This window comes from Phalangium opilio, unplaced genomic scaffold, assembly GCF_054372755.1.
Source record: "Phalangium opilio isolate 3A_F unplaced genomic scaffold, DU_Popi_V2 ptg000059l_1, whole genome shotgun sequence".
NCBI classification, from domain to species: Eukaryota; Metazoa; Arthropoda; class Arachnida; order Opiliones; family Phalangiidae; genus Phalangium; species Phalangium opilio.
The window spans coordinates 3,270,461-3,342,549 of record NW_028324176.1 but is presented as its reverse complement, the minus strand read 5'-3'; the positions used below and the strand labels follow the sequence as shown (position 1 = coordinate 3,342,549).

General features: G+C 38.1%; 4 protein-coding genes and 1 long non-coding RNA gene across 5 annotated transcripts; 1 reads left to right on the top strand and 4 right to left on the bottom strand.

Moving 5' to 3' along the window:
* Positions 1-22,554: 22,554 nt before the first annotated feature.
* LOC149667349 (uncharacterized) lies at positions 22,555-27,090 on the top strand. The gene is made up of 3 exons (XM_089841451.1): positions 22,555-23,006; positions 23,048-25,869; positions 27,011-27,090. The coding sequence occupies exons 1-3, from the start codon at positions 22,555-22,557 to the stop codon at positions 27,088-27,090; spliced, it is 3,354 nt and encodes a 1,117-aa protein (XP_089697577.1).
* Positions 27,091-28,963: 1,873 nt separating this feature from the next.
* On the bottom strand, positions 28,964-37,393 carry LOC149667348 (uncharacterized). The gene is made up of 4 exons (XR_016368199.1): positions 37,258-37,393; positions 29,755-30,001; positions 29,382-29,522; positions 28,964-29,196 (listed from the first exon to the last, which is right to left on the bottom strand). It is a non-coding gene; the product is annotated as an uncharacterized LOC149667348 (long non-coding RNA).
* Positions 37,394-50,116: 12,723 nt separating this feature from the next.
* LOC149667347 (uncharacterized) lies at positions 50,117-50,878 on the bottom strand. The gene has a single exon (XM_089841450.1). The coding sequence runs from the start codon at positions 50,876-50,878 to the stop codon at positions 50,117-50,119; it is 762 nt and encodes a 253-aa protein (XP_089697576.1).
* Positions 50,879-50,975: 97 nt separating this feature from the next.
* Positions 50,976-53,420, bottom strand: LOC149667346 (uncharacterized). Its single transcript, XM_089841449.1, has one exon. It carries the CDS (start codon positions 53,418-53,420, stop codon positions 50,976-50,978), a length of 2,445 nt encoding a protein of 814 aa, XP_089697575.1.
* Positions 53,421-59,847: 6,427 nt separating this feature from the next.
* On the bottom strand, positions 59,848-61,150 carry LOC149667345 (serine/threonine-protein kinase haspin-like). The gene is made up of 4 exons (XM_089841448.1): positions 61,040-61,150; positions 60,784-60,937; positions 60,434-60,729; positions 59,848-60,363 (listed from the first exon to the last, which is right to left on the bottom strand). Exons 1-4 carry the CDS (start codon positions 61,148-61,150, stop codon positions 59,848-59,850), a joined length of 1,077 nt encoding a protein of 358 aa, XP_089697574.1.
* Positions 61,151-72,089: the final 10,939 nt, after the last annotated feature.

The window sequence follows — 72,089 nt, the reverse complement described above, 5'->3', positions numbered from 1 at the left end:
GTATGATTCGATCTAATTTTCCATATAAGTGTTTTATACACTTATTTATTCCTTAATATAAGCAGAAATATTTGCACTAGCAAATAAGCACCTTCAAAATTCGGATTGCGATTTGTTAAGCGGCTTAAACTTAATCGAAATAACGATGAACAACTTCGAACTGAAGCCAAGTTTGATAAAATGCTTGAAGACGCTACAGCTCTCAGCCCTGATAGTCACAACCCATCAATTATAACATCCACAATTTGTGCCACTGAAGAGACATCGATGGCCTCGTATGTTCCAAAAAAGCGTGCGAGAAAGATGAATTCCAAATTTTCTAACAGTATCGTTTTGTGTTCGGTTGGCCAATCACAAGACATCGAATTATCACCGGAACGTTCTATGAAGAGACTTTTTTAAAGTACAATCGATTCAGAAATAACTGGCAGGTTTTCCGAAAGAAATAAAGCTTTATCTCTTGCTTTTACCACTTTGGTACCTAAATCACCCTCTTTTTTGGACATCGATAAACTTTACCGTTAGTTTATTATCTAAATATTAATATTAACGACTTAAGAAAAGAAATAACACTCGGCCATGCTTATATTTTATGAAACGTAGCGCACGATGATAGCAAATTACTGCACTCTTAAAATCAAAGGTGGGATTTAGCACCTTTTGTCTCAATTTTGACGGGTCCAAAAACAACACCTTTAATGTAGTTAAATAACGCCTCTGAAAGTTTTAAATCGCCCATTTTCAACACTTTGCGTCTTAAAAATATTTTCCCCCGACACATTTATTACACCTTATAAAGCTTTATCTTACACGTTTAAGAACCATATATTTAAAATGTGTTCTTTAAGTGTCTGTATGTTTTTCTAATATTCTTCAAAAGGCGTCAATTTTGGCTTGTTGTGTGAAATAGTGCAGAAAAGGAATATTACACTCTTGAAACAAAAGGTGTGATTTAGCACCTTTCGTCTTCATTTAAAGTTGTTAAACAACACTTCTGAATGTGTTAAATGGACCATTTTCAACACTGCATCTTAAAAATATTTCCCACTGACACATTTTTTACACCTAATTAAGCTATTTCTTACACCTTTTAAAAACAATATTTTTAAAAGACGTTCTTTTAGTGTTTGTATGTTATTCCAATATTCTTTAAATCTCGTGAAGTGGGAGATAATGCAGAAAAGGCGTGAAATATTGCAGGAAGGCTGTATTACACAGCGTGATTTTAATACCGTTTGATACCTTTACCACATCGTGCTACTCTCAATAAAGGTGCTATATATACTTTTCACTGTACACTCAAAAATATTCTATGAGAGAGGTAGCTCTCTTAGATAAGACTTCATACTGCTCTTAATGTATAAAAAGGGTTTTTTGTTTGGATATAGTTTTTTTGTATTGTTTTCACTGTTTTGAAAACATTCCACAGAAGTACAATTCGGGCCCTCAATATGTGGTTAAAATTTCAAAAAGATCCATTAATTAGTTTATTTTATAAAAAAATAAAGTTGCTAAGGGTCCATCTGATTTGACCGCAACAGTTTCGAGTCAAACTGACCAAAGCACAGACCAGACCACGACAACTTTGAGTCAAACAGACCAAAATACAGACCAAACCACGACAACTTCGAATCAAACAGACCTAAGACCATTAACAACCCCCGGGACTCGAAACGCAACAAGATCCTCGTATTGAAATTTCCGCCTCTAGGAGTTACGGCTGTTTTCGCGACAAGAGTGCCCCCAAGCGGCAACAGATGGGAAATTATAGGGTGTACAGACCTTCCGGTTCCGGATATCGTTTGAAAAAGAAATAAGATCGTCTTCTTCTAAATTCGGAGGCCGAGGCCGCAACGGCTTTATGTATAAATATGATAAAATAGCAAAGTAATATATCACTAAATTAGCGTGATATCTGCAATATGGTAGTTAAAAAAATTTTTACACGTTAACATTTTCGTTCTCGTCTTCTTCGTCGTGATCCGCCATTTTTAAATATCAAAGAGAGGAACCTGTAAACCGGAAATTCGATACCCCCTAAAAGTTTCCTCAATATACGGCAAGGGTCGCTAGGATCACGGGTAACAGAAAACCACGAAAAGTAGAAAGCTTGCGTTGCGAGTCTCGGGGGTTGTTAATGGTCTAAGAACAGACCAATTTTATACTAATTCAACCACAACCTCCACTCAAACAGACCATACCACTGCCTATACCACAACATCTAGCCAAACAGACCATACCACTGCCTATACCACAACATCTAGCCAAACAGACCAAACCACTGCTAATACCAGAATTTCCAGTCAAACAGACCAAAGTATCATAGATATGACAAAAACTAGTGGCATATCTCCTAACGCTTGTGCTGCAGCTCTAGAGAATTTATCTTGTCAAAGTGACTTAGATCTTGAATCTAGTCATCCTACTTTTATTTTGCCTCAACACCTTTCGTTGAAGAGTAGAAAACTAAAAGCTTCTATATCCAAAGCTTGGCGGCTTGGTAAAAAATTGTAAAATCTACAAGAGCGACTAAAAAATGCAGAATCTGAGCTACAAGAATATAAGGAGGGTGCTTTCAAAAAGCTTAAACAAATAATTGAAGAAGCTGAGGAAGGATGTGGGGAAGCTACTTTCTTTGTAGACATAATTTTCAATTTTCAGAAAAAGAAGGCCTTCTTAAAACCCTGATGTCGTTCGTCAATGCGCTGTTTGGAATTTTACCTCACCAAAAGGATATTACTATCCCCGTAAAGCTGGTTTTTTGAAACTTCCCTCTAAATCTACCTTTAAAAGGTACACCGGAGAAGTTGGCGGAGAAACTGGCTGCACCAAGTTGGTGAAAGAAGTTCTCAAAGCTAAAGTGAATCATCTGGAACCTCAAGAGAGAATTGATTCACTCATTATTGACGAAATGTCAATTAACCCTAAAGTGATATATGAAAAACGGATTGACAGAGTGTTTGGTTTGAAAGATCTAAACAAATGAACAGAAAATTCGTCTAATTTCGCAGAGAATTTCGGGGACGAGTACCGAATGCCAAAGAAACCTATATTTGCAAACCAGCTTCTGTGCTTTGTAATTAATGGACTTTCCACTTCCTACACAATACCTGCGGCGTATTTCTTTACAAGACAGACCACTGGAGAAGAACTGCACCAACTCGTTCTATCTGTTCTTCGAGATGTTGAAGAATGTGGATTTTTTATTGTCATAGTGGTCACTGATAATGCCAAGACCTATGTTGCCATGATGCGTCGTCTGTACAACGGCCCTCGTCTTCCACTTGAAGCTGTAATTGATCATCCTTTCAGCGAAGCCAGGCACATTTTCTTGAGTTTTGATCCGAACGACATAATCAAAAATCTCAGAAACAAATTCCTGGAATTTGAAAGCGAAGACGGCTCTGACGATACCTCTGGTAAATACGTCATTTATCTTTACGAGATTCAAAAAAATGAGACGGTCAAGCTTGTTAGACGTTTGACACGAAAGTATAGCTATCCATCCAACTTTGATAATTTGAATGTCCAGCGAGCAATTGATATTAGAGAGCTGCAAAATGAAAATATTAACCTCCAACTCCTTCCAACTCCAAGGCAATACACAACAATGACTCCAATTCCTCCCAATGCCATAATCAAAAGTTTCAACTCCGCAGGACTCCGCCAAGCGAAATGTAAAACTCCTCCCAACTCCTTCCATGAAAATTAAAATTTCTTAAACTCCTCCCAACTCCTTCCATGAAAATTAAAATTTCTTAAACTCCTCCCAACTCCTTCCATGAAAATTAAAATTTCTTAAACTCCTCCCAACTCCTTCCATGAAAATTAAAATTTCTTAAACTCCTCCCAACTCCTTTCATGAAAATTAAAATTTCTTAAACTCCTCCCAACTCCTTCCATGAAAATTAAAATTTCTTAAACTCCTCCCAACTCCTTCCATGAAAATTAAAACTTATTAAACTCCTCCCAACTCCTTCCATGAAAATTAAAATTTCTTAAACTCCTCCCAACTCCTTCCATGAAAATTAAAATTTATTAAACTCCTCCCAACTCCTTCCATGAAAATTAAAATTTATTAAACTCCTCCCAACTCTTCCATGAAAATTAAAATTTCTTTAACTCCTCCCAACTCCTTCCATGAAAATTAAAATTTCTTAAACTCCTAACTTCGTCCATTAAAACCTTTCTAGTTTCTAGTCTTTGGCAGATTTCTTTACTCTTTAGAATTGGAAAAACAGAAAGTTCAAGTAAAACGTGTAGGTCATTAGTTTTCTTTCAAATTTGGCCTGAGATTGATACCACGAGTGCTTACAAATTATCATTTTCAAATAGCTATTTAATTAAAATCGGACTGATTCGCTTCTCAAATGCTATTTTGAAGGACAAGGGCACGAACTTCACGAATCAAGAAATACTAACACTAGAGTCCATTCTGTTATTAGTTTTGCCTGCCAATATGCCTACTGCCTTACTTTAATATGCCTCAAAGCTAGAAAGAAGACTCTTGTCAATGGGTTTAAGAGAAAAGGAAAGCGCTCGCGGCCCCATTGTGTGAGAGACTCACTGAGGGGACGTGTCACGTGGGGTTACAGGTGAAAAAAGAATTTCGTACGAAGCTTCTGAAGACAAACAACGCTAAAGTCCGCTTTTAAATTGGAGTCCTACCACTTACCAGACTTAAATTTTCCAACTCCGTAGATTTCCATGTTTTAAGATAATTTTCCATTGCCTCCCAACTCCGCAATTATAATTATCATTATTGCCATTGCCTCCCAACTCCGCACACGAAAACTTCCACTGCCACCCAACTCCAATTTTATCTCAGAAAAACATTTCCAACTCCTGGAGTTCCCATCGCTTAAACGCGGAACCCAGCGGGTTTCGGAGTTCTTCCACGGAGTTGCAGCTCTCTAATTGATATATTTTCTACACCATCGCCGCTGTTGAGTATCTACAAACACAGAGCCACAGTCACCACAAACTTACAAATTCAGCTGGGCCTACCATTGAATACATTAAAATTATTCTAAAATGGTTTGATTTGCACAACATCTGCAATGGGAAGCACTCCTACCAGTCAGCAATGTTCAGATTGATCGTCAAAAATTCTTTTTCATCAGTGAAACCTTTGAGGCCATTACGATCAGTACAAAGTCGACTATTGGATATCTTCTGGAGCAAGGATTTCATTGTGTATTTACCAGGAAATTATCAAATATTGAGCCTGTTTTTCAAAACCTGGGAAATCGCCAGGGGAAAACGACATGCTTGATGGAAGGGCAACACTTTTAAGTCTTGAAAACATCTTGAAAAAGGGGAAAATTAATGCTTCTTCCAGTGACGCCAATGTTGAAGAACATAATTTCCCAGAATTTCCCCCTTTCCAGCAATGAGCTTCAAGATCAGGAAGTGCAGATACTTCTACTGGAACAGTATCACTTTCAAAACTACCATCTAATGTTATCTCTATTCTACATGAGCTGTGAGTACATCCGACTCCACAGACAGAAACCCTAAACTTGGCTAGCACAGCTTGGCTAGCAGGATATGTCTTGAGATTGATTGTGTTTTCTGTCAAATACATATTTGCCAACCACGAAAAAATTCACCACTTCTCGATCTGATCCGGAACACAGATCATGCGGAAGAACTACTGTACCCAAGCAAACCATTTGTAATATTGATCTCTACTGTAGTACAATTTGTAGAGAGAGCATTACCAAACTTGCAAAATTTCCCTCACGCCTATGCCAACATAACAACATTTTTGGAGGAAAAAATTTAGAGCTCCCCTGTTCTCCTTTGTGAGTTTGATGATGAAGGTGAACATTCTCTACTAACCGCTAAACTTATATGCCAAAAATTGGTCCCAACATTAATAGATAATGTTTCTCGAAAAACATCAGAGAAATATGAAAAAATTAAAGTGCTGGTATCAAAGCCGCTCTAAAGAAAGGTTCATAAATTGTAAACAACAATAAAACGTTTTTAACTTCTTGTTCTCCTTATTTTTTAAAATGGCTTCCTGACAACACTGTGTAAAATACCAGTTATATTTTTAAACTTTTTAACAAGTCCATTTTATCTCTACTTGTAGAGTCTGTGAATTTGCTGCTTTGAAACATGAAATAAAACATTATATTACAAATAAACACATTTTTGTCACTTTCTGAAGTTCTGTATTTTTTTAGTGATGTTAAAAAATTTCAAAAGTACATAAAATTTGTAATTTTCTAGTGAAAATTAAAACATTCATAAGCACGTACAATTTGTTATAATTCGTGAAATGATGCTAATTAGTATCCACAGTTTTATGTACCCTAGATTTATATTTGTATGGCTAAACATTTAAGTTTTAAATAGGTTAATTTTCCCTTCAAATAGTTGAGAAATTTCAGTTAAAATAACTTTGAATCAGCTGTGAATTTTCCTCTAGAAATTAAACTGAACCACATCAGTTAATTGACAAACACCTGAATTCCGTATGTTAATTCCTATCTTTTCAATGGCATCAAGGAAGAAATTATTATCATATATGTTTTTTGATCAAACAAGCTCTGAAAAAAGCCGACAGCTGTCAAAGTTCAACGGGAGCAATCTAGATCTTCTGGTTGTGCTCATGTTAAAAAAAAAGCATTATTGAATTTCAGGGGAAAAACTATTGGTTTAACGTTTTAAAACTTTGCCCGATCATTAAAAATCCTTCAGTACACATCTCATTAAAATTTCAAGAGATTTGAGCTAGTATTTGCCAAATTAGGGCCAAAAAACGTGGTTCCCCCATAGACGGCCATGTTAAAAGCTGCCGGCATTGATTTTAGGCAAATTTTAAATTTTTTACAAAATTAAAACGACAAAATATAATCTTTTGAAACTATGCACAAAAATCCCAAACCTTATTTTACCTATCTCATTAAAAGTTCAAGAGATTGAGCCAGTATTTGCCAAATTAGGGTCAAAAAACGGTGTTCCTTCCATAGACGACCATGTTAAAAGCTGACGGCTTGGATTTTCAGCTTTAAATTCTTGATTTTTCGAGCGAAAATCCCCGATACGCGCTTTAACATAGGAAAATAATTCTTTGGGAGGGCTTGTATAGCGCAAGCAGCCTGCATCCGCGAGTCGCGTGATCCATGAGGCTATGATAAAATTGAAAGGTGAAGAGGGAAATCTATTGATTTTTATTTGGTTTTTCTATTATACGACCTTTTAGCAGAATTTACCATTCAGGGAAAATCTTCCACTGATTTTAGGAAATAAAATTTATTTGGATTTCATCTTGAATTAAGCTAGATTTCCACTCGACCGAAAAAAACCGGCGGAAATCACGAAGCCGACGGTAGAAATTTGAACTTACGCCGGCGTCCAGCAGTAGACCGTTCACACTACGACTGAATTTTTAGTTTGGCGGTAGATATTTTTGGGTCACGTGACAGATTTGAGTGGTTTCCACAACATCTTTTTCGCACTCGGAATTGGTATCTTTGTACCCTTGTCGCTTCGATCGTACAAGAAGGGATATTTTCTAGCCTCCTCACTAAATTCTTTCCTATTAACATCTAATCTCTTTTTACTTTCATTAGTTTCATTTTTCTTTCTTGGTGGCATGTTTAAGGTAAGCCTTGGTCAACCACAAAAAAAATAGCGGCTATAAAATCTATCTCGCGTATGCGTGCGCACTTGCAATTTATGACGTAGTCAGTGGGATAATTTCATTGGCTGAGACACCGGCGTAACGCCAAACCCGACCGAAAAAATAGAACACAACTTACGCCCGGCCGAACGGTAATTCAGTCGGGCTCAACATAAAGATTTTTCGGTCGAACCCCTTTTTGTCGGGTTTCCGTCGTGTTTTCCGTCGAGTGGGAATCTAGCTTTATGCATTAACTACAACAGAAAGGACTGTTAGGTTGTATTTTGTTACTGTAAAAAGAATGGAGTATTAAATGTTTTTCTATATATAATAATTTTTCTACTATACATAAATTCGATTTCATTTTAATAAATCCTATCGTCGTTGAGAAAAAGTGCTATTTGACTGTTATTTTTACACGGAATACGATTTTTTTCAACGGTGTACTTTTGTTTTTTAACGTTTGTAACCGTCAGATAAAAATAATGCGATTTCCAATTCATTTTAACTGTGACAATTTTTTTCCACGTTCTCCAGTTTTATGTAATGGTTTGTTACCGTCAAGCAAAATAACAGCATTTTGTCCGTTGTTTTATCCATCAAGAATGTCTACTGTGGTTTGGCCGTTAAATATAATGGAGGATAACATAATCGTGGAAAACACTAAATTGACTGTTGTTTTTACGGCGAAACTTGTTACTGTCGTATGACTGTAAATTTTACTGTTTTCTAACGGTTTGGTTACGGTAATTTCTTAGAGTGTTGGCGAACAAAACCCCTACTGTAGAACAAAGAAAGGAAGTAAAATTGCACATACAAAGCCTGATAGACCCCAATGAAAACGTAGAAATAACAGCTGTAGTTTTACTCTATTTATGCGAGGCCATAACCACCTCTGAGTTTAAAGAAATTGAAAATTTGATTGAGAATAAAAGATTGCCTTTGTGTGATCTTCCCAGTCAGGCAAAATATAAAAACAAATATAGAAATCTTAGTGGGCGGAGATCTCTACTGGGAAATTGTCACGGGGAAGGAAGAGCGATTCACAATCAGATTTAGTAGTCAAGGCCCTACGAACGCACCCAACATAAAAGTAAACAATGTAGTCAGGGTTAGATTTTCAAATGTTGGAAAAACACCTGACATGATGAAATCTTTACGGGAAAGGGAACCCTTGGGAATTTATGAGAATCCAAAATTAGAACCTTTAGAATCAGATATTATGAAACCATTTAGAGAAAACACTGAAATAATTGAAAATAGATAGGTAAAATTCCCAAAGGCGATAGTGACGAAGGGTAGAGAAGAGAGAGAGAGAGAGAGAGAGAGAGAGAGAGAGAGAGAGAGAGAGAGAGAGAGAGAGAGAGAGAGAGAGAGAGAGAGAGAGAGCGCGCTCTACGGTCTCTTAAAATTACCACAAATTTGATTAGGTTTTGTTTCTTTGTATAACGTTTTTGTTTTATAATTAATACTATTTTGTTATTTTGCTCGATACGATGTCGCGTACTCGAATATTTTTCTTATGTGATTGTGTTTTGTTTATCCTTGTTTCTGGTTTTCTTTTAATTTTTTTTTGCAACGAATATTTTGCTGGGGCCTTATGCCCATCTTAGTCGAGGGAAAATGTAGCGTGGCTCCGTGGCTCACGGACTATTTCCTTTCTTATTGGAAAGGACTCTCTCCTTTCTTTTGTGTCGCCAAGAGGTCTGGAGATAGTTTAAGAAGGACCACCTAGATTTAACGAGGGATGGGCTCAACCCAATCCCTGGGCCTTCAGGGTGCGAGAGACAAGAAAAGGGAAACGGTCAGTTTTTGCTTGAGCGTGGAGAATAAAGGTTCTGTATCTACGAGCGTCGCGAATTTATCTGATTTCAAACACTTATGTTGTTAGTAAGTTGAAGGTCTTTCAAACCACCTAAAACACCGCTACAAGGGTGACTTGTACTCTTTAGCACCATGGTCAGTTCCACACTACAGAATGAAACAGTCGTCTGCATTAAAATTGCAATCAATCAAATTGCAGGCTGTTGTTTTCAAAACTTTTTCCTGCCTTGTGAATGGTGAAGAGAGTCGACAGTCTACGCGGCGGATTTAATCATTAGATCAAAAATTAGTTAACTTAGTTTTGCGATAATGGACCAGCCAGTGTGAACTGCTTGTATACTTTCGCGTTAAAATGTTTCCAAAAGCCAAAGTTAAACGGTTTAATGAGAGTATCCGTAATATAACTCTTTGAACCATATCTCTTTGTTTATATTTATTTATAATGTTATAATTTAAGTTTAAGTTTTATTTGTCCCGGTAGCCACACTTTACAGGCCTAGGCCTTCTGTGGTTGCCTGTAATGTCTGTTACTAAATGAAGTATTATAATTAGTTTGTTGTAGCCCATAGACTTGAAAATATCTTAACCTTTGTGTGTGATTGATAATTTTAATTAGTTTCTAGAAAAGTTAACTATTTCAAATTTTGCCTTCAATCTAGATTGAGGGCACTGAATTTAAATTAAATGAAATTGGTCTATTCCTAATATTTTTAACCCTGCATAATGGGCCCATCATTGCCCAAAGCCCTCCAGTTTTTGCAATTATCTTTACTTGACTAAGGGGGCTATAAGACTGAAATGTGACCCCCTTTATGTGTGGCAACATTTACGGTTAATTTGTTTAAAAAGAAGGTAAGTCCATGTTCTGGTCTTACCCCTACAGGGAAGCTCTAGCTTTGACATCTTCCGAAGCTTTTATTCTCACTGCAATGCCTTAAAAATATAAATGTGTTCATTTATAATCTTAGTAATAGATTTAGGCATTTTTTAATATTTCAAACATGAAGAAGCTCTGCTATAAAACATTCCACTAGGTTATTTGCCTTGTGCCAAGAAGCACCACTAGAGGCAGTGTAAGTTGGCTAGCCTCCTTCCTGCCTGTAATGAACTCTGGCTTCATTGCCGTTGCCTTGTGGCACGAGGAAAAATAGCCTAATATGGCAGCCTCCCTCTTCGTACTACCATCTCGGGGTACTACTTACAATGGGTGTTGTCTTAGCTGACATTTTAAAAGGGAGTATAAGCCTAGGATATTTTATTGAGACAATGATTTAATTTCTATTTTGTATTTGCTTCATGTATTTTCTCTCTGAGAGTGGAACTTTTTAAATTTAGGGCTAATTAACCCATTGGCTTGGAAATTTATATAAACATCTAATCAAATTGTTATTTAAGTTATAAAGTGGACAGTTTAAAATGACATCAGCAATAGAGAACTATTGATAAATGTAATTGGCTTGGCCCAAAACTTTGAAACAATCATCATATACCACTTTGAGTTGAAAATTGTTGATAGTGGTTTGTTTTTTCTCAACCTTAAATTAGAGTGTCTATAGACAGAGTAGCGTAAATAGGCCAAAAAAACTTTAAAGTCCTTTGTTTTTTTGGGGGGGAGGGGGGGGACGGAAACGAATCATGTTTCCGTTTATTGGCGATAGATGGCGCTGTTTTAAACGCTTTATGTCCGCATAGAACCAGTTTCTGAACTTATTTGAAAACGCTAATACAGGGTTGCCACGGGTCAGGGAAAACCTGGATAAGTCAGGGAAAAATCAGGGAATTTGATTTTAGTGGGTAAAATTTCTAAACGCTAAAACAGGGTTGCCACGGGTCAGGGAAAACCTGGAATTTAAAATATTTCAGCAAAGTCAGGGAATTGATTTTTGTGGGTTACATTTCTGTGGATAAGTCTTTATTAAAACAGTAATGAAAGTTTCTCCACATCCTCTCTTAACACAGAAAACTTTAGAGAAATCCTTAAAAATCTATTAGACTGTTTTTATAGTTAAAACGTTGCTTATTCATTTGGTGCTGTGTATACGAAATACTTAAAATAAAACACAGAAATCATTTGTCAATTACGGTCGGGATACTTCATTCATTTGTCAATTACGGTCGGGATGCTTCATTCATTTGTCAATTACTGTCGGGATAATTCATGCATTTGTCAATTTTAAAACCGGGTGTGCGCTGCGTCAGCTGTTGGATCGTACGACCCTAAAATATTTCTCAAAGTTCCAAGCGTTGTTTTTGAGAAAAGTGAACGGATTAAAAGCGTTCAAAATGGTAGTGAAATTCAATCATTTGCAATTTGTAACTAAGCCATTTTTAATGTAATTTAATATAATATTAATTTCTGAAGAACCTGAAGTTTCAAGTACAACTCCTTCGCGATCTGCTCCACGAAGGTTTGTTTCGTTGTATTCAAGAACCCATATAAGACCTGAAATAGGCCTAGCTTATACTTTTGCACTGTATTGTTTATATTATTGCAATAATGTAGTTGAAATTCTAAATGAGAAACCCAAAGATAATAAATGGCAATGCAGCCCTATTATATCTTTGAACATTCCCAGGTCTTATATGGATTCTTGTTTTATTGCATAATGATTTTATATATAACCCTTATCACCTAAATTAGTTCTTGTGATTTATTTTAAAACCGTGAAATATTGCTTGTCATAAGCCTTTTATCACCTGCAATATTTTACCTTATAGAAAAGATCATTCGTTATTTAATATGAAATTTAGAAAATTAAAAATAGACCAAAATTGTAGAAAAAATCTTCTCTTTAAAGGGAAATTAAAACGCAGTTTTCTAATTAATTAGGTTAAATTATTTTTTACACTGGAAAAAATTAAGTTTAGTAATATAATAAACTAAATGAAATACGCCATTATATTACTTTAATACGTCATTAACGGGAATGTTGCACGATTGCTGATAAATGTTTGTTTTTTCGGAATGAATTTTTGGAATGTAGAAACACAGTTTTGCGAATGGCTCAATAACTTCAGTTAGTGAAGAAAATATCTATAAGAGGCTAAAACTAGCATATCTGTTCGATAATTGGTAGTTGTTAATCACCCGCATAAACCGATTCATTCATTTATTATCCATTTGCTTTTAATTGGTCGTTAAGCTTATTTCTTAATTGTAAATACTAATCTAATTTTTAACCCCTTGTAGAAAACGAGTTTCAACAAATAAAACGAAGAAGTTGAGAATTACGTCAGTGCCCCCGTTGAGGAGGTCAAGCCGTCGGTGGACAGAGCTCAAGCTACACGCAAATTTTCACAGGTTTGACCGCGTTTATGTCTAGGGTTTTATTTAACGTTTTTTTTTTTATTTAATCCATGTTGAGTTAATATTTTTGGCAAATACACTATACTTACTATAATTCTCTGTAGTTTTTAGTTTTTTGGCTGTTGGTGGCTTTTTATGGTGGAAGCTTTAGTTTTATTTTGAAAGAACACTTTATTACCCAACATTTTTAAGTTCAAAGGTCGATATCAACGAATAAGTTTTTATTAAAAGTTAAATCATAATAATGAAAATTTTAGAACTTGATATCGATTTTATGATTGCTAGAAAACTGTACGACTGCCGAGCGCTACAGACTTAATGTTGGTAGTTTTACAATCTAAGATCGTTGAAGTATACTTTGTAACTTTGTAGAAGCTCTAATATTTTCGGTTTGAATGATACTTCGAACTTTCTTAGATTGTAAAGTCATATTGCAATTAATTGGGACCATTGTTTTGGATGAGGGGACAGCGAATTATTGGGACCATTGTTTGGAAAAAGGTGGCAACGAATTATTGGGACCATTGTTTTGGAAATGGTGGCAACGAATTATTGGGACCATTGTTTTGGAAAAGGTGGCAACGCATAATTGGGACCAATGTTTTGGATGAGGTGGCACCGAATTATTGGAACCATTGTTTTGGAAAAGGTGGCAACAAATTTTTGAACCTTTGTTTTGGAATAGGTGGCAACGAATTATAGGGACCATTGTTTTGGAAAAGGTGTCAACGAATTATTAGGACCATTGTTTTGGAAAAGGTGGCAACGCATTATTGGGACCATTGTTTTGGATCAGGGGGCAGCGAATTATTGGGACCATTGTTTTGGATGAGGGGGCAGCGAATTATTGGAACCATTGTTTGGGAAAAGGTGACAACGAATTACTAAGACGATTGTTTTGGAAATGGTGGTAGCGCATTATTGGGACCATTGTTTTGGAAAAGGTGGCAGCGAATTATTGGGACCATTATTTGGAAAAGGTGGCAACAAATTATTGGGACCATTGTTTTGGAAAAGTTGGCGACGCATTATTGGTACCATTGTTTTGGAAAAGGTGGCAATGAAATATTGGGACCATTGTTTTGGAAAAGGTGGCAACTAATTAGGTAACCAAATGATCACGATACCGAATAGTCCCGAAACCAAAAATCACGAGACCTAATTGTCCCGAGACCGTAAAATCACGAGATCTAATTGTCCCGAGACCGTAAAATCACGAGACCTAATAGTCCGGAGACCGTAAAATCACGAGACCAAATAGTACCGACACCAAAAAGTCCCAAGACCAAAAAATTACGAAACCAAATGGTCCCAAGACGAAATCGCTGAGAACAATTAGTCCTGCGACCAAATCAGCGAGACCATATCTTCCAGTTCCGTTAATCGATGACAAGATTAATTAATACTACTCACTTTTGAATCCACAGGCAAATTTGTTTTCCTCTTTCCCGACAAAGTCCCAGCTAACTCATCGCATAATTCAAAAACTATGCATTTTTCCAACCGAACTAATCTTCTAAAGCTAAAGTCACTTAACTCGAACGTTTTTGACGTATTGCGTATTACTCTTTCACGTCGAAAATTGTGTATTACTCTTTCACGTCGAAAATTGTGTATTACTCTTTCACCTCGAAAATTGTGTATTACTCTTTCACGTCGAAAATTGTGTATTACTCTTTCACGTCGAAAATTGTGTATTACTCTTTCACGTCGAAAATTGTGTATTACTCTTTCACGTCGAAAATTGTGTATTACTCTTTCACGTCGAAAATTGTGTATTACTCTTTCACGTCGAAAATTGTGTATTACTCTTTCACGTCGAAAATTGTGTATTACTCTTTCACGTCGAAAATTGTGTATTACTCTTTCACGTCGAAAATTGTCTATTATTTTGATTTCCTACATCGTAAGCTAAATATAGCAACTCGAGACGAGCTGCACTCAGGGCCATTTTTTATTGACACTGTGAATGGGGGAGTATACGGGGAATTAACGGAACGATCTCGTTTCATTGGATAAAATCCCATTCGAGATCGTTCTCACCACCTAAAAAGCCGATGAGATCGACATCGAGAACTCTGTCGACATCGAATAAGATGTCGCTCGACAAATGCTTATAGAATCGCGATTTTCGAAATCTCGGCGGATACTATCGAGATCGAGAGAGATATCGATCGACAACTACTCCAGAGGTGTTTAAACAGTCTTCCAATAGAAAAGAAGACATGGAAGTTTCAATTGACCCTATATTAGCAGACGAAGCTCAATTTATGGATATTAGCAATGACAAAAATGTAAAAAATAAAATTTAACTCATATTTACCAGATAATTTATAAATCTAAAAATTAGGATCAGCATCAAGAGGTTAATGAACTGATCACTAATGCAATAAAGAGACAGAATTTAGAAGAACAATCAAAATCTGAACCATCGTGAAGTGGTACAGTTAAAAGCCGAAAATATATTAGCCTAATAGAACTTGACCATTTAAATTAAAATAACAAATCGTTAGTTTTAGACTTTTAGTGACAGGGTTAGAGTAGAATTTTTATGCTTTATTCAGAGTTAACCTACACCCGTCGGTAAAGGTCTTGAAACATTTCAAGTTTTGATTAAAAAAAGGTTAGGGTTTTGATGGACATCTTTTAGCAAATATCCCTTGCGTGTTATTTAGGCCACAATATTTTATACAGGACAGAAAAATTTTCAAACTGAAAAGGCTGCTTCAAAACCAAGCGGATAGAAGAAAAGCCATCCAAAAGACGTTTAGAATTACCAACGAAAGGGTCTTGTATCGCGATAAGAAATTACAAAGTTTTAAAGACGTTATAACAAAACTGCGAAAAGACAAGCTCATGATAGAGGAAAGCCTAGTGGAATTTGAAGATATGTTTACACCAATGGCGCAAGAAATTTTCCAGCAAATGAAGGCAGGAGGGTTAAAAAACAAAACAAGAAAAGCGTATAGCAGTGCTCTAAGAGAATTTGCCGTGACTCTACATTCCTACAGTCCCAAGGCTTACAGATATCTGCGTCGCATCCCAAACACCATTAGATATTGGGCTGCTAAAATCTATGGAGAACCAGGCTTTACAGCGCAAAGCTTTGAATTTCTGAAAAAGAAATAGAAAAGTCAACTTTTCCAATCCTGTGCTCGTTAATGTTTGATGAAATGTCCATAAGAAAAGAAATTCGATGGAATGGCAAACATTTTCACGGATATGTTGATCATGGACTTACCATGGAGAACAGAGGATGGACCCTAAAAGGCATACCTTTCACAACAGCACACTTTCACAACACTTTAAGAATAGCTATTTTGACTCATCTGAGGGAGTATATCACAATGCAGACTATTATATAGTAATTTTTGTTAGAGAGCTGCAACTCCGTGGAAGAACTCCGAAACCCGCTGGGTTCCGCGTTTAAGCGATGGGAACTCCAGGAGTTGGAAATGTTTTTCTGAGATAAAATTGGAGTTGGGTGGCAGTGGAAGTTTTCGTGTGCGGAGTTGGGAGGCAATGGCAATAATGATAATTATAATTGCGGAGTTGGGAGGCAATGGAAAATTATCTTAAAACATGGAAATCTACGGAGTTGGAAAATTTAAGTCTGGTAAGTGGTAGGACTCCAATTTAAAAGCGGACTTTAGCGTTGTTTGTCTTCAGAAGCTTCGTACGAAATTCTTTTTTCACCTGTAACCCCACGTGACACGTCCCCTCAGTGAGTCTCTCACACAATGGGGCCGCGAGCGCTTTCCTTTTCTCTTAAACCCATTGACAAGAGTCTTCTTTCTAGCTTTGAGGCATATTAAAGTAAGGCAGTAGGCATATTGGCAGGCAAAACTAATAACAGAATGGACTCTAGTGTTAGTATTTCTTGATTCGTGAAGTTCGTGCCCTTGTCCTTCAAAATAGCATTTGAGAAGCGAATCAGTCCGATTTTAATTAAATAGCTATTTGAAAATGATAATTTGTAAGCACTCGTGGTATCAATCTCAGGCCAAATTTGAAAGAAAACTAATGACCTACACGTTTTACTTGAACTTTCTGTTTTTCCAATTCTAAAGAGTAAAGAAATCTGCCAAAGACTAGAAACTAGAAAGGTTTTAATGGACGAAGTTAGGAGTTTAAGAAATTTTAATTTTCATGGAAGGAGTTGGGAGGAGTTAAAGAAATTTTAATTTTCATGGAAGAGTTGGGAGGAGTTTAATAAATTTTAATTTTCATGGAAGGAGTTGGGAGGAGTTTAATAAATTTTAATTTTCATGGAAGGAGTTGGGAGGAGTTTAAGAAATTTTAATTTTCATGGAAGGAGTTGGGAGGAGTTTAATAAATTTTAATTTTCATGGAAGGAGTTGGGAGGAGTTTAAGAAATTTTAATTTTCATGGAAGGAGTTGGGAGGAGTTTAAGAAATTTTAATTTTCATGAAAGGAGTTGGGAGGAGTTTAAGAAATTTTAATTTTCATGGAAGGAGTTGGGAGGAGTTTAAGAAATTTTAATTTTCATGGAAGGAGTTGGGAGGAGTTTTACATTTCGCTTGGCGGAGTCCTGCGGAGTTGAAACTTTTGATTATGGCATTGGGAGGAATTGGAGTCATTGTTGTGTATTGCCTTGGAGTTGGAAGGAGTTGGAGGTTAATATTTTCATTTTGCAGCTCTCTAATTTTTGTCACACTGCGAGCTCCCAAAAATACCAAGGCTTCGACAATACCAAGGCTTAGGGTAAGCGTTAAGTAAGAGAAAGAAAAACGCCAGCACAATTTTATTTCAGTAAATTCGTACAAAAATTATCACACCGAGAAGTGTAAAATCTAACTATCCTTCCATACCAAATATTGAATTCAAAAACAAGCCTTATAGTAATACTCCTCCTTGCCAGTCTTTAATCCTTCGCGCTATGCATCCACCTCCTTGACTCTCTTATTTTTTCACAAGCCGGCACACGTCCTCCACGCACCGGCGAAAACAATTCTCGTTTCCCGGAGACGGACTCCCCGAAACAACGAGGCTTGGCGCCGGCTTTACGGTAGCAGCGAATCCGCGCCGACACACCTACTTTTCACAACCGGTACAGTCTCGTCTAGTATCCCGACGCACCTATCTATCCTTTCACACCCTCTATCCAAATTATAGCGCACCTGTTAATCATACACACCTTTTCACAAACTATAAACTAGCACACCTTTTCTTCACAAACTATAGACTAGCACACCTTTTTTTCACAAACTATAAGCTAGCACACCTTTTATTCACAAACTATAAGCTAGCACACCTTTTATTCACAAACTATAAGCTAGCACCCCTTTTATTCACAAGCTATAAGCTAGCACACCTATTATTCACAAACTATAAGCTAGCACACCTTTTATTCACAAACTATAAGCTAGCACACCTTTTATTCACAAACTATAAGCTAGCACACCTTTTATTCACAAACTATAAGCTAGCACACCTTTTATTCACAAACTATAAGCTAGCACACCTTTTATTCACAAACTATAATCTAGCACACCTATTCTTATCATCCCATCACACCTTCCTCTTATTTTTTCACAAGCCGGCACACGTCCTCCACGCACCGGCGAAAACAATTCTCGTTTCCCGGAGACGGACTCCCCGAAACACCGAGGCTTAGCGTCGGCTTTACGGTAGCAGCTAATCCGCGCCGGCACACCTACTTTTCACAACGGGTACAGAACTAGGGACGTTTCCCCGTAAGCGTCCGAGCGCCGAGGCTTAGATAAGTAATAAAGCGCGCACCTTTTAAGCTTCGATTATATATCGGTAGGTCGGGCGTTCATTTCATGTATTTGACTTTGAAATTAACCTTACTTAATATCACAGAACACCTATCTTTCATTTATCAATCCTAGCCTACCTCGATATTATAATTTGATAGGACACCTACCTTTTTTCTTTTTCACACCTTTTTCAATCAAAGCACACCTAGATCTTGTAGTATGACAGCACACCTAATTTTTAGGTTTTCATCCATTTTTGAATCCTAGCACACCTCAATATTATAATTTGATAGGCACCTATCTTTATGTTTGTACACCTTTTAACTTTTGCGCTCTTTAGAGCTGAAAAGTATTGTTCCGACCTCTGTTGGCTGGACGGCTGGCTGGATTTGGTGTAACCGCATAATAAGATTCTTCATAAATAAACTTTTTGAATTTCAAATTTCCCGCGAATTTTCGACTCCAAATTCACCCGTAGTTCACGTTACACCTCTTAATTCAAATTAAATTATTTTTCTGTCGGTGTCGGGAGGCGAACCTGCGACGTCCAAATCCATACGAGACGTCAGTGAAGACGCTCGCCGGCGCGCGCTACCACGTAGCTACGCTCGCTTATAACAGAGAGCGAGTTAAGTTAGAGTCAAGAGAAGAGAGAGGTAGAAGGATATGGACCCCCCCACCTCCCCGACGCGCTACACTGGGTGGCTGGATGCAGTCGTATATATATATATATATATTGTATCGTTTGGCGGTAGAGGAGAGACAGACAGACTTCGCACGCGCGCCAGACTGCCTTTAGCGCTGTGTTGCTTGCAATTTTTTTTTCAATTTATAATTATTATATATCTTTTTAATCCTAGGCAAGATTAGATTTCTACTTGGGAACTTAAACATTACAATTAATATTATCATATTAATCAAAAAAGAAATTAAAGTTCTCCCCGACGGAAGGCGCGCTAAGCAGAGAGAGTTTTCTAATTTCACCAATGATATCGTTTTTGAAGACTCGTCTGCTTAAAAGTTAGGGTCAAGGTTTTATACTCTAAGATATCGCGCTCTCGTTAGGTTGGTTTACTAATAAAAATCAACAACTGAATGAAAAAAATTAAATGTATTAACAAAATGAAACTCGAGTCAGCGATTTAAAACTATAACTAGTTTGGGATGGAGGTATCATTGCTCACTATTTGTTTGGCAAGTTCAAAATTAACATAAAATAATAGGTAGATTTTTGCAGAATTAAATTGCACATTCTTTGCAAAATTAACTAATCATTTTGGCAGTTTCCGCTCTCGCTGGGTTCATCAACTAATAACAGTTACGTAAGTGATAATTTAAAAATAAAATCAACAACTCAAAGATATAAAATGAAATTTATGATCAAAATGAAAGTAATTTTAATCAACGACAAACGGAATCAACATATTCATCTCTTAATCCACGGAAATATGAAATTTCTACATGCAACATGAAAGTGCTATCTACCTAACAATTTTTAGAAATGTAGTTTTAATCAATGAAACATACTCATTTAGAGTTAACTAATTATAAGTCGCTAATTTGATTATTATATTTAAAAAAAATATATTTTTAAGTAATAAATTTAAAGATGGTGTAGATAGTACCAATAGAGTATTCAAGGATTGATTACGTTAATATCAACGTATTAAACAAAAAGTATTTATTTATAATTTGGAATTTCAATTTAAATTTATACAGTTTTTCAAATGCCCATTGAGAATGAGAGTCTGTTACTGTATGTTGAAGACCTCCAGTCTCTGCCAAGTGATTTAAATTTCAGACCCTCCCTGTGGGAAAGGGGGAATTGAATTAACAAGACTAACAAACTGACATCATCCTTAAATTAAATAAGGACTATAAATGAAAAGTTAAATCAAGGTATTGAAGGTTTAATTAACGTTACTAAGAAAGTATCAAATAAAAAATTTACAACTTAAGCTCATCAATAAAAATAACATTAAGATAATTATTAATAGGCCTTTCCTATAATGAGGGTAGTAAAACTGTACCAGTCCAGAAAGAACATATAATTTTGTTTAAGAATGGACTAGCAATATTTTACTATTTTGTCTTCCTTAAACTTTGTATTCTGGCAGCTCTGTTGCCAAGAGTTTTTGTTAGTTTGCTTTGGTGACGATGGCCTAGGTTGCCAATAATTTTTTCCTAACTGACGTAAATCGTAAATTGAACTGATATGAACTGATATACGTAGCTTTTAAGTTCCAATATTCATGGATAGGGAGAATTTATTCCTAATGCGCTAAAGTTTAGACCACCGGCATGGACCGCTCCTATTTTTGGAGGTTCGCCCCCTCTGCTGGCAATTCCTCGACTTGGGGGCTTATAAGATACCAAGCGAGGTTGGAGTAAAAAAGGGGGGTTTTATTTGAGTTTTTTGGGTACTTTTTCAATAAGAAAACACTTTCCATATATTTTTCGGGATGTAAAGACGTGTTGGTCGGAGTGACCGTTTTTTGTATTAAAGTTCATGATAATTTTGTGTTTTTCGCTAACCCTTGGACTGAACCATTATTTCACCTACGAGATCTAAAGGTTTTAAAACTATTCTGTGACATTTTATGGTGCCGAAACCCGGGACGGGAGTTTAGATTAAATTGTTATAGTTAGTTTATGAAAAGTTAGTGAAAATAATCATCATGAGTGAGGAACAAAATGCATTAGATCGGCTAACGCGTAAGAGGGAGAGGACCCGAAAACAAGTTTCGAATACCTTGTTGGACATTGAGAACATTCTTCGCGAGACGCACATCAACGTGACCGATTTAGAGGTAAATTTAGATATCCTCCGGAAGTTGGAAGAGTCGTTAGGAAAACAATTCGAATGCGTGTATAGAGGATTATCCACCAATTACGGAACTGGATAATGAAGAAGGAGATAATCTAGCGATTAGTGCCGAAATAATTTCCGCGAAGACGCGCGCAATAAGAACTATCAGAACAATGGATACAATATCGAATGCGGCAGTCGGGTCGACAGCAAGTTTGAGTCTTCGCCAAAGTACAGGTACTGTGAAGCTACCAAAATTATCAATGGGTACATTCAAGGGAGACATTGAAAACTGGAGGGGATTTTGGAGTCGATTCGAAGCCGCGGTTCACGGAAACGAACAGATAAACGCTGTGGAAAAATTCAACTATCTAAAAGGGTGTTTAGAAGGTTTAGCGTTAAAATCTATCAAGGGACTATCCTTAACGGAAGAAAACTACCCGAAAGCGGTCACAATTTTGGAAAACCGGTTCGGTCAGGTAGAGGAAATAAAACAAGAAGGAATGTCCACGTTGTGACAGGTTGCACCACGTATCGGTGTGCGATCAAGAAGGCGGGACCGAAGAAGAATCGGGGCGAACCGAAAAGGCAACCCCAGGAGAAGCGATTCAATGCTCTTCCGTATTGAAACAAGATGGGCGACCGAATACTATCGTTTTACAGACAGCGAGCGCGATAATAACACCAACCGAAATTGCACCGAATCAACCCACTTATCAAGTGAAATGTTTCTTCGATGGAGGAAGTTCAAAAACCTACATCCGGGAAGACATTGTTCAGAAACTAAAACTGAAACCGACTGGTCAAGAAACCCTAACGGAGTACAAGTTCCAAGACACCGAAGGAATCGAGAAAAGGTTCGACAGAGTCAAATTCCTTCTGAAAAACGTCAAGGATTTAGACCAACGGATAGAGATCGAAGCGTTAGTTGTGCCTGACATTTGCAACGCCTCAATTAGCGTACCAAAGGAGGAAACGTTGAAAGAATTGAATACAAAAGGAATCAAATTGGCGGACCTAGGAACGAACTTACCCAAAAGGGCAGGAAGCCAAGGTCGGAGTCTTAATCGGAAGCGATTGGTTTTGGGCTCTAGCGACAACCAAGGTTGAGCGATTATCTGGAAGGTTGGCGGCCATAGAAACAATACTGGGATGGACCATTCAGGGTCTCGCTACTACAGTTAACTCGAATGTAGTAGTCTCAAATCAAGCGGTATCCATGAATGTAATCACAATGGACGAAAAGATATCGAACCAAATAAAGGCGTTTTGGGAATTGGATTCAATCGGCATCAGCGAGCAAGGTATGAATGCAACCGAGAAAACGATTGAAGAGGAAATTGTCAAGAAATTCGAAGAGACGATTTACTTTGAGAATGGTTGCTACGGAGTGAGTCTACCATGGAAGAATAACAAGGAGGCTCTGAAAGATAACAAGAGTGTGGCGATCCGAAGAACCCAAAATCTGTTTAAGAAGTTTCGATCCGACCCCGTTCTACATCATGATTACAGTCAAGTAATTAAAGAGCAGCTAGAATCTGGAATCATAGAACCAGTGGTGGAAGATCCGAGCGCGGGAAATCCAGTCTATTACCTGCCTCACAGAGAAGTGATTAGAAGAACTAGCGAGACGACGCGTATCAGAGTCGTATTTGACGCGTCATCAAAAGTCAAGGGAGCCTTCTCGTTGAATGACTGTCTCCACGCTGGGAAAAACATGAATCCAGAGCTTTTGGACCTTCTTGTCAGGTTCAGAAAGCCTCGAATAGCGTTTACTGCAGACATAGCGAAGCGTTTCTGCAAATATCCTTGAATACTAATGATCGAGACGCTCTGCGTTTTCTGTGGAGAGACGGATCACCGGAAGATATTTCACAGCCCTTCGACGAATATCGGATAACTCGAGTTGCTTTTGGAGTCACTTCGAGTCCATTCCTTTTAACCGCGACGATCAGGCATCACCTAGATCAGAATCAAGATGAAAACCATGCCATCTGCGAAGCTATTCGAGAAGGACTGTACATAGATGATCTAGTGTCTGGAGCCGATGACGTAAAAGAAGCTTTTGATTTATCAATAGGATGCAAGGAAGTCATGAGCAAAGCGGGAATGAAATTGCGAAAATGGAAAACAAATTCAAGAGAACTAAGAGAAAAATGGAATGAAAATATGGGAAAGTCAGAGGATTTCCTACTAACAGACCCCAGAAATCCGGATTCAACCATTTTAGGCATAAAATGGAAACCAGAAAAGGATTGTTTGGCATTTGACATGACAGGTCTGTTGGAATTTCTGGTCGAGAAAAAATGCACCAAAAGATTCATTTTACAAGCAGTAGCCAGGATATTCGATCCTCTGGGCCTACTAGCACCCTTCACGGTTCGAGGAAAATTTATATTCCAAGAACTTTGGCAGAGAGGTGTTGATTGGGACGATCAATTAGACGATGAATTGGTAAAAATCTTTGAAAACTGGTGTCAAGAAGTACCGCACCTTGGAAAGATTAAAATCCCAAAGCACTATTTCCAAGAAAGGAGCGAAGGTTCTACCATACCGTACAAGGAACTCGTTTGTTTTTGTGACGCAAGCGAAAAGGGATACGCTGCTGTGGTGTATTTACGGTACAAGACATCGGAAGGGAAGATCGGAACTACTCTAGTGGCAGCTAAAAGCCGAGTAGCGCCTCTGAAGAAAACCAGTTCGAAAGATAAGAAAATCACGACCACGAAGATCACACTGCCGAAACTAGAATTAACGGCAGCCCTACTAGGAGCACGGCTAGTAAAATACTTGCTAGAGAAAGATTTTGCAAGGGAAAATCCCAAATTGTCAATGTGGACGGACAGCACCATAGCTCTGGGATGGATCAAACATTCACCAAACAAGTATTTACCCTACGTCAGCAACAGAGTAAGCGAAATCCAGAGTCTAACGGACCCGACTACTTGGCACTACTGTCGAGGGGTTAACAACCCCGCTGATTTACCTACGAGGGGAAGAAAAGCAGAAGAGCTTCTCACTCTCAAGTTATGGTGGGAAGGGCCACCATTTTTAAGAATGGAGGAAAAAGATTGGATTAAAGAGAATCCAAGCCCGGGAATTTACCCAAAGGCTTGCGATGAAGAACTTAGACCGGCGGTTAAGGATACATACCAAGGAGCCTGTATAAGCGGAAAGGAAACTGAACCCCTCCTCGACCTAGAAAAGTTCAGCACTCTTAAGAAAGTACTACGGTTAATGGCCTGGGTACACAGATTCGTTGGAAACGTCAGAGCGAGAGTGTCAAAGAAGAAAGAGGAGTGGAAAGGGGGACCCTTGGATGCTGAGGAAATAAACAAAGCCGAGAGGATAGTCATCCAGCAAGAACAGAAAAGAGATTATGGAAACGAAATCTCAAAAATTAAGAATAGACAAGAAATTTCGAAGGAATCGAAACTATATCTACTAGACCCGTTCCTAGATGAAAATGGACTACTGAGCGTTGGAGGTAGATTAGAAAAGTCGGAATTCACGTATAGAGAAAAGCACCCCTGGATATTGGACCCGACAAATCGACTATCTCGTTTAGTCGCAGATTCCTGCCACCTAAAAACAATGCACGGAGGTCAAGGAATGACAATGACGCATCTGAGGGAAAGATTTTGGATCCCCAGAGCACGCCAATTGATAAAATCAAGAATCAATTCTTGTTTAATCTGTCGAAGATTATCGGCCAAGCCAGGGAAACAGATTGAAGCACCGCTTCCGACGGACCGGATTAGAAAAGCCAAACCGTTTGAAATAACCGGGGTGGATTTTGCTGGACCACTACATACGAAAACCGGCAAAACCGGTTTATCTTATGTAGCTCTCTTCACCTGCGCCGTCACGAGAGCGACGCATTTAGAATTGGTACCAAGCTTGACCACGGAAAGGTTTCTCCAGGCTTTTCGGCAGTTTGCCGCCCGACGGGGAATACCATCAACGATCTATAGCGACAACGCGCTCACGTTTAAGAAAGCCTCCGAAGACTTAAAGATAATTTGGAAAACCATCCGAGATCGGGATGTTATGAACTACTTTTCGGAAGCCAGGATAACGTGGAAGTTTATCGTTGAACGAGGAGCGTGGTGGGGAGGATGGTACGAGAGGATGGTGGGGCTAACAAAGATAGCTCTAAGGAAGGTTTTAGGTAAAGCCAAACTGGACAAGGAGGAGATGAGGACTCTACTGGCAGATGTGGAGGCGATTCTGAATTCGAGGCCTCTCACGTTCACCTACAACGAGAAGGACGAGCCCTCTCCTTTAACCCCAGGACATTTTCTAATCGGAGATCGACTGACGTCACTACCGTCGAGAACATTCCCGACCAGCGTAGTCGTCCCGTCAACTAAGAAAGAGTTGACTAATCGCCTAAAGTATCAACAGGCGCTTCTGGAAAGAATCTGGCAAAGATGGAACAAGGAGTACCTTCTGGAGCTTCGCACTAGTAACGAGAGGAAGTTAGCTTCAAAGGGGACAGAATACCAGATCGACGACCTGGTGATGATTCAGGAGGACCTTACCCCGCGTATGTTGTGGAAAACTGGACTGATAGCCGAATTATTTAAGGGACGCGACGGAATTACAAGATCGTGTAGGGTTAGATTACCTAACGGAACATTTTTAAAACGCCCTATACAGTTGCTCTACAAATTAGAAGTTTTAAATTAGAATCGATGTGTATTGCATGTTGTGTTTTATTCTGTATAATTTTATTGTTTTTTTTGGATTTATTTGTATTGGGAATAAGGGATTATTAATTTGAATTTAAAGATGAACTTCTAAAAGTTCATGGGGGGAGCGTGACGTAAATCGTAAATTGAACTGATATGAACTGATATACGTAGCTTTTAAGTTCCAATATTCATGGATAGGGAGAATTTATTCCTAATGCGCTAAAGTTTAGACCACCGGCATGGACCGCTCCTATTTTTGGAGGTTCGCCCCCTCTGCTGGCGATTCCTCGACTTGGGGCTTATAAGATACCAAGCGAGGTTGGAGTAAAAAAGGGGGGTTTTATTTGAGTTTTTTGGGTACTTTTTCAATAAGAAAACACTCTCCATATATTTTTCGGGATGTAAAGACGTGTTGGTCGGAGTGAGCTTTTTTTGTATTAAAGTTCATGATAATTTTGTGTTTTTCGCTAACCCTTGGACTGAACCATTATTTCACCTACGAGATCTAAAGGTTTTAAAACTATTCTGTGACACTAACCTTAGGCTCATACGGGAAAATGCCAAAGTGTGTACCTTATTCTAATGTTAGGAAAGGATTTTAAAATATCCATGCGGTGGCATAACTAGTTAAATATCAGCAACAGTGGAAAAACCTTGGCCTAACTTTTAGGGTGGTCTGCTACAGTATAAGGTACAATTCGTTCAGTAATATAAATCGGTTACATAATAATAAAAATATAAATTTAAATAAGATTTGCAAACGCTTCAGAAACTCCCGTTACTCGACCCCGAATCCCCGATACACTAAAGACCGAGGCTTAAACCTCCTGAGCGTCCGTAGCTCGCGGCCATCTTTATTGTTTACATGGGCTCGTTACTGTGACTAAGTCTCCAATCCAACGTCAGCAAGATCATGGACAAAACAATACTGAAGCCTGAAGGACCGATGGCAAAGGGAGAAAGTTGAAAAATGCTTTTTAATTCGTCTTCTAGCGACAGATAGCAGTGAGCACAAAATGGATTTGTGCTCCCTGATACATCCAATAGATGGCAAGATGAGATGTCATAAATAGGGAGTCACAATTCACTAACTCACTATCAACCAGTCTGGGAAATAAGGATATTTTTTAAACTAGTCCTTGGGAACAGTGACCCCCCCTAGTCCCCGAAATAATTAACTGGTCTCCGGACTGGTCCCAGCCTTTGTTCTCCTATAGATTTCCAATGAATAAACTGGTCCTGAGAACAAGCAACCCCCACTTCTTGAATTAAAAAACTAGTCCAAGCAATTAATAAAATGGTTTTGGACCAGAGGAAGTGTGCTATTTCCCAGACTGATATCAACCCAAGTTCATTTCAGTTCGGTTTAACAAACTGCTTTAACACTGAACCAACTCTGATTCCCCAGGCTCATGTACCGAAGCCATTTTGGTAGAAATAGGCTCGTCGGTTTAACGTGTAGTGTGTACCCAGTTTTTATGAATAAAATGGTTAGAATTTGTAGTTTGAAGAGTTGTAGAAGCTCAAGTAAAACAGAAAACTTGTGCTTCTTTCGAATACCGGGCAGTTTAAAAAACCAATGAGAAGCAACGTTCAAATTATCCCCTAAGCGACGTAACCTTTGGTAACAAAAGTTGGGCCTTGGAGCTGAGTCCTTAAGAGAACATACTAGAATATGTTCAAAGCATTTCGTCTCGGGGATATATTATCCTACAAATATTAGGTTCCATTTAACTCATAGAACAGATTTTGTTAATTACTTATTTAATTAAACTGTAAACCAAATTCTTACTAGATTGGTTTTATTCATAATCGGAATGCTATTTTATAAACAATGGAAAAAACCCGAAAATTTTAAATTTGCCGGGGTCAATGAATATAGTAATACTAATTCTAGTCACTATATGGCGCGCAAAAGTGTAATCTGGCCGGGGTCATCTTGTTTAAATCCCAGCACACCTCGTTCTTACACTAACCAAAAATGGTACCTATAACTAACTCCTTGAGGGCACACATCTTTCTCCTTCAGCCGAAACCCGTCTCGTAAGCGACGCTATTACTATAAATCCATGCCTTGGCACACCCCCTTTCAGAGTTCACACAGGCGATAACCAGGCAATTCTCCCTTGAAATACCATCCTCTTAGAAAAACACTAAAAGCACACCTTTTCAGCTTTATGAATCTACCCTCGACCAATTGGGTAGTTAAGCTACTCAAGCGGAAAAATTAAATTGTTCAAAATCATTTTTCTATGTATTTGAGTTTGAAATTAACCTTCATCGTTTATTCTCAAAGTTGTGGATTACCCGTGTTTGTACTTTATTTAACCGAACTTGAAGTTATAACAAATTGTTTTACATTTTTTGACTTTTTCATTGTTTAGTATAAGTCTTCACAAATTTTTTTTTTGGTTTTCTCATTGTTTATTACCCGTTTTTGTATTTTATATAGAGGAACTTGAAGTTATCACAAAATGTTTAGCCTTTTTTGACTTTTTCATTGTTCAGTCTAAGTTATAACTATATATTTAACATTTTTTGACATTTTCATTGTTCAGTCTAAGTTATAACTATATATTTAACATTTTTTGACTTTTTCATTGCTTAGTATAAGTCATCACAAATTATTTAACTTTTTTTGGATTTTTTCATTGTTTACTCCTCACGGCACAATTGTGGCCTACCCGTGTTTTTTTTAATTTTTCTATACGAAACTTTACTTGAAGTTAGTTATCACAAAATATTTAAGAATTATTATTTTTTTTTCATTGTTTAGTGTCACGGCAAAATTGTGGCCTACCCGTGTTTTTTTTTATTTTACTATACGAAACTTTATTGAAGTTACTTATCACAAAATATTTAAGAATTATTATTTTTTTTCTTTGTTTAGTGTCACGGCACAATTGTAGCCTACCCGTGTTTTTTTTATTTTACCATACCAAACTTTAAAAGTTGTTATGACATATTATTTTACATTATTTTTTCTAAATTTAATCTTTCATTAAAGCTTCCTCCTCCTGGGATGTCATTTGACTTTCGGAAGAAGTTTCGTGATCACTACATATTTCCTCTTCACCGCTTACTGTTTCTTTGGTTGGTAGGTTTTCTTTGGTTGGAAGGTTTTCTTTGCTTTGAACTTTCTTTTTTACCACAGGAGTCTTCTGACTAATTGCGCATTTCTAGAGCAAAATTATAGCTTAAGAAAATCAGTATCTAATAATAATTAAAATTGAAATTTTGACTCGTCTTGAAGAGTCCTTTCACAATTATCGCATTAGTTTGAATAGCTTTTTTTAAAAAAAGCGTCAATAACCACGTATCATCATAAACAAAAAAATAAAATCCTATTATTATTAATGATTACCAATATCATCTCGCTGAGTTCTTTTAATTTATCACAAGGCTTTCTGGTTTTATTTTCTTGTGGCTCGTTTTCTACTTCGTCATCCACCTTTTGTAGAGGAAGTTTTGAAAACCTTTCCGTTAACTTTATTGCAGTTTGGTCCTGAAAGAAATATTTTAAAACATCAACAACATTACACGAGGTTCTTGGCATTGCAGGCCAAAAATATGTCAATGAAATGAACATAAGGAAAATCAAGCAAAAGCAGAGAGATAAGACAAGAAAAAAGATATTTACTTTCCCTAATAACCAATTAGACTGTCCAGGACATGTGCAAAGACCTTTAAAGTAAACCTATACCCAAAGTTCTAATAATTAGAAAATTTTCACTCACTACAAAAGGATATTTAAACTCCTTCTCAAACGCAGGCAGTTCTTGAAAGATTTTTTTATAGCATTGGAAAGTTCTTCCCAACCTTCTTTAGCCAAACAATAACCCGCGGAAAACGGAAGAGGGAGGCTCCTACAGAAGATAAATTTCATTGAGGATTTAGAAGTTCTAGATCTTCGTTAAGTTGCACACTTAACCTCTTAAGACAATTTAAGTACAATTTCATTGACTTTAATAACTGTTACTGAACCTAAGTCAAGCATTGAAGTTGTGGCAGCGCGTACTGAATATCTAAAGGTTTTGTAGGTCTGATTCGATAACTAGTATCCGCGTTTAAAATTAAAGTAAAACGACTGAAGTTTGGTAACGAGAAAAAAACAAAGTTAATGTTTATTGGCAAAAAAACTGGTTAATACGGAAAAAAGTTAAAGTTTCAAAAGGGTTAAAAATTACTCTCTAAAAAATGGCTATGTCCTTGCGATTTAGCGGTGAGTCGATTTTAAGGGTCAGAGTTAGGCCAGAAATTTGTTAAAGTATTTCGTGGCGCAAAAACTGCCCAAAAAACGGGTTACGACCAAGTGCGAGTCGCTGAGAGAGAAGGCTAAGAGCTCGTTTCAATCTGATTATATTTTGGGGCGCGAGGTCCCTTTTATACTTTTTGGTCTAACAAAGGGGGAATGAAATTTACAAGATAAATATTTTGCGCGCCAAAATAGTTGCTACCTAGGTTAAAGGTTCTCGAACTCAGAGCGCGGGATGTCTTCCTTTTTTTAAAAAACCCCAACGCAGAGAGTTCGCGAGTGCCCATTGTTAAAAAAGGGTTAAGAATTCACGGTATTATTCGCTATGTAAAGAGATATTTGGCGCTTGTAAAACTTATGCTAACAGAAGTACATAATTTGAAGTATACTGGATTTTTAAGTGTTTTGATATTTAAAGTGAAGTTAAGATCTATTTATCTTTTAAACTAAGTAAATAATAAGTAAATAATTTGGGGATTTAACAGCCTCCCCCCGATTGAACTATAAGGTTCAATATTATGCGCGATTTGATTAAAAGATTAAGTTTGTTTAGAGTTCGATTAAAATTAACACGATTTAAAGTTCGTTTAAATGAATTACCGCGATTTAAAGTTCGAGGTTGTAAAGTAGTTGGATTGGTCTGCGAAGCTTGGTCACATCAGCCAATCTCACCATACACGATCTGATATGGCCGTCGCGGCCTGTGAAGGTCTCGTCAATAACTCCCAGCTTCCAACTTAGGCGCGGCATTTTCTCTTCTCCGATGAGGACGACGTTTCCGGTTTGAAGAGGAGTTGTCGGTTGGTTTCTGGTACGGTTGTGGGCTGACCGTAATTGAAGCAGATATTCGGAACGCCATCGTTTCCAGAATCCATCGATGACTGTCTGTCGGTACTTCAGACGGCGGGTCAGCTCCTTCCTGTTGGCGGGAACATCGGAGGCTTTCGGGTACGTCGTGGAGAGCAAACTGGTCATCCGATCCCCAACGAGAAAATGATTTGGGGTTAATGGTGAGGGCTCGTTTGCGTCTTCGGAGACGAAGGTGACTGGGCGTGAGTTGATCGCTGCTTCGGCTTCCGTGAGAGTGGTGGCGATTTCCTCGAAAGAGAGTTTGGCTCGGCCTATGGTTTTTCGTAGGGCGTTTTTAACGGACCCTACGAGTCTTTCCCAGTAGCCACCCCACCAGGCGGCTCGGTCACAAATGTAGGTCCATTTTATTTGATGCTCCCCGAAATATTGAGCGACTTTTGGGCTTGCGACGTTTTTCCAAATTTCGCTAAGTTCGGTCTTAGCGCGCTTGAACGTTTTAGCATTGTCAGAGTGGATATTCTTCACCATGCCGCGTCTTGATACGAACCGCCGGAAATCGAGAAGGAACGTGTCCGTTGTCTGGTCGGAAACCAGCTCCAAGTGTACGGCGCGTGTTACCGCGCACGTAAATAGCGCGACGTAACATTTACTTCCGTCCCGTGTGTAAAGGGGACCAGCGAAGTCCAGACCGGTGTTTTCGAAGACTGGCGTCGGGGTTGTTCGGAACTCCGGTAACGGTGCCATGACGGCTTCGGACGGGCGCGCTCGAAAATATTTGCATACGTTGCAGTTCCGTAGGACCGAGCTCACGAAGTTACGCGATTTTATAATCCAGAATTTTTCTCGTAGTGATACCGTGGTTATGATTACGCCGGCATGCATTACTTTCTCGTGTGCGTTTTTTACGAGTAATTCCGTAAAGGGGTGATTCGGAGCGAGAAGATAGGGTTTTAGTTCCGCGGGAGAGATTCCGCTACCTTGTAGTCGTCCGCTTATACGTAGGAGTCCGTCGTCATCCAGGCGAGGGTGCAGCGTTAGGACCTTCGAAGTTTTAGGAATCTCCAATTGTTTTGCTAGGTTGCCAGTTTCTTCCGGAAACTGTTCTTCTTGGGTCGTGCGAATCCAATATTTCTCCGCGAGTTGAATTTCTTCGGCTTTAAGTTCTCCCATCCGCCTTTGGTTCTTGAAGCGACTGTTGTTAATGAATCGGAAAACCCAGGCTGTATGGCGATAGAGGTTTTTCAGTGAGCTGAAGGTGCGAATATTTAGCGGAGATTCTTTTTGGGGGGTCCCAATGGTCAGGGTGAGGGTAAAATTCCTTAATTCGTCCTGTACGGAGTCCAGGCTTATTTCCGCGGATTGGTCTTGAGAGACCTTGAATTCTTCTTGGAGCCAGCTGGGTCCGTGCCACCAGAAATTATCGTGCTCGAGTTCGGCCATCTTACATCCGCGAGTTGGGAGGTCGGCCGGATTTTCGGTTCCCTTGCAATGGCGCCAAGACATGGGATTGGATATCGTCTGAATTTCTCTTACTCGGTTGGCGACGAAGGGTTTCCATCGGTCAGCGCTACCCTTGATCCATCCTAAGGTTATTTTTGAATCGCTCCACATGAATATTTTGTTCGGCTTGAGTTTCAGCTGGTGTTTGAGATGGTCGACGAGTTTAGTGGCTAATAGGGCTCCCATTAGTTCGAGTCGCGGAAGTGTGAGCTTCTTTAGCGGGGCTACCCGTGATTTTGCCGTGATGAATGTAGACGAGATATTTCCTCCTTCGCTCCGGTAACGAAAGTAGGCTACGGCGGCGTAGGCTTTAGGTTTTGCGTCGGAGAAACAGTGTAATTCGATTTCTTCGCCGTCGACCTTAACGGCTCCCCGGTAGTAGTAGCGGGGCACGGAGATTTTGGTTAAATCTCGTAATTGGCAGCACCAGGCTTCGAAGATTTCTGCTAGTTCCTCAGGTAGTGACTCGTCCCAGGATTGACCGTTTTCCCAAAGTTTTTGAAAGAGGAGCTTGGCCCGTATCGTAAAAGGCGCGAGGAACCCGAGTGGATCGAATATCTTGGCGACGGACTTCAGCACCCAGCGTTTGGTGCTCTTCCGGTTTTGAATGAACTCCATTAATTCTTTGATTTCGAACAAAAGGACGTCTTTTGTACTGTCCCACGTGAGTCCGAGGACTTTAGGCGGCGCGGAAAATGGCTGGGTCTCTTTGGACTTTGTGTCTTGATTTTTATCGGTTAGATGTTCCCTGACCTTCGGAGAATTGCTTTGCCATTTCGTTAGTTTCATGCTAGCGTCTTGCATGATTTGATCTACTTCTGATATCCTTTTAATAGCTTCTTCGTTGGTGGTGGAGGTTGCGACTAGGTCATCGACATAGAGAGAGTCGTCGAATAATTTGCTAGCTTCTGGGTAGATCTCCTGGTATTTCTTTGCGTGAAGCCGGACGGTAGCGGCCAGTAGGAAGGGGCTTGATGCTGCGCCGAAAGGGACGCGTGTTATCCGGTAGGTTCTAAGCGTGTGGCTCTTGTAGGGATCGTCGACGTCTACCCATAGAAATCGTAAGACGTCTCGGTCTTCCTCGCGGATTTGAATTTGAAGGAACGCCTTCGTTATGTCAGCCGTGTACGCGACTTTTCCTTCTCGGAACCGGAGTAAGATGTCGAAAAGTTCGGGGTTTAGCTTCGGTCCGGATTCTAGGCACGCGTTAAGGCTGGAGACGTCGGTCGCGTGAGATGATGCATCGTAGACGACGCGAGTTCTTGTTGAAGTGCTAGCTTCTCTGATTACGGCTCGGTGCGGCAGGTAGTAAAGCGCGTCGCCGACGTTTTTACTCGGGTCGACTCTTTCGACGATTCCGGCGGAGATTTGATCCTTGATTATCGTGTTGTACTCGTTAAAGCTGACGGGATCTTTTCTTAGTTTGAAAAGTAGATTCGAGGTTCTCTTTGCGGCTACGGCGTAATTGTCTCCCAGGTTTAAGTTGCCTGGTTTAAAAGGTAGAGCGACCGTGTAGCGACCGTCTTGGAACTCGGTGGTTTTAGCGAATGTTTCTAGGATTTTGTTGCCCGATTCTTTTTCTTCGTTCAAGTCGTGGACGCCGAACGATTGTAGCTCCCAGAATCCGCGAAGGTTTTTCGAGATGCTTTCTTCCTCTAAATTCGAGTTTACGTTGATTAGCATGATGGAGACGGTGTTTATTCCGATATCGCGTGATCCGACGGTCTGAGAACCTTGGAGCGTCCACCCAAAAATCGTTTCCATTGCGGTTAGTGTCGGTCCGAAACGTTCGCTTTTTCCGCTCGCGATAGCCCAAAGGTAGTCGGCTCCGATTAGTACGTCGACCGCGTGGGGATCGCGATTGCCTTCTTCTACCGTTGTTGCGTCGGCCATCGGGAGGTTTCGTCTTTGAAATTCGCGGGAGAGTTCCGCGCCCGGTACGGCGAATACCGAGCCGCATATTTCGGGTGTTTCGTAGGCTTCGATGGTGATCCTTTTCTCGGGGTTATAGCGACTCCTGAGCTCCACCTGCACCTTCCGTCTTATTTTGCGTTCGGGTTTCGTGCTTCCGAAGCTGGTGGTTTCGAGGTTTTCTTCTAGTAGGACTGGCAACGCGAGCTTTCGGGATATTTTCTCTTTAATAAACGTGACGTGGCTCCCGGTGTCGAGGAGGCATCGGACCGTCTCGGTATTTTGTCCGGCGGGACTATTGGCTACGGCCAAGGCGGTTTGGAGAAATACGGCTCCCGTTGATTTCGTCGAAACTCCGGCGGTCATTTGAGCGGTGCCCGTTGAAGTGGCGGTCTCTATGTTTTCAGGCGTGTTTTCCTTGGGACGGTCGCAGATACTAGAGTGGTGCCGTTTCTGGCAAAACTTGCAAATTCGGTATCTGGAATTACAATTCCGGGCTTGATGTTCCCGAAGGCAAATGAAACAGCGTTTCTTTTGCATGAGTATAGCCTTCTTTTCGGCTACAGTTAGCTGGTTGCACTGGGTAGTCGAATGTTCGTGTTTATCGCAGTAGAGACAGGCTCGGATATCGGAGTTTACGGCGAGTGCGGCGGCTCCACTGGGTGGTCTCGATCTGCTGTTGTCGTAGCGAAAATCTCGAGGCTGCGGTGGCCGTTCGGGATACCGGCGGTCGGATTCGGTGCGGCGGGGGTCTGAACCGGTAGACCGAGCGAGGACCGAGGCGCGTTCGCGGCTTGTGATTTCTTTTTGAAGAAAGTTCATTAGGTCGGTAATGTTTAGTTGAGCGTGTTCGCGACTGAACGCGAGCGTGATGTCTTCGGGGAGACGTTGCGTGATTATTGGGCAGAGTAACAGTCCAAAGTTACGGTCGATAACTTGGAGGTCTTCTAGGCTTCGAATTTGGGTCATACAAGCGTCGTGTAACCGTCTTAAGCCTACCACGTCATTTGATTTTCGGACGGCAGGAAGGCTTAATAGGTTATGCATGTGCTCGTTGATTATGTCCTCTCTGCATCCAAATCGATTGTGTAGTTCTACGATAGCGGCATCGTAATTGGCGTCGGATAGTGATAGTCCATCAATAGCTGTTAGGGCTGGCCCTTCCAAGTAGGATACCAGATAGCTTTGTTTCTCCGTTTTGTTCAGGTTTGGGTTGTTGTGGATGCTGGTTGCGAAGCGCGCCCAGAAGTTTTGCCACGTGCTAATGTCTCCCGAAAACCGACGGATCTCTAATTTTGGTAAGCGGACGGCCGAAATGTTTCCGTTTGGCGGAGGTAACGAGCTGGAATTCGGCGCGGGCGGTACGTTGGGAAGCGGGTTCGAGCTTCCGATCGACGGTTGAGTCCCGGGCGGTATGTTGGTAAGCGGGGTTGAGCTTCCGATCGACGGTTGAGTCCCGGGCGGGTTCGCGTTAAGGTTACCTTGCGTGGTATGGGTAACGGTCGGAGTGCCGCTCCTGGACGAGCTGGTGGATGAGCTGGTCGTTGCTAGGCCGACAGCGGCCGCTAGAGTCGCGGCTTCTTTGTGAAGATCGACGGCTTGGTTGCCGCGGCATTGGGCTATGACGAGATCATCGATGTAGTCGAGCGATGTCTGTTGGTCCTTTTCTAGTTCCGCTGCGGTGGTGAAAAGGGGCTCCATGTTTTCGTTAATTTCGATTAACGTTTGTTCTTTAGTTTTTAAGATGTTAAGGCAACCCTGGATAGCGGCGAAATCGGGACTTGCTTTACCCAATTCGACTTCCATGAGGTTTTTAGCGCGGGACGCGGACTGTTTGGTCCCGGTTCTTTTTGCCTTTAATCGCGTGAGCTCATCCATAACGTCTTGAGGCATTTCTCGTACTGTTCGTTAAGTGTTTTTAAACGCGTTACTAATTAAATTCCGGGTTTCGGCACCAAAAAATGTGGCAGCGCGTACTGAATATCTAAAGGTTTTGTAGGTCTGATTCGATAACTAGTATCCGCGTTTAAAATTAAAGTAAAACGACTGAAGTTTGGTAACGAGAAAAAAACAAAGTTAATGTTTATTGGCAAAAAAACTGGTTAATACGGAAAAAAGTTAAAGTTTCAAAAGGGTTAAAAATTACTATCTAAAAAATGGCTAAGTCCTTGCGATTTAGCGGTGAGTCGATTTTAAGGGTCAGAGTTAGGCCAGAAATTTGTTAAAGTATTTCGTGGCGCAAAAACTGCCCAAAAAACGGGTTACGACCAAGTGCTAGTCGCTGAGAGAGAAGGCTAAGAGCTCGTTTCAATCTGATTATATTTTGGGGCGCGAGGTCCCTTTTATACTTTTTGGTCTAACAAAGGGGGAATGAAATTTACAAGATAAATATTTTGCGCGCCAAAATAGTTGCTACCTAGGTTAAAGGTTCTCGAACTCAGAGCGCGGGATGTCTTCCTTTTTTTAAAAAACCCCAACGCAGAGAGTTCGCGAGTGCCCATTGTTAAAAAAGGGTTAAGAATTCACGGTATTATTCGCTATGTAAAGAGATATTTGGCGCTTGTAAAACTTATGCTAACAGAAGTACATAATTTGAAGTATACTGGATTTTTAAGTGTTTTGATATTTAAAGTAAAGTTAAGATCTATTTATCATTTAAACTAAGTAAATAATAAGTAAATAATTTGGGGATTTAACAGAAGTATTCATTTAAAAAGAAATTTATAATGCAAGGGCGAGATTACGCATCCCACATATAACATACTGTTTCTACTGAAAAGGTCTTTGACATCTTGGTCTAGGTTCATGAACTCCTTTCTTTGTTTTGTACTAAGGTAGTTTGGTAATAGTGGAGTAAGAAGTAAAACGTTCTTTCCTTCCTTCCTAATGGTAAATTCGACTTCCATAAATAATCTCGTTATATTGTTCCTACAATCTTCGTAGTTTGACTTATTTGAAATCTGAAATATTTATGGTACATTTGCTTCATATGTAACAAATTGAAAATTTTAAGCAAGCCTGACAAAAAGTAGCTCATATTCAATATTTTAAAAGTAATTACCATTTTAAAAATATCATTTGTGCCAACCCACATAATGAGATATTCATTTTTAATCTTAGGAATGAAAGTGACAATGGACTTTAGTGTGGTGTCTGACTTTGTAGTAGTTGTTGCATCTATTTTCTATGGTTAAGTAGTAAAGAAATGTCAGTAAGTACCCCCCCCCCAAAAATGTTTGCAAATAATTACCAATTAAAAGAGGTTCATCCCAAAATTCAACAAGCGGTGCAAGTAGTTGAAGGTCTCCGACCATGGTAAATCCGTAAAACTCGGCTTCTAATAACAACAAACAAAAACAGAGTTTTGTAAATTTTTCCATGAGGCCAAGATGTCACATAAAATAAACTAGGTTAAACATAAAAGGCAAAACTATCGAAACATTGAAAAATTTGCGAATAAATTTAAAATATTTACTCAGGCCTTTTGTTTCTATTATTGTAGTCTCACGTGTGTCATCTAAATTAAAAAATAAATTATTTTTATTGAATAGCGTCACAAATTGATATATTAGTAGTAAAATTTCTACCCAGCAAGGTTGGCATCCCTAAAGGATTGCTTTGCTACTCCTAAGGGCAGTAAGTTTCCTACTGTGTAGAATTTGATAGTCTTTAAAAAACATTATATTTGGGACGCCAATTTTGACCCCTCCATCTTTCTCCTCTTTCAGCTTCACACGGTTCTGATCTTCTAAAATCTTTGAAGGTGCGTGATGGACCACCTTGACTATATCCTACGGTTAAGAAAAATACTTGTTTGTAATTCATAAATTATGTAATTTCTACTGAAAAGGGAGTATGCAAAGGGATTAATATGAGAGTTTCATTTTTAATGGTGGCGTAAACTTTCTATTATTCCCGCTTAATAAAGAAATAAAAAATTACTGGCAGTTTCCAAGGAGTGGTCCCACCTCTCCAAAAATTATAAAATTTATACCAAATAAAATCTTGTAAAGTGAGGAAAATTATGGTGTAAAAATATTTCACAATTGAGTAGAAAACCCAGAATTTTTTTTGGAAAAAGCATGCAATTTAAAGGAAGAAGGAATAAAAAAAGGAGTAAAAACCAAACCAAACCTAACCATTAAAAATAATTAACACCTACTTTTAATAATAATGAAATTTTTATAATTTTTGGAGCGATCCACTCCTTAGAAATATAGGCCTGGGGACAGATAGGCCAAAAACGGGCTTGACCTAGAACATTAGAACATAAAGATGAAAATTGGTACATGTGTTATTTTTGACCCAACAAAAAATATACTAAAAGTCCCCTGCTGTAGAGCGCGAGATTTCGAGGCCATCTTTGAAAATGGCCGACGCGAATTACAGCTACAATTTATTCCACGTTCTTCCTCAAAAACTATGAAAATTAGTACATATTATGATTGGAACCAGATGAACAGCATGGCAAAATTTTACAGCTCTGTGTTCAATAGCTTGGTCGCCATATTGGAAAATAGCCGCCGTGAATGATAGGTACAGTATATTTCACCATGTTGTGGGAAAATTATGAAAATTGATAGGTATTATAATCAGAGCTGTGTGAACCTCTTAATAAACTATTTAAGCCATTAATCAGAGACTTTGGCCGCCATGTTGGCAAAATGGCTGTTATCAATGCCATTTAGATACAGTATATGGTTGAAAAATTATGAAAATTGGTAATTATTATGTTGAAGACCGTCTAAACAGCATACTTGAATATTGAAGACGTACTACTGATAGTTTGGGCGTCATCTTGGAAAATGACTGCATGAAATGCCAAATATATTACCGATATATAACTGCTTTCGATATTTCTTTAATGAGTAGATGATTTTCATGAACTTATTAAACGCCATAAAAATAACTATTTTCGAGTCAAAATTATCGACCCATCATCAAAAATGGTCGCTGAAATATTACTATCCTAAAATCTGAAAAAAGGAAAGCCATATTACTCGGATTTTGGTTAGGGAAAATTGTTTTATATGGGGTATATACATTCTAGTGTCGTTAAGGATTAGATTTAAGACACATTTTTAACATTTCGTTCATATTTCTCGTTGTCCTGAAGATTTTTTATTACGGCTAATACCTTGACAATGACCACACATTGCCCAGCAAGTTAATCCAGATCGTCTACATTCACAGTTCTTTATACAAGATGTTCTGCAGACTGCAGGTACAAATAATGAGTGTTACAAAATCATCTGGTGCCGGAAGGAGAATGGTTTGAACGGGATTAAATCGTTTCCAAGCTATTTTGGACTTGAAGATACGCTCGGAAAAAATGTAGTTTTGCGGTGTCGGTTGTTGGATTATGCTTAGCGAGATCAAATGAGGACTTGACAGTATATGTGATAACGGTTCCATTATACGTGTAATATCTACATAGTTGAAGTGTGACGTGTCAATTATCACCCTAAAAAAAGCGGAAAAAAATCTCTCTTCGGCAGCAGCTGTGGGTTCCCTAGATGCAATATGGTCTTTAAAAAAGCCTAACAAATTTGTAAGATGCTATGTGTAGCGCCTAATCAAGGGTTCTGACATGCAATTATTATGAAAAACCTTCAGGATGACGATGAATATGTATTAAATACTAGAAATCTGTCTAAATTCTAATCTTAAACAACAGTAGAATGTATAAACCCCATATTAAATCATATTTTCTAATTAACATGTTGAGAATAACAGCTTAGAATAACTTTCCTTTTTTTCAGAATTTAGGGCAATGATTTTCATGTGGTCATTTTTAAAGATGGCGTCGATAATTTCGACTTCGAGATATCCATTTTTTGTTGTTTATTACGTTAATGAAAATAATCTATTAAAAAAAGGAATTTCAAAAAGATTTATATATTTGAAATATATTTAGCATTTCCAGCAGTCATTTTCGAAGATGGCGCCCAAATTATCAGTAGCACTTCTTTAATATTCTACAGGGCCGGTAGGCCCTTGTAGATATGACATGACACCCTTCCGTAATGTTAAAGAAAAAGTCACACCTTTTAGGGTTAGCGTCCCATAGAAAAAGTATTAAAATTTTTTTAAGGCAATTGTGACAGGCCATACGGAAAAAGTATAGCGAAGTTAGTTTTCGGAATACTTCTTAATTAACAAGCATTTATTAAATGGGAAACTTACCTGTTCCGATTTTTAATTAATTAATTCTAATTTTTGTAATTTAACTAATAAAGATAGTACGTCAAAAAATTACTTTTGGGTCAGAAGTCAGCCTAACCTTATAGGACGCTTAAACCTATTTTCTTCATTTCGTTCTCGTTGACAACTAGAAGGGCCTAGGTTTGTGGGTGCTAACAAGTTTCGTTGACTAATTGTAAATGTTGGCTTTCTTGCTGATTTTCCTAATTTCTTAGCAGTAGACTCTAACAAATTACTTTGGTATTTCGTCCGAGCTTGAGCACCTTTATATGTATTTTCTAATTAACTGTAGCACCCTTAATAAGAAATAGGTCGTTATCAGGTCGAATTTTCGTCTAGAAAAGTAATTCAGGTAAATAATTACAGTTAATAGGGGTTTTTATATCTTTTGAAGTAAGTTTTTCGACGTTCTTTACGGCCAAGGCTTAAGTTGTAAAGGCTAATAGCACCGCATGTTATTTCCCCATAGAGCTTAATACAGTCGAAGGCAGAGGGCTGCCATTACCCTATTTTAGTTACTCTGTGTAATTATAGTCTCATATAGTGTCTTTCCTCTTTAAAGATTATTAAAAAGGCTGATTTCAGCTCTCATTTGTTTTGGAATCCTGTGTATAGTCTGCTCAATTTTATGCTAGAAACAGAGCCTAACCGGATTAACCCTAGGTTTTTTATGCTGTATTTACCGTGTTCGCTTCCAATTTGATGTAAAAATGGCATACCTATTCAAATTATTAACGTGTTGAAATAAAGATAGTGATTTTCACCCTGTGAAAAGATCGAAAACTTCAAAATACTACTGGTAAGATGACAAAAAGTTTAAAATGTTTTCCTTACGGCAGTTAAAAGAGTCGTGGTGTTTACCTTAGCGCAGTTTAACTATTTGTTACCAACAGTGGATTTTGTTAATTCATAAATATAAGTAACAGTGGTGCTGATTAATCCAGGAGGACAGTGTCGTTATGTAATTTAACTAGTCAAATAATTTCCATGTTTACATCAGCGCAGATTTTTCCAAGGTAACCACATCAGCAACGGAGGGTTACGTTGCTCATCATTTCCACAGTTCACATTGCCGTTTGTTTATTCGTCTAAATTGCTATGAATTGTTTAGGTCTTTAATTTAATTATTGTTATTGAAGCCAAAGCTGTTAAACTATAGAATCACATCATTCATTGACATATGTTATAGATGATCTTTATGTTACCGCAAATTTAGCACGTGGTATGATAAAAATTAAACACATTGTGTTGGCAAGAATGAAAAACTCTTCTACACTTTACAATTAAGGTGATTTGAAACTCATTTTATAAGCTAAATCAACACTGCCAAACCTCAATAATTCATTAATTTCAAATTAATTATTAACGTGAATTTAAACATGAAATATACATATTTGGATGAGAACTCGAGTAACTTTGAAATAAAATAGTTAATTAAGATTAAAACTGCACAAGCTGTTAGTATAGCCCCATGTTTTCTATCTCATAATTAGTTAATTTAAATATTTAAAGTACATTAATAGGCGCGAAATTCGAAAGTTTAAGGTAAAATAAGATTCAAAACCCACTAAAAATTGCAATTAAGGTTAAGTATATATTGAATGTCATGTATAACCCAAATGTACACTGCCGAAACACAATCCTACGTTAATTTTAAATCAATTAAATATAATTAACGTGAAATTAAACCAAAAATATTATTTTTTTTGGATTAAAAGCTCAAATAACTTTTAAATAAACTGTTTATTTAAGATTAAAACTACCCAAGCCGTTGGTAAATCCCAATGTTTTCTATTTCACACTTCAGTTAATTTCAACTATGTTTAAAGTACATTAATTGGCGCGAAATTCAAAAGTTTAGGGTAAAATAATGACTGTGGCAAAAATGTTAAACTGCACAAAACGTTCCAATTAGGGTAATAAAATTCCAATAAATTATTTCGCAAAGCCACAGATGTTTCCTATTTCACTTTCGAATTAATTTAATTCATCATTAAAGTACATCAAAAGCGCATACATATTTAAGAGTAATTGCAATTAAAGTTAATATTTCATTGAAACTTGTATTATAAACTAAATCCACACTAGATAAACCGTTAAACTAAACTTAATCAAGTATAATTAATGTGAAATTAACCCAAAACACGAATGTTTTTGGTAAATTCATGGATACCTTATAATTAAACTAACAAATTATAATTAAAACTACACTTATCTTTCACTCAGCCTCCATTTTCCTGTTTACTTCTTACACTTAAAAAATTGTCATTTAAAATAATTTTTCCCACATTGAAAAGAGAGCTATTGAAAAGGCGCGAAGTTTAAAAGTTTTTTGGGGGGAGGGGGTACAGTATGTGTGTCTTTTTAACAGCAGTATTGTTACAATTGTAACACTACAGACCTTGTATTTCTAATGGAACCGGCAATACCGCAACGCTGAGCCGAAAAACCAGGATGTTAATTGTTTGGACCAAAAACATACCGCGGTGTCACTTGTTGAACGTTAAAGCGACCTTCATCACTTTAAATCCCATGACCTACTCAATCTGGCAATCATTGAAAACTCAACTTTGAGGTACTTCCGGTCCCTTTTGATATACAGGGTCTTCAGTGTAGGAGCTAAGTAGTAGAATTACAGTAGTTAGTCTCGTTTCCTAGCGAAATGCCAACCTATTCCAACCAGGACAAATTGGACAGGATGTTTATTTTGGGTGAAGGTCGCATTAACGTTAAACTAAAGGCAGTGCTTTATGCCGCACGGTTTCCACACCGACAACATCCGGTGCGAAGCACCTTTGCCGACATTGGCGAGCACCTTCGTGAATTCGGTAGTGCAAGATCGTGAACGTAGAAGAGATTGTATAGTCTGTAATGAGGATAGATATTTTGACATAGTAGCACGTTTTGAAGCCAATTCATGCTAATAGTAGAGCGGTGGAACATGAAGTTGCACTAAGCCATTCTACTGTTTGTGCCAGTTTACAAGGGCATCACTTTCCAGCATTATCATAACCCCCTACATCAAGCCTTAACGGACGAGGACTTCGTAGGACGGCAATACCATTAGTCTTACCATGCGTCATGAGTTTACTGCTTGCAAATGTATTGCAAGACATGGACAGTCGTCTGGAAGAGTGCCTAAACCACAATGGTAGAAACGTCGAGTATTTACGTTGAGGTGTTTACCAAACAGTTAAGAGGTTGCAATTTGAGGCCCAGGTTCTAAGACTAATCGTAGGATATTGCTTTAAAATATTTTGTTGCATTCTCCAGTATTCTTTTTGTACCTTGTCACTCGTTGTCACTTGCATACAATAAAACATGAATTCTAAACATTTATTTACACCCTGTATAATTTAGTAAGACATCACCCGTTGAGAGTATTGGGGGTTGTACATAAAGGAAGCTGTTGGTCTGATCTCGACACCACTGTATATGTATACAGTGTACAAAACAAATATTTTTCTTCCATATTTTAAGCTTCTGTCATAAATAAAGTGCAACATTATATGCTTATCGAAAGCAATGTTATTGGATATAAGTTAAATGTAATTAACGATACTTAAGTACTTCTTTAAGCAATTAGAAATAGATCAACCCCAAATGTATGACGGTAAAGCAAACATAATTATTCAAAATTTAATTACATTAAGACTGAAGTAACAGATATTATAAAAAACGTTTTGGTTTGGACCAAGGCCGAAAAAACAAATGATATGTGTGAGGTTTATCAATTGGTTAAAGTTACAGATATTGCAATTTTTCTTGTCATTTTTATCCATTTAATCCTTAATCAATATTAAATTCAATCAACTAATTTTACTGTTAATCGATCTATTCCCTCTAAATTAATTGAAAAAATTACATATCTACGCTTTTTCAAGAACAATTACATTTTCCGAAAATATTTTATCATGAAATTAATTATTTTGAAGGGATTTCGTGTAAGTACCTTGACGGACATAGTTTAATTGTTGCTGGCTTGACAAATTTTCAAGTTTGCATCAAAAAAAACTTAAATCGGTAAGTTGCTTAGAAGACTGATGTTAAAAAAAATATGATAATTGAAATTTATTTTGTTCAGACTAGTTAATAAACGAATGCCGTATACTTAAGACAAAGCAACATCGTTTATCCTGTGTGGTTTTTGTTAGTAGGTAGCTATCTGTAGCACTGGAAAAATATGATATCGGTATAAATATAACCAAAGATAAATAGGTAAAGATTACATAAAAAGAAATACGTTTCAGTACCAATGGCTTGTTATATTCATTTCCATTCATTACCAGTTAAACGAAGAAGGTCACACTTAACTTAACCCTCACCCACGAAAGTCTAAAGTACGAAGAGGGAAATTGCAGTGCAACCTTTCTTTCATAGAGGCGACAATAGAAATGTAGCATTTCGATATACGAAATTAAATGTATGAATTCGTGCAACACCCTGGTTTGGCATTCACTATTATATATTTACATTTTCCTTTCGAATTATGTCAAAGTTCGCTTGGTCTTTTTAGACAGACTGTTTCAAATAGTTCATCTCGAAAACGAATGACATAGCTTAGAGAATTGACACTTACGAAAACGATCAATCGTTTTCGAGTTCAAGGTTTCGTAATTTTCAATGTTCGAAATCTCAATAAACTTTACGAATGCGTTTGAGAATTGCCTCCTAAGTATGTGTCGCGCTGAAGCGATGTGTCGATCGGTAAATATTGACTACAAGAAAGGTACTTGTCAATACAACGCTGATAACCTTAAAAGCGGACCCGACGCTGTATTTCGAGATATGGAATCTTTCAATTACTCCTAAAAGATATGTCTACCAGGTTAGTAACTATTAATGTAACTGTACAATGTGTTGCTCGTTTTCGGCCTTTAATCTTTTTGTTTATTTTCAGATGGTTCAACTTGTGAAAGGGATTGGGCTTTTGAACGAATCAGAGGGAAGGAATTAGTAGGCCACGAATACGACCGGGTCTTAGTGGAAGGCAACACTAAGGAAGTGTGTATGGCGGCGTGTCTTAAGTATCAGCTGTTCCACTGTCGTTCTGCTCACTTTAATTACCAACTGATGGAATGCAAATTAAGTCCCTACAGTCGGTACACCTCGTTCGATAAGAAAGTCTCACTTGAAAACTCGCGTCTCGTCGTGGACTATTTTGAAAAATATTGTTACAAAGGTAGTCAATTTAAAATAATCGAAAATTTTTTGTCTTGCCTGCGCTTTGGTAATTTTGGCCAAAGCAGTGGCGTGAGACCTCTTTACCAGGTCTCCTAAACGCAGAGCATGCACCTTCTGTGCGGCTTCGGTAAGACTACCATTGACGTTGAAATCATCTGGTATTGGGTAGTGCGGAAGCCTTAACTCTCTCCCAAAATTAAGAAACGCAGGGGTATAGCCCGTCGATTCTTGTACGGCGGTTCTAATAGCAAAAGCTTACTGAGGGAGCCCAAGGTCCCAGTCCCTATTGGAATCTTTTACATAAGACGCAAGCGTGGTCTCTAACGTCTGATTCATACGTTCCACTGGATTTCTTTGCGGGGAATAAATTGAAGTTAACCGATGTTTTACTCCTACCTGCAAGAAAGCTGTGCGCATAATTTTGGAAACTTTGCATTAACATAGCAGAGCGTCTTTTCGATACACGGACCTCTGGGTTATGGGCCCACCACGCTTCCACTGCGCCACTCTGCTTACATGATCATGGTATGAACAAACTAACATATCAAAATAGCAAGTGCTATTGTGCATTAATTTAGCAGAGCGTGGTTTCAATCCACGGACCTCTGGGTTATGGCCCCAGCACGCTTCCACTGCGCCACTCTGCTTACATCACCATTATATGAAAAACTAACTGATACCAAAATAGCCAATGCTACTTTGCATTAACACAGCAGAGCGTCTTTTCGATCCACGGACCTCTGGGTTATGTGCCCAGCACGCTTCCACTGCGCCACTCTGCTTATATTTTCATTGTATGAACAAACTAACTTATATCAAAATAGCAAGTGCTATTTTACATAAATTTAGCAGAGCGTGGTTTCGATCCACGGACCACTGGGTTATGGATCCAGCACGCTTCCACTGCGCCACTCTGCTTACATCACCATTATATGAAAAACTAACTGATACCAAAATAGCAAATGCTACTTTGCATTAACATAGCAAAGAGTGGTTTCGATCCACGGACCTCTGGGTTATGGGCCCGGCACGCTTCCACTGCGCCTCTCTGCTTACATGATCATAGTATGAACAAACTAACATATATCAAAATAGCAAATGCTACTTTGCATTAATTTAGCAGAGCGTGGTTTCGATCCACGGACCTCTGGGTTATGGGCCCGGCACGCTTCCACTGCGCCTCTCTGCTTACATGATCATGGTATGAACAAACTAACTAATATCAAAATAGCAAATGCTATTTTGCATTAATTTAGCAGAGCGTGGTTTCGATCCACGGACCTCTGGGTTATGAGCTCAGCACGCTTCCACTGCGCCACTCTGCTTACATCACCACTATATGAAAAACTAACTGATACCAAAATAGCAAATGCTACTTTGCATGAACATAGCAGAGAGCCTTTTCGATCCACGGACCTCTGGGTTATGGATCCAGCACGCTTCCACTGCGCCACTCTGCTTACATGATCATAGTATGAACAAACTAACTTATATCAAAATAGCAAATGCTACTTTGCATTAACATAGCAAAGAGTGGTTTCGATCCACGGACCTCTGGGTTTTGGTCCCAGCACGCTTCCACTGCGCCACTCTGCTTACATCACCATTATATGAAAAACTAACTGAAAGGAATCTAGCAAATGCTACTTTGCATTAACATAGCAGAGCGTCTTTTCGATCCACGGACCTCTGTGCTATGCGCCCAGCACACTTCCACTGCGCCACTCTGCTTACATCACCATCGTATGAACAAACTAGTTTATATCAAAATAGCAAGTTCTATTTTGCATTAATTTACCGGTGCGTGGTTTCAATCCACGAACCTCTGAGCCCAGCACGCTTCCACTGCGCCACTCTGCTTACATCACCATTATATGAAAAACTAACTGAAAGGAATCTAGCAAATGCTACTTTGCATTAACATAGCAGAGCGTCTTTTCGATCCACGGACCTCTGTGCTATGCGCCCAGCACACTTCCACTGCGCCACTCTGCTTACATCACCATCGTATGAACAAACTAGTTTATATCAAAATAGCAAGTTCTATTTTGCATTAATTTACCGGTGCGTGGTTTCAATCCACGAACCTCTGAGCCCAGCACGCTTCCACTGCGCCACTCTGCTTACATCACCATTATATGAAAAACTAACTGATACCAAAATAGAAATATGCTACTTGGCATTAACAGTCGATGCGTCAGAGAGAAAACCCCGAAAACTTTCCATTCTACGAAAAGTACAGGCGCGAGTTATAATTCTTAAGAGCGAAAATTTACAGAAGTATATTAACAAAAAACAACCATAAAAAGAAACATGAATTTAAACTTTGAAGTAATATTGATTATTATTATTCAGTTTACGACATCCTCCCCCTAAAAAAGAGGATTACTAATCTTATTTTTTCTTTATTTTCACTTAGAAATTTCTATGGGGTATAGTAATTGTAGTGGTCTTTTAATCTCTGAGCCGAAATGAGTTTTTAACGTGGCAGATCTAACAATTCCATCCCTTCCTACATGTAAATTAGTTATTCTACACAATTTCCAAAGATGACGTTGAATTCGCTCATCTTTCAGAATGACAACATCTCCCACTTTGGGTTCTCTAGAGTTAGCTACAAGTTTCCCTGATTTCTGGGCAGACCTTAATTCAAGGAGATAATCTTTTCTCCATCTGATCCAGAACCTATTTAGCAACTCTTGGCGGTATTTCCACCTTTTTTCTAAATATCCGTAGCCGATTTGCAACTCTCCTAATTTGAACTTTCTGGGGGGTAGCGTATCTAATCTTTTCCCAATAAGAAAATGGGATGGTGTGAGCGCTGAAGGTTCGCTTTGATCGCTATAAATGTAGCTAATAGGTCGCGAGTTTAAAACCGATTCTGCTTCTATGACGACGGTTTCTAATTCCTCGTACGTTAATAAGGCACGACCTACAACTTTCTTCAAACAACCCTTCAGTACTCCAACCATTCTCTCCCACATCCCACCCCACCAAGGAGCGCGATCTACTACGTATCTCCAGTCTATCTTCTTCTCTCCGAAATACTGGATAAGTTCTGGAGTGACTACTGTTTTCCATAGTTTGTTTAAGGCGATATAGCTTTTTGATTCGACGAATGCTTTCTTTTCCGCGACGTAATTTTTAACCAAAAACGGTCCGCAAAAATCTACCCCCGTATTTTCAAAGGGCGCGCCTTCGTTTACGCGAATCGGCGGTACAGGCGCGGTTTCACATTCGAAAGCCTTAGCTTTCACGCGCGCGCATTTTAAACATGTAAAGAGCACGTTTTTGACAACTTGCCGACCTCTTGGAATCCAAAAACGTGTACGGAGACCCGATAGCGTAGCGTTGACTCCCATGTGGAGAACGTCCTCGTGATGCTTGTTTATTAATAGCCGTGTGAAGTGGCCTTGGCTGGGAAGTATAATTGGGTGTTTTTCATCAAAGTTGAGGTCCGAAAATCCCAATCGTCCTCCCATGCGGCAAATACCCTCCTGGTCTAAGAATGGCTTTAATTCAGCGATGAGTGAATCTTTCTTGAACTCTTTCTTCTCCTTCATGGCGTCGATGTCGTAAGGAAAAGCTTCCCTCTGGGTGGTTTTTATCCAATAATTTTCAGATTCGAGAATTTCTTGCGTGTTCAACTCCCCACGTCTCTTTTGGCCCTTGTTTCTCGCATTGAATGTAAATCTTTTCATCCAGGCCACGATCCTTACTACTCTAGAGTACTTGGAATATTTCTCAATTTCTAAAAGAGGTTCGATCTTGGGGTTTGAAATCGCGACGAGGTAAACCGCGCAGTCTTCATACTTTGCTCTTCGTTCAGCTTCAACCTCAGGGGTTAACTTAGAGCTCTCTTCTTTCTTACTGGGCCATTCAGACTCTGATTGCCATAGAAACTCGGGTCCATTCCACCACGTGTTATTTTCCTTTAATTTGGACGCGCTTATTCCCCTGGTCAGTAAATCGGCGGGATTTAACTTTCCGGGCACGTGATTCCATAAAATTGGATCCGTATTTTCATGAATTTCGCTAAATCGATTGTTTACGAAAGGTTTCCATATTTTTGCGCTACTCTTTATCCATGAAAGAGTGACAGTGGAATCGCTCCAATAGTGTTTTGATGGTTTCTCATCCACGAAATTCTTCTCCATTGCTTTTGTCAATCTAGTTCCGAGGATCGCTGCCATTAGTTCTAATTTGGGTATTGTGAGTGCCTTGAGAGGCGCAACTTATGACTTGGAGGTCAAAAGAACGACCTTTACTCGTCCTTCGTTTTCAGATCTCAGGTATATCACTGTTCCATATGCTTTTTGACTCGCATCCGTAAAACAGTGGAGTTGACACGTTTGACCGTGACCATAGTACCTTGGTACTTCTATTTCCATGAGTCTGGGAAGGTCCATACACCAACTTTCCCATTGTTCGACCAGATCTTCGTCTATCCTTCGATCCCAGTTTGTGCCTCTCACCCAAAGCTCTTGGAACAAACATTTTACTGTTATGAAAAAGGGTGACAAAAATCCTACTGGATCAAAGATTCTTGATGAAGCTTGAAGAATAAATCTTTTTGTGTTCTTTTGTTTTCTCAAAAATTCCATAAGGCTGTCTACTTCGAAGTAAAAAATATCTCTCTTCGGCTTCCAAGCTATGCCCAATACTTTGAAGGATACGTCTTCCAACCTTTCAATACCGTCAATTTCAGATTCCAATTCTTGGTTCAACCATTCCGAGTTAGACTGGAATTTTCTTAGGTTCATGCCAGCCTTACTTAGGACCTCTTTCGCGTCGTTTGCTAGACGTAGAGCTAATCCGTTATCCTTGCCTCCTCCGACTACGTCATCTACGTAAAGGAACTCTTTCAATAGTCGGTAAGCACCTGGAAACGTGTCTTTATATCCTTCTATGTGGTGGCGAATGGTTGCTCCGAGTAAGAATGGACTTGCGTTGAGACCAAACAGGACTCTAGTCATTCTCAAGACTACGACTTTCATTTTGTTTGGGTCTATTTCTCTTCCCTAGATCCAAAGGAATCGCGTGACGTCTCTATCCTCTTCTGCCAACTTGACTTGTAAGAACGCCTTCTCTATGTCAGCGGTGAAAGCTATGGCATTCTTTCTCAACTGGACCAGTATGCCCAAAAAGTTGACGTTCAGTGGGTGTCCGGCGTGTAGGCAGTCTACTTACTACTTCTGCTATTCCATTGTTCAAGTGAGACTCAATGACGTCCGCGTAGTCTTTGAAAAGTTGAGGTTTCTTACGAAATTTCTTCATTTGACCGTAGAATCTTCTTTCTGCTACCATTTCATTGTCGCTGGTTAGCTTTACGCTATCTTTAAATGGAAGTCTTACTACATAACGTTCTCCATCGAATTCTATGGTTCGATCGAATTCATCGTCGATGACCTTTTCGAGGTTGATTTCGTCATCTGACTTGTCAATTATTCCTAGGGATTCGAGGTTCCACAAGGCTCTAAGGTTCTGGGAAATTAGTTCTTCTTCAGTTTCGTGTGGATCGCAAGGGGTCGCTATCGTGGAGAACACGTTCACGCTATATACGCTTGTATCCCTCTTGTTTTCTGTCTTTCGCACGTAAGGGCCGAGGAAGGTCCATCCAAACATCGCCTCAATGGCCTTGAGTTTTGGGGACAATTTCTCTACCTCGCCTGTGGTGATTTTCCAGATAAAATCAGCTCCTAAGAGCAGAGATATTTCTTCGTCGCCTGAAGATTCCTCGTTAGGTGGCGTGTCTGCTATCTTCCACTCCTTTCCTTGTGTTAAGCTCTCGATCTCTTCTCGTGGCATGGTGGGTATTTTCCCTCCAATCTTTGGAGTTTCTATTGCTTCTAAGATGACCGTGTTTGAATCGTAAGTACTTCCAATGGTGAACTTCACTCTTGATCTCGTGACCTTGGTTACGATTCCTGGGAACGAGTTTATATCCAAACTCTCCGTACCCAAAACAGGTAGATTTAACTCCTTGGATATTTTTGCCATGATGTACGTTCTCTGACTTGCAGGGTCTATCAAAACTCTCATGGTTTTCTCTCGTCCATTGTAAGATACTTTTACCCAAGCCGTTTGCAGGTAAATTACGGGTTTTTCATCAATTTCGCCTGTATCTGCGATCGCTAAGGAAACGTTGGTATTTTCATTTCCCGTTTCTTCTGTTCTCGGCTCTGCGCTTCCGCCTGGTGGATACTGTTTCTCGCATACCACGTGGCTATGACGTCTATCGCAGAATTTGCATTTTACCCCCTTTCTGTGGCAGAACCTTGCAATGTGTCCTTTTCCAAGACAAACAAAACAATACCCGAAATCCCTCATAAATTCTTTTCTTTCGTTAGCCGTGAGCGGCTTTTTACACGTCTCAAATTTATGAGCTTCCTTGCAGAAAATGAAGGATTTTTCTTCTTCCTTAGAGGGGTTCGCTACTGCCGTGACTGAGAAGGTCGATGAATCTTGTTTTGATCGGTGATTTGAGTATTCTCTCGGTTTCTTATGCTCTTTTTCTTGACTAATCGGTACTCTCTTCAATTTCGCGCATTGTTCGCGACTTTCGACCTCTTCCCTAAGAAATTCTATCAACCTTTCCATGCTGTTGATTCTCATTCTTCTATTTTCTCTGGTGAAACTCAGAATAATATCTTCAGGAAGTAAATCCGTAATCATAGGTATAACGAAAGTCCCGTAGCTTGGGTTGTCCTCAACGTTCAAAGCTTGTAGGCTACTAACCGTTATTGTGAGTGTATCGAGCAATTTTCTTAAACCCTTTACATCGGACGACTTATGAACCGGATCTAATGACCGTAATTTTTGTCTGTGAGCTTGTACGAGTAAATCAACTCTCCCGAACCGATCAGTCAATTTTTCTATTGCGTCGCCGTACGTCATATTTAGGCTTGACACACTCGCTAATGCTGTCCCTCCAAGATAACTTTTTAAATAGACTAACTTGTCTTCAGGGTCCAAGTCTTTCTTGTGAATCGTTACTTCATATTGAGTCCAGAATTCTTGCCACTTGTTTATTTCACCATAGTATTTTTCAATATTTATTCTGGGCAATTTCACTGTTGCAGCAATTCTGGGCTGCTGTGCTTGATAATGAACTGTCGGATTGTTCTGTGGAATCGCACTATTGCCGCTCCCAGTCTGGTTAGTGTTGCTGATTGTTGGCGTCACGATAGTGTTCTGTGAATCGATTCTCGAAGAAGAGCTAGAAGCGTTTCTATTGTTCTCGGCTATCGCTTCTGCACAAATCGCTTGATAGTCTAAAACTTTGTCTTCTATTTTTTCACATTCTTCCGTGTCTTGATCATACGCCGTTTCATCAGTTATTTCGTTTTGGATCTCCTCATCTATGGCCTTTAATTGCTTTAATTTCTCGACCAACTTCAGGTTGTAGGATGTTAGTTCCACGTTAGTAAGTGGATTTGCTAACGCGCTACCTGTTGCTTTGTCCAAGGCATTACATAACTTGGTTATGGAACTTCTTATAGATCCTCTCTTTCTGGCGAGTCTTGCTGAATCATCCATGTTCTCGTTTATTTTGAGTCGATAAAACACGCTTCGAAGACTTAATTAATTCGTGTCTTTGAAGATTTTAACGTTCTCTCGCAATAATTTCCTAATTAGTCTAACCTAAAATCCTATTAATCCCGTTGTTTCGGTACCATGACGTGACTCTGGTTGTTCACTAACTGAAAAATCTAAAGGGTTGATCGCGGGTTTAATTTAGGTTTAAATTAACGAAGATTTAAAACATGAAAAACAAAATTTTATTGAAGGTAAAAAATATCGCTCCTCTCGCTTCAATGTTCAACTTAAGACTACTTTTTTTCTATTATAACTACGCTTGGAAAGCCTTCTCGGTTCTCTCCCCTGGCGCCAACTTTCTCTTCAAAAAACCTGGGAGGTCGTACCCCTTTGTGGGTTACAAGCAAGAAAATTCGTAGCTCTGCTCCTTACTGTCGATGCGTCAGAGAGAAAACCCCGAAAACTTTCCATTCTACGAAAAGTACAGGCGCGAGTTATAATTCTTAAGAGCGAAAATTTACAGAAGTATATTAACAAAAAACAACCATAAAAAGAAACATGAATTTAAACTTTGAAGTAATATTGATTATTATTATTCAATTTACGACAGCCGTGCGCGACGTATTATTGAGAATACTTTTGATATAATGGCAGCTCGTTGGCGAATATTCCGGAAGCCATTAAAAGGAAATTGTGAAAACATTGACCAGATTGTAAAGGCGTGCATAGTGTTGCATATTTTTTTAATGACCCACGAGACCAATAGCTTATCCCATAAAAGAAGATACAAGCCACCCAATTTTGCAGATACCGAAGATGCAAATGGTAACATCGTAGGAAGAGGATGGAGAAATATTGTAGCTGGTGGAAATGCAATTAGAGTGGGGGGTGTCAGGGGTGCAAATAGGCATGGAGCACAACCCGCAGAACTTAGAAATACCCTTGCCAACTATCTTTGCAATGAAGGTGCGGTTGAATGGCAAGACGCTTACATAAAAAGAGGAAACATAAATACGTAATTGAAATTCCTTATCTTTTTTCGAGTTTTGCAAGTAAAGAAAAAATTAACTGACAAAAGTTTAATTTTTATTCTTTTTGGTTAAACTTTTCAAATAAAATTTGTTCAAACTTAAAACGCACATCTGCTTTATCTGTTTCGCTTAATTTTTCAAAGCGTTTCTCCACACTTCGGAAATAATAGTAACTTTCTGTGTGTTCCGGAGATTTGTTTTGGGGCATAAGTTGTTCCGAGTTTGACGTTGCTTTTTGCAATATATTTATTACTTCCTTATTAATTCCATTATCTTGTAATTTCTTGTTTTTTGGTCCTTCTGTTTCCGTCGAATCTCCTAAATCTTCAGATGACCTCACGCTCTTGCCACAATTAAATTCAGTGTCGGTGGTCGATGACCTTGAAGTTGAACATTGTGGGTCGTTATTCAAAAGATTTCCTTCATATATGAAAATATTTTCTTATTTGAAGTTCTGGATTACATACTAAATAGATAAAAACCTACGAAGAACAATCTTGGTTTTCTTGGATGACAATTTCGCTTTCGTCAATTATTATTGCTTGCTCTTCAAAACTACTCGCAGTTCTAAAATTATAGTATTATAATTTTGATCTCACTTTAATTATGTAAAATTTCAATCTTACTCTCTGTGGGCGACAGAGGTTTCCAAGAACCCATCCAAAATCCCATAGAGCCTCCATTTAGGTTTAACAACATCTTTCGAGCCGCTACCACTCTTGAATTTCAAATGGAAAGCCCTTCTCTCTTTCATATACCTGTCTCTCAAACCCTACCATTTTGAAGCTGCATCATCTCCTATTTTTATACAAAGCTAATTAGCAACACAAATTTAAAAAGACAAACCAGAAGCGGTTGGAAATATGATTTCTATTCACTCAATGAAAACTACTTACTAGATAGCCCAAATTGTTCCCCTATAGATCTCCAACAATTGTCTTTCTTGACATTATCCTTGTAGTCTTTACTACTTCCATCGTAAAGAAATGGATGTTTTCGAACTTCTTCGATAAAATCTTCATTGTTCACATCCTTTTTTAAAACTCTCAACTTCATCGCGGCCGCCATTTTATTTTACCAAAAAAAAACCCCAAAAGATCGAGAAACGACGTCCGAGTGACGTAAGATCATACGGCCCTATTATTGGCTGCGACAATATTCGGTGGCCAAAAAACTAGAGCTTCACTCTACTCCGGCGAAAAGAGACTTTTCGTTTCGGCGCGCCGAAGTTTTTTCAGTGGCGGCAGGTTTTCGCCCGATTTCGCCCCGTGAAAACCGGCTTTTACGGGTATTGTTAATTTTGCAGAGCCTTATGTCTAGCAAGGAAATTGTAGAGAAGCCATTCTTTTACCACTTAGGAAAACCTTGGTATCGAAATGCGCTATTTACCAGGTATAAAACTGTAATCTACAAAGTTAAAAATATTATTGATGATAAAGTTTACATGTGTTCAAATTAAATAGAACTTTGCAGTGAGAAACGATTTTGGCGAGATCGCAGGAAGAAGATAGCAAAAACCTTGCACCTGAAATTGTTAAACTTGTATTTGCCCATTTTCCACGAATTCGCCCTGACTCTATCGAACAAGTTATTTAAAACGCAGGGCCAAGAAGTGGAAATCTTGGCTCTCCTTAGTTACTGCACCCTCGACGCTATCACTGGTAATATATATTACCAAATGCATGATATGTTCCTTGAATTAACTGTCGCGGCTGGCATACAGCTCTTACGCTAGACTTATGGATCTGAAATATATTAATTTTGTCCACTTATTCTCTTGTTGTTGGCATCATTCCATCGCGTTTAAATGGTAGTTCCTAACGTTAAATCAGGGATAGATTTAATTTTAGAAGTAGGAATGGAGAACGGTTAGTATTTGCTTCAATCCGACTTATTGCCCAGTATAGAGCCCTCCCTCCAACACGTAACGAAAAGTTTAAATTTTCTTATTGGCTCACTTAAGCTACGTTTTGATAACGTTGCTGATGGGGACGGCGAAAACTACGTAATTACATTTTACCTCTGTCGCTATGACCCGCCTCTTCTTTCATACCAGCCCCCGTCAGGTGGAAGAGGGTCCGAGACTATGACGTGCGCTCAGATTACTCCGTTCTCCATTCCTGCTTCTAAAATTAAATCCATCCCTGGTTGAACAGGGTTGAATAAAATATCATAGAAGAAAAATAATATCTGTTGTGGAGAGAATCTGAGAGTATACTTAGTCTCTAGAATAAAGCAAATATAAAAACAAGCTATGGAACATAATGAATGAATGAATGCTTTATTCGTTCTCTTTACAAAGATCCCTTTTAGATCAGGGAGGAACCATTTAAAATGCCTCGCAAGCTTAATACTACAACATGAAGTTTAAATATTACATCACAATGTTTTAAAAAAAAGGTAAAATTAGAAGTGAAAATGTTTAGTACTAGATACATTATGTTATTTACAATGAGAATAGTCCAGCACGAACATGAATAAATAGCGCAGGGAGAGACGAAGGGGGTATGGAATTTAAATTTACTGTAGAAGTTCGATGATTTTAAGAGGTTGGTCTGTCGTTGCAACTCGTAAAACGAATGCGACTCCATTGGGCCTAGATGGTACTTTGTTGAAGGGACGTGCGATGGATTTGGGGTAAACCCGAGTAACTCGCTCAGAGGAAGCTCTTTATGCCATGAGCAACGAAAGGGTTCAACTTGGGGACACACTTGTAATACATGAGGCACGTCCTCAATATAAGAGACAAATAGGGTCTTCAAAGAATATCTGCGACAGACGAAAAGCTGTAGGAAGGGCCCCCACACGAGCCTGGAAGAAAAGAGAGCTCCCTTTTTCATTTGAGTAACAAGATGTGCCCGGCTGGGCACAGAATACTTTTGCACGGCAACTGTCGAATTACTATTATTACTATCAAAAAATGGCCCAGGGATGGACTCATAATAGTAGCCACATCGTACCGAACTTAAAAGGCGTATAGAAAATTTACGTGAATAGCCGTAACTATGCTAAAGCGATTACCCGTAATTCTAACGTAAATTTTTTTACTTCTATTATTATTCTAATAATGTAACGCAAGAATAGAAGTGAGTGAGTAGCCCCTCGTTGCGAATTCTTTAACAGCGCAATCATTCAATAAATTTACTTAAGTTATAATTTTCAAATTTTTCCTTATTATCTTAAGATGAATTTCGTCCCGAAACATCTTTAATTAAAATAAAACGTAAAAAAATTATTTTCTCGTGTGGAATCGAACTTGCGACCCATGGTTCTGCAGTGCAAAACTCAATACCTCTCACCGATATACCACGCGCCCAGTATTCAAGCCTCGCCAACATTATTAATACATGCCTAATTTTTTTTATCTCACCTTAAAAACCAGAATGTTAAAACAGAACAGTAATTTTTATTACTTAAGTCAAACAAAACTGATTCAGATTATTTTAAAACATTTTAAAACTAGTAATAATATAGTGCCACATTAAAACAATAATATTTCTATTTTTAAAATGTGAACAATTTTATTCCTATTTTTAAAATGTGAACAATTTTATTCCTATTTTTAAAATGTGGCAATATTTTATTTACATTTTTAAAATGTGGCAATATTTTATTTACATTTTTAAAATGTGGCAATATATGTTAAAATGTGGCACTATTTTATTCATATTTTTAAAATGTTGCTGCACAATTTTATTTATATTGTTAAAATGTGGCACTATTTTAATTAAATTTTTAAAATGTGACACTATTTTATTTATATTTTTGAAATGTGACACTATTATAGTACTATTTTTAAATTAAGATGCTAATTTATTTATATTTTTAATATGCGACGCTATTTTATTTTTATTTTTAATATGCGACGCTATTTTATTTTTATTTTTAAAATACGATCTTATTTTATTTCTATTTAGAAGTGCAAACAATTCAATAAGATTCTAATAATTCGTAATTTTCAATCATCTAAGCTAATTCCTCATTCTCAAAGTTTTGCTGGTTTTAAAAATTCGTGGGGATTTTTGAGATTTGAGGTTTTGAAAAGCGACATCTCTGCGTGGTGCCCAAATACACCTTGACTGCCTTCCCTGAGATAGCGCGCTTAGGCCTGTAATAATAATAAATTTACTTTTGTTAAAACTTTTAAACTTTTTACTCGTTATTTTAAGATGAATTTCGTCTCAAAACATCCTTAATTAAAATAAAACTTAAAAAAAAAACATTTCCTCGTATGGATTCGAACTGCGACCCATGGTACTACCGCGCAAAAGGCAACGGCTCTAACCACCATACCACGCGCCCAGTTGTAAAATCCAATTTCAAAATATATTTTTTTATAAAAGCTCGCGCATGCGTATCAGAGACTTGGTCACACCAAAACTTCAGCGCAAAAAAGCCGGTATTCCACTGGGGAATTTTTCATCGTTTCCCTCTCGTGGGCCCGTATATTTCTATTGACACCCGAGCGTGCTCGACGGGCTTTAAGTCTTCCGTTTATAAAAATATAACTTTTGAACGCCATCTATTGATGGCGTGCAAAAGTAAAAACTTCAGTGGCTGGGGGAAGTGCATAAACTTCTTGGCTCGCAGATTTCCGAACCTCTTGATGCCAAAGGTCTTCACTCGCCTCCAGAACTGATTCATCAACAGCCGCGTACCACTCTTTGAGGGTCAATAGATTTGCCCGAGAACGTCGATTGCCATATTTACCATCTAGATTCGACAGACGGTTCATCCAGGACATTCTCAGCCCAGAGTATCGTACATAGTCAAGCGTTTTCTTAATTATTCGTTCCTGTCCTAGAAAACGAAGACCCCCTAAATAGCGAAGTTTGCTCTTCGCTTCCCGAGCGGAAAAGGAGGACCAGGCGAGATCACCCGTGACCGCTGAGTTGGGAGTTAGGAAGTTCCCTCCCACTGCAGCTCTTCCCGCAACGAATTGTGACTGTTCAAGCTTATCCATCGTCGCTTTACCAAAAACTAGGGCTTCATTGGCATAGGTCAGACTCGGAACGGCCACCGCTTTCCAGAGAAATCGGATAACGCGGTAACTATCATAAAAGTTTAAACCCTTGTGTTTTATGGCTCCCAACAGCCTGGGTGCCTTTTTTGTCACCCCATCTTCTTGGGGCCCTATGTACGTTGTGCTGGAGTTGATGTCAATGTTTTTTTTAATTTTTTAAATCTTAAAAGATTAATATAATCTTTATTTTATCTTAATAAGGCACTCGAAAGTAGAGGAATAAAATGTACACAGATATAAAATAAAATGAACATACAGTAAATTAAAAAAAAACATACATGACCAACTGAATTGTGGGTCTTGTCTAACAGTTTTGTATTTTTTTGGAAAAAAGTTCTTTTTAGAAACGAGTGAAGTCTTATTCTGAAGTGTCTTAAAAAACTTTAAAAATGAATTCTTTGGTGTAGTTGTAATTGTCAATGCCCTCTAAATATTTATTCATCCTATTGCTTGAAACATTGTCTTGTTTGAAAAGATCTTCATGGTGATAACGATGCCTTTTCATTAGAAATTCCAACCACAAAATATTTGTTATGGGCTTGAATTGGTCCCATTGTTCCTTTGTCTTATCCCTCATGTCGCGATAAACATCATATTGTTCATCTCCCGTTCCGGCAAATAATTGATCGTCAAAACCTTTATAGACGGGAATTCCGTCTTTCTGCAGTCTCGACAACGTGAAGTCAATGACTTTTACATCGCATCCGTACGTTAAAACTTTTATAACTTTTCCGTTCAAAATATAATCCGCGAATATTCTTCGTGTTTTTGAAACCAAGATATTTCCTTCGTGTAAATCACGATGTTCAAATTCGCACGATTGTTCCGCGACGACTAATCCAATGGATAATTGTTTAACAACGGAAATTATTTGTGTCGCCTTTGAAAACTGAAAAATGTTCAAAATCAGTGCCCCTATAGGCGTATCGGAACACGATGTAACGCTGTTTATCGTCAACTTGACTTGAGTCGTCATTAACAGCATCGGGTTTTTCGTTGGCAAAAATAGCCCATTCTTGCAAAAGTTTAAAGGGAAGAATTCCCTCGCCATACGATATTTCTTTCACTTCGAAATAAATGGACGCCTTATTTTCACCGTTACTTCTTAAAGAATTCATTTCTTTCGAAATGACTATTTCCGAAAGCGCTTCGTGCAGTGTCAGTCGCTTCGTTCCAGAATCGAAAGTTCCATCAGCTGGGACTATTTTCAAAACTACGACTTCACCAGGGACTATTTTCAAAACTACGACTTCAACTTTACATTTTATTTTGTAAAAGTCCGCAAAGGATCCTTCTCCAATTTTTTAGCGGTATTTCTTTTCGTCAAACATGGTGTCCATTAACACCACATCCTCTTGTAGACAGATTTTTAAAACTTTTTCTTCGGTTGTTGTCTCGAAGAACGTGTCCCAAGCATCTTGATAGTTTATTTCGGAGGAAGAGGGCTGCTCATTCATCTCCGCCTAGGATTGTTCACCACCTTTTTTCAAATCTTTGATAGTACGGTCGACTGCCACATCATTCTCTTACAACGACGTTCCAAGACGTTTTCTTTGGGTTGATACGGCTTTTAAAATAGTATTCTCATTTAATCTTTCCAGAGAAACAATGGGTGAGATGATTTTCTTGGAGTTGACGTGACTATTTGCAGATTCGATGGATTTTTCGTCATCCATTTGTACGCAAGAAGTGCTTTGAGCAGTCGAGGTACACTGTTAGAAAAAAAGGTGTTTCATGGGTGTTCGGAAATACCTTGAGGTGTTTATAAACTCTTTTTTGAGTGTTTTTTAACTAAGATGGTGTTTCCTCCGAAAAAAGGTGCTAGTTGACTCTTTTAAGGTATTTTTTAAGGAAATGGTGATTCACAGGCACGTAGACACACCTTTAAGTGTTAATTGACCCTTAGTTAATATTTTTTTAAACGGAAATAGTGTTATTAATATAAATCTGTTCGAATGGTGCGAATAAACACCTTTGGGCTTTACTTTACACATTTTTAGCTGATATGGTGTTTTTTAAGTGAAAGGTTTTTGAGGGAAATCACCTATTAATTCTACCTGCATAGTGAAGCATCCTAAAGAAATCCCGAAGATTTAAAAAATTGCTTTGGACTACCTTATACCAAATATTTGAAGGAATTCATACTCATTTTGATTTTTCAATCATTGGAAAATAATTCTCGAAGAGTTAAATATGCTGGAATGTCTTGGAATTAGAGTAATTCGTAAAAAATCACTTGAATTTCCCCTTGACACAGGTTTTTATCTCTTAGAGTGACGATGACGTCACGGAGAGAAATAACACTGGACGTATCTGTGTGTCTGAGATAAAACAAAGCTTTATAGCTACACAACTACTAAAATAATCGTAATGCCGAAAAATATTTAAAACATTTCCATTTAATATTCTGCAAAAAGAAAATGTAATCGTTTTGTAAGAGATCTTATCATCCTACTCGCTTTATATTAACTTTGATATGCGTGTTGTGTCTCGATTCAGATGCAATCTTCATTACTCGTTCTATATATACTCTCAATTTTGTCATTCCAAAGAAAGAAGTTTATCTTAAACAGGAGTCTTAAATAATTAAATAAATATAAGTGTTATGAATTATTTTAATTGTCAGTATTTTTCGATAATTATAGTTAGGTCGGTTTAAGAAACTTAATTCATAAAATAATTGTAAACATAGCTATCTATAAAGTTATACTTCTAGGAAACACCTATATCAGAACTTTTGTAAATTTTGGGTATATAACGTGATTGATTCACACTAAGAGATAAGAAATGCGCAATTGCGTGAACCTTTGGTGGAAGCTCTGCCATTAGGAGGCTAGACGTTTCTCATGTCTCACGTGTGGCGTATGTGATATACACCAAAGACTAGTGCATGGTGTTGTTGTTAGAAACCATTAAATACCGGTTGGCATTGGGTGAAACAATTGGTTGTTTGACAGCAGATGAAGGTGTAACGGATAGTTAATAATTGACGTTAAATAAGATGGATATAGCAACGAAGAAACATTTTTCAAATTTCTGTATACTGAGAAAGCTGTTCGGAAATTACGAACACGTTTGGTTAGATTTGCCAACTGCGAACGCGGTGACAGACAGACACACAGACACGTCCAGTACAAAACCTCTCCGTGACGTCATCGTCACTCGGAGAGGTAAAAATTCTACTTCATTACGCTATCGCCGCACTTGTATTTCTAATGGTATATACCACATACACGCTTATCTGTACTTATTGACTTCTGACAACACCATCATATAGTCTTCTGTGTATACCACATACACGCCAATCTGAAACGTTGGCTTCTACTCCATTATCAGCGTTGGGATTAAGATGTACGCGCGATCGGGTTAAGTTACGAGAAACGACTAGCCTCCCAATTTCAGGGCTTAGACCAAAGGTTCACGCAATAGCGGTTATTCCTACCAATTTTGAATCAATCGCCTTATTTACCCTTACTCTCCACAAATTGTGAAAACAGTTTACGCTAGAAGTCAAACGTCAATAATAGATATGATTAAAATCATTTTAAGAATAACGGTTCTTAAAACCACTTAACTAGAATTAAGGTAAAGTACTGACGATTAAAAAAATTAATATCATTTATATTTATTTAAATATTTAAGATCATTTTCTTTCTTCGGAACAACACAAGTGAAAGTTTATATAGAACGAGTAATGAAGATTGCATCTGAGCCGAAACACTACACGCATATCAAAGTTAATATAAAGCGAGTAGGATAAAATTATCTCTTACAAAACCATAACATTTTCTTATTGTAGAATATTAAATGAAAATTTGTTAGGTATGTTTCGGCATTACGATTCTTTATGTTGTTTTGTAGCTATAAAGCTCTGTTTCATTTCAATATTCCCAGAAGATCTTTTATATTAATATATCAAATTTGGTGTTTACTTTTTAATTCAGCTTTACTACATTAATATACAGTGTAAACATGAAATTAAACTTTCCTAGTTACACTAAATGTTACTTTTAAATATTTTGGTAAGCGTTGTTCGGATTGGTTCCTTGAATTCTTGTGTCTTTGAGAAGGTATTGACGGTTCAGAGTGAGCCGAAAATTAAATACACATTTGAATCAGGTCCTTAAATAGAACTATTGAGGATATACAGTAACGGTTAAACGTAACCATTTCACACACATATCAATTCTTACACAGTTGAATAAGGCTTACAGCAGAAAAAACGTTTACCCTTAATCCACTGATCCAGCAGATTTTGATCGACAAATCTATGGTAACTCATGTGTTTTGAAAAAATAAATTTCAAAAAAACCTTTTACAGAGTCTATAGACACCCTTCTGGTATAATTATAAACCTCTATTAAGGGTTTTGTTTTAAACCTAACAGGAATTAAAAAGCACCAACGTCATTGGAATTTAAAAACACCAAATTAGTCTCAAAAAGACCATTTTTTAAGGGTTTATAAACACTTTTCTGGTATTAATATACACCTCTATTCAAAGCGATTAAAACACCTAACAGGATTTAAAAAGCACCTTCAGAGAAGGTATTATTTCGCACCGTTTTGAAAGGTGCGTATTGACATCCTCTCGAATGGTGCTTTTAAACACCAATAGAGGTGCTCCTGGGGATGCATTAGGAAACACCTCTAATGGTTTCAAACAGTTCCATTTTTTTTAACAGTGTAGTGTTTTTAACACGTGGCACAGTGGCGGCTCAAGTCACGTGGAGGCCCCAAGCGGTAACCATTTTGGGGCCCCCAAACTCAAGATATTAAAGTTAAATAGTAGTAATTGGATTCTTTTAAATGGGTTAGGGATTTATTGGTGATTTTCATTAATACTTTATAAGGGATAAGGATTCATTGGTTATATGGGATGAGTATTGTGGGTTATGTCTGGATTACGGTTAATCATCGAGGTGCTACTCACTCGTCGATTTAAAACGGAATTGGGATTAATGTATACCTAGAGGTTACGGGTAATCTTCTTAGCACTGTTAAAGACAACGCGTCGAGGAGCTATTCACTAACGGTAATTTTCACTCATTAGGGATTTGTATTAGTGATTTTAAAAGGGAATTTGTTTAAGGGTTACTTATGTGTAATTATTTTAGAAACGTTAAATGTAGCGCGTCGAGCGGCTACTCACTAAAAAGTCATTGCCGATTTTAAAAGGGATTGGGAATAGGGATTATTTAGTGGTTCCGAGCAGTCATTTCAGCACTGTTAAAAGCAACGCATCGAGAGGCTATTCACTTATGAACATTTTTTTCATTGGTGATTTTCCCTGATGCTTTTAAATGTGATAGGGATTTATTGATGGTTTAAAATGGATGTGGATTAAGGGTAACTAATACCTATTCCAAAGAGAGAATGTTCTCGATAGATGGAGCCTTACAAACGATGGGGCTCTAATCTGGCCGGTGCCATCTTGTTTCCCTATGAAAGACGATTTAGTTTTCCGGAGCGCTCCCGGAGCGCTCGGATCACCGCAAAAAAAAACGCTATATGTTTTTCACGATCTGTTTCTTTTACCTTTTCGTTAAGCCTTGGTTTGGTTTTTGGAACTCACGAAATTATAGGTATAGTCAGGGATAGATAGACTTTTTTAAGACGGAATAAACAATGTTTGGCCTTTACTTCAGTCCGACTCATATAGTCCCTTCCTTCAACACGTAACCAAAAAATTAAATTATCTTATTGGCTCACAAAAACTACGTATTGGTGACGTTGCTGACGGGGAGGGCCAAAAATACGTAATTCCTGTTTACCTCTGTCGCCATGACTACGACCCCTCTTGCATTGTACCATAGCCCACTCGATCACGCGCGTCACGACGCAAGCTGCTCGCGCTATAGCCATAGAGCGCGGATCGAGTGGGCTATGGTTGTACAGATAAGCGTCTTCACAGGGGTTCAAAATGGAGCCGTCTAAATGCGAAGGTCCGGTAATTATTCGGGAATTGTTTTGAATAGCAATTAAGAAGGCAGTTAGTGAATTTGGTGCCGGTGTTTTGGATTTGGAGTACATCTGTAAAGGTGAAAAGTGTTCGCTAATTCTTTCTTAAGCCAATCATTTGTACTATCGTCATGATTTTGTAAACGAATTTGATGAAGTTAACCAAGGCTTAGTGAATGGTCAGGAGTTTTGTGAGCTTAGTGTTTGGTTAAAACCTGTTCGTGCTGTAATATCTATGAAGACTTTTACTCAATTCTAACTCACTTTTAATTTTCTTGGGTCTTCCCCGTTTTTTTTTCAGTTGCACTTGATTCGATTTAGAAACGAACTATTTTCACGTAGAGACATATTCAAATTCCATCAAGTTATGTATGTTCAAAACCTTTAACTAACTTGTTCATGGCAATTAAAAGCAACCGTCGTACCGTTTCAGCACCGCGGGCAGCCTCCATTTTCTGTTTTCTTTGCTCGAGGTTTCCTTTTTCTCTAGTTGGAATACGTCATTCGCGTCCGCATGACCTATCCCCATGGGATACAATGGGAAAGCGTAGAGCAACGACGGGCATGAAAGGGGTGGGGCTTACTTGTCCACTGACAACGGCGTAAGAGTAGAAGCGTAAAATCTCGCGACTTAGGTCTTCTTATATAAATCTCTTCTTGGTATAATACTAAAAGGGAGAATATTCGTAATTTATTTCCTTTTAAAACTATTAGTCTCTTCCATTTTTTACTTTGAAAAAAAAAATTATTAATGGAAGAAAATTAATTCTGCTCAATTCGGGGCCCCATGGCATCCCGAGGCCCCAAGCGGCCGCTTAGTCCGCTTACCGTTAAACCCGCCACTGACGTGGCAATGCATGTTTTAAGGATGTTTCTTCATTTGAACTAATACAGGATTTTGTTTTAGGTTTTTCAGTCAATGGATCATTTAAGGCACTGATAGTTTTAGAGGCACTTTCAGTCGCTTTTATATCACAGAAAATGTTGTTTCCATTGTTGGCACTGATCACTTTAGTATTTTTTGAGGAAGCATTTCGCTTTACACGGACGTCAATTGGAAGCTCTTTCGTCAATACTGGTGGTGTACGTCTCAAGGCACTAGTAACCTCTAGTTCGACATTTTCGTCTTGTCGTCTAATAGTGAAGAAGCTAAATCCTGAACTCTTTGAGAAGCTTCCAAGAGGAGCATTTCCAGAGGTTTCGTTAGAAGTTCCAAGCGGCTTGGGCCTTTTTTATTGCAGTACTCTCGACAGTTTTTATGCTGATCGAAAACGTGGTTATGGACATTCCTTATATCTTTTCTTAGGATTTCCGCGTATTTTTGGTGAAGATGAACCAGGTCGAAGTTTAATTTGAGATTAAAATCTCTACCATCCATTGGGCTACGCTTTTAATGGCGGAGCGCATCCCTTTGCCTAACATTACGATCCTGGATTGAGATAGGGCGGCTTTGTATTTGGAATTTTTCGCCAATTAGTAGATTTTCATGCGATAATTTCGCACAACGTGATTTGAGCATTCGCTTTTACTTATTTCATGCCCGTAAGAAACATTTTCCTGGAGTTTTTTATGAACCGATGAGTCGCCGTCCCCAATAATGGTTTTGTATTGTAGCCCGTGCATTGATTCACTTTTATTAAAGCCTTCTATTAGTATGTCACTCTCCATGGCTGGATAGGAACCGTCCCCGTTCTTGTAGCATTGATGAATTCGAATTTTTTACCGCTATGAATGGCGCAAATACAACAATATTTATTTCGAACTCCAATAAATAAAAGCTTTTTAGTTTTTGCTCCAATTATGCAAGCTACACCGCTTTTAGCTGTATATCTCTGGCCATGGCTGCGATGAGACCAGCCACCGTCGACAATAAATGTCACAAAAGTTATCCAATGTTCATTTACTTTACCACTTTTTGTTGCTAGCTGCTTTTCTACCTTTCCAGCATCTACCATTTCGTTGGCGAGTATCTTTTCCAAAAGCTATAGGTCCAAAGAAATTAAGATATAGTATGGCCTCGCAAATTTTTTAATCCAAATACATAATAAATGTATATTTACCCGACCAATTTCGCTTTCTTGGCGCAAGTACGTAGATTTAGACATATTTCGCATTCCGAGTAGAGAAAAAACTTCATCTGTATTTTCGAATCCACTTTCAATTGATAAAAAACCCCAAACCGCGAGCGTATTCAAAGACAGATCTTTGGAATTTTCACCAGTGTCTGGGTTTTTGCGAACTCGTTTACTATCACCACAAGATTCCATAAAGCTGGCTGTGGAAATAGTTTTTGTTTAAGGGCAAGATTTACAAGCAAATACCAATCTCGACCTCCGCAAAAAAATAATTCTTTCTGGAACTCAAAAGCAGCGTTTTGTGACTTCTGGTACTTGTGTGTTTCAAGAGATCTTACTTTCGAAATAAAATGGCTGATCTCTACTATTCGGTTTCCTTGTAAAATAGGTTTTGGTGTTCTTATTTGAGGTAGAGTCTCTTGCTCTTTCATGGGCAAAGAGCTACCGATTGATTTTCTGGGTTTTTCACTGGATGTTAATGGCTGTAAAACATTTCGGTTTGACGAGACCGATTTAGCAGTAGCACAATCATTTTTCAAATCAGTCACACCATTTAAAATTGAAATTTCTTCTACGTCTAATGATTCGTAAGTGACCGTGCTTATCGAACTCGCTATTCCCATAGAGGCTTTATCATTCGTTAGAACCAAATTTTTTCGGCATGATCAAACTTGCAATATTGTCAATTTCAAGCACGGCCCCAGTTTCATCTTTTTATATGGCAAGCGAGTCATTGCGCACCGTACTAATTAAACTGCTTGCATATATAAATCTACTATTTCAGGCTCATTGGAAAAATTTGTCCAGTTAGGTTTTACTTTATCCTCCAACCCGCAGAGGTCCATTACATTTGCAATCACTTCCACAATTGACGGGTCGTCATCCGACTCTACTTGAGGTGTCTCGGGGTCTTTGGGAATTTTTTCCAATGTTGAAAATCTTGTCCCTACACTAATTAATGATTTAAATTGCGTCAAAATTGAATCTTCGCATGGTGAAGCCCGTAATAATTGCCACCCCCTTAGAAGCCCTACAATACATAGTTTTCATAAAAAGGTAATAGAAAATTCGTACCCCCTCTCTTAGCATTAACCGCATTTCAGAATGGCCAGGATCTTGTGAGCCCATCTCAGCTTCGGAACTGAACCGAACCAAACTGCTGGCTTTCACTCTGGCGATTGAATTGGGCTCACAAATGTCTGGCAATCGTTTCTTATAAATTATGTATACTCCAGTCAATGTATTAGACGCGCATCACTAACGTAAATTACTTATTATTTAATTAAGGGATAGTTGCCTAATGTTGAAAGTTTTAAATAAAACGAAATAATCTTACCCATACACTAAAAAAACTCATTTTAAACACTACGGTAAGAATAATTAACTATATTCGTACAAATAAAAGTATGGTCAAAGTTAGGAATCTAAACATTCTTTCCTTTCTGATAATCGTTTTTTCCTAATTTGTTTAAAACGGTTCTTTCGTGATAGAGGCTTCCTGCATAGAGGACGAATACTTTTTTTCCTACTCATATTTGATAATTTTTAAAATTCCCGTTTTCAAAATTTTTAATATTACAATAAGTAAGTATTGTTTAAAAATTGCAGTGTCATTATTACAACTAAAAAGAAACTTATTGGCGATGCAACACTATAGTGAGAGCCTAATGATAATTATGGCTGTAACACATGAGATATCCTATCACGCCCAAAGCATATATGAATAGCTACAAAATATGCCAACCTTCTAGAAAGGACGCACAAGGGAAAAGCTCTATTTACATGAGAATAGCCTATTAATAAAAATCTTCTCTCAAATCCCCTCCCACCATTCAATAGAAGGACTGTGTAGAGAAAGATAATATGACGGTAAAATTTAGGGAACATGGGGTTATACAAGGGCGTTTACGAGTGATTGACAGGAAGGTCTAGAACTCGCCCAGGGTTCAGGTAAGGTTTTTGTCAAAAGCCAACTCATACATAGTGGTGCCATCTTTAGAAAACCTGAAAAGCTGGCTTCGGATCACAAATTTCCCATTTAATTTAAATCTTTTTAAGCTAGAGTCACGAAAGCAAATCATTCGCTACAAAGCCTCGGTACGGACAACTTACAATTGTAATTTTGCAATTCGAGTGTTCAGAACTGGAGATGCCAGTTCAAGGAGTTCTCTTTTTTAAATTAAAATTAATGACTAGTAATTATACTTCAAAAATTCTCAAAACTATATCAATCGCTTCAATATATTTTTAAGACAAACCGCGATGTTCTATTTTATTTAGTTAGCTTGTATTTGCCTTTATTACTTCAAAACACTGGACTTCACCATTAAGATTTGAATTTAACAAGAACATGGGCTTAGGTCAAGGAAAGTAGTTAGGATTAGTAACCTGCATTACCGAACCCTGAATAATAGTGTTCCAGCGCCCAGGAAGAAAATTATTAAATAGTAACCAGTCTTCGTGAACGCTGAATTAAATGATCACGAAATTAAATGATGATGAAATAATCACCCTGACTTGCAACCACCACTCTTGTCTGTTGCTGTCTGCCGGATTTGAATTTTTAGTTTTGACCATACCATCAGTCTATTGGCGGTAAATTAAACGTACAGTTCTGCTAACGGTCTGACGCTTCCGTAAACGTTCCTAAAAGGGATTAGGATAAAGATGGGAGTTAGGTCTTTTCTTTTTTATTGTGTATTTTCCCTGTCCATGAACCCCCAAACTAAATTTCAAAGTTAGAAAATAACATTAGGTACCAGCACTCAAAATAAGTATAATTCGAAACATATTATAAAGCATTAAAAATAGTTCAGTTTATTTTAACATCGATTTTTTGCGGGATATTCTTAATTAGATTTTTATACCGTTAGAATGGCTGATATGGTTTTCACATTTAACGGCTTTAATTAGTCCCATTTTCTTAACCCAATATTGGATTTTAACTAAGGAATCGAATGGTGAATTGCAAAGTACTATAAAATTAAGTAGGTGTAAAAAATATTATTGTGCGGCTTCAAAGTTTTTTTCGAATTTGACTCTTAATTTAGGAAAAACAATTTTCTTCTTAAATTGCCTTAATTAACGAAAAAGATAAAAAACAGATACATCACTGTTGCCAGGGCCGGATTAAGAATATTTTCGCCCGAGGGCAGTGGCTCTCAGACCCATAATTTATAAAAACCAGCTAGAAATTTAAACAATATTATTTTTATTAGAAATATTGTAATTTTGTAAAAGTGAAAAGTATCTCTATGTCCTTGAATAGACTTTTCTTGATTTAGACTCGGAAAATCTATTTATCGTCACCTCCCAACTAATTTGGTTTAATAAATCGGTCTCGATAGCTAATATACCTAAGGAATTGAGTATTTCCTGAGAAATTGTCGAGCGTTGGGAATTTTTAACTGTTTTAAGAGTTGAAAAAAACCTCTCTCCAGAATAGTTTGAACAAGGTAAGCAAAGATTTATCCGTAAGGCTATTTCGACGTTATGAAATATACAATCTAACTTCTTGTCTCTTTATATCTTTAACAGATCTTGACCAGTGTTAAATTCCTCTAATAAAGAAGAAAGTAATCTTTTATGTGCAAGATCGCGTAATAATCTGTTTTTATTTTTGAACCAGATTTTATTTCTTCGTTTCCCACTCCCAGTTTGGGTGTCAAAAATGACACTGAAACGTTCCTGTAGTGACTTGTAACATTTTCCTCGTTTTTGAAGCTCTCTTTGTAATTTATCAATAATGAAAAGGAATGTCTCTACTCGCATTTTATCTTTGCCACAAAATTCAGTGTGCACTCTAAGAAAAAAGCATTCAATTGGTATTCAAACTTGAACGCAACTGTTCATTCTTGAACAGTTTGGAAATATTAGGCGTTCAATCGCGAAAGGTGTGCTTTATTACACAAGATGAGATTGAAAGTATTCAATCCTGACAGTTTGCCTAATACGCTATGAGGTTGATTAACCAAAATTCATTAAAAATCCAATAATGTCCGGTAATATCTCAACAATTTACTGTAACATGCTTAATTACCACAAATTAAATATAAATTGATACTTACAAACATCACTTTACAATAATATCAAATGAAATGTCACAGATTATTGCGTAGTTCACATTTCCCTTATATTTACATAACACTTCAAATCATTCCTACCCAATATTATCGGAGATATATGAATATGGTCATATTCGTCAAGTGCAGTCCCTGGTGGTTATTTACCACTTTTTGTAAACCGCCCAAGGTGCGGGAGTTCGATCTAATGGAATCTCCTCAATTAGGTTACGGTCTAATGGGAATTCAGTCCATTGGAGAGAAATCAACATTGGAATTATGCCATATTAAGAATGAAAATTGGTCACTAAATCCATTTAAAACTACCACTATAAGTTTTCCAATTTGTCATTTACACCATTCAAATAGTCAAATTATCTGTGCCAAATTGTTAACTATACTGTTTAATTTTGCATCCCTAAGCAGAAATCTTACCACCCACAGTGTTCAACAATGAGCATGAAAGGTCTCAACCTAGCACACTTTTTTTGGTGTTCATTTTTGGTACGAGTATTTACT

What these genes read in the sequence shown, in the direction of transcription:
- LOC149667346 (XM_089841449.1), bottom strand. Translation starts at nt 53,420, where the DNA reads ATGGATGATTCAGCAAGACTCGCCAGAAAGAGAGGATCTATAAGAAGT.
- LOC149667347 (XM_089841450.1), bottom strand. Translation starts at nt 50,878, where the DNA reads ATGAAAGTCGTAGTCTTGAGAATGACTAGAGTCCTGTTTGGTCTCAAC.
- LOC149667349 (XM_089841451.1), top strand. Translation starts at nt 22,555, where the DNA reads ATGGACGAAAAGATATCGAACCAAATAAAGGCGTTTTGGGAATTGGAT. An exon ending in AAAGTCAAGGGAGCCTTCTC is followed by an intron (nt 23,007 to 23,047) that starts GTTGAATGACTG and finishes ACATGAATCCAG; the next exon opens with AGCTTTTGGACCTTCTTGTC. An exon ending in TCAGGAGGACCTTACCCCGC is followed by an intron (nt 25,870 to 27,010) that starts GTATGTTGTGGA and finishes TTCGTCTTCTAG; the next exon opens with CGACAGATAGCAGTGAGCAC.
- LOC149667345 (XM_089841448.1), bottom strand. Translation starts at nt 61,150, where the DNA reads ATGGATGACGAAAAATCCATCGAATCTGCAAATAGTCACGTCAACTCC. An exon ending in AGAATACTATTTTAAAAGCC is followed by an intron (nt 60,938 to 61,039) that starts GTATCAACCCAA and finishes GAACAATCCTAG; the next exon opens with GCGGAGATGAATGAGCAGCC. An exon ending in TTAATGACGACTCAAGTCAA is followed by an intron (nt 60,364 to 60,433) that starts GTTGACGATAAA and finishes AACATTTTTCAG; the next exon opens with TTTTCAAAGGCGACACAAAT.